The sequence below is a fragment of the Notolepis coatsorum genome (assembly GCF_963971535.1).
Source record: "Notolepis coatsorum genome assembly, chromosome: 18".
Classification (NCBI taxonomy): domain Eukaryota; kingdom Metazoa; phylum Chordata; class Actinopteri; order Aulopiformes; family Paralepididae; genus Notolepis; species Notolepis coatsorum.
This window is the reverse complement of record NC_140182.1, coordinates 97,234,398-97,306,486: the sequence shown is the minus strand read 5'-3', so window position 1 is coordinate 97,306,486 and position 72,089 is coordinate 97,234,398. Positions and strand designations below refer to the sequence as shown.

At 43.3% G+C, this 72,089-nt stretch overlaps 2 protein-coding genes across 2 annotated transcripts in view; both read left to right on the top strand.

Moving 5' to 3' along the window:
• The window catches only part of LOC311245471 (UDP-glucuronosyltransferase 2C1-like), a 3,592-nt gene extending 1,307 nt beyond the window's left edge, over positions 1 to 2,285 (top strand). Inside the window, exon 2 of the mRNA XM_084335314.1 lies at positions 35 to 2,285. Coding sequence (XP_084191440.1) covers positions 57 to 1,655 — 1,599 coding nt within the window. The 5' untranslated portion in view covers positions 35 to 56 and the 3' untranslated portion in view covers positions 1,656 to 2,285. The remainder of the gene's footprint in view (positions 1 to 34) is intronic.
• A 25,818-nt stretch (positions 2,286 to 28,103) lies between these two features.
• On the top strand, positions 28,104 to 65,388 carry nptna (neuroplastin a; the record flags this gene model as incomplete). Its single annotated transcript, XM_084334986.1, has 9 exons — positions 28,104 to 28,194; positions 44,941 to 45,288; positions 47,515 to 47,689; positions 55,729 to 55,823; positions 59,230 to 59,363; positions 59,912 to 60,185; positions 64,147 to 64,168; positions 64,927 to 65,016; positions 65,229 to 65,388. 8 exons carry the CDS (start codon positions 28,104 to 28,106, stop codon positions 64,985 to 64,987), a joined length of 1,200 nt encoding a protein of 399 aa, XP_084191112.1. The 3' UTR covers positions 64,988 to 65,016; positions 65,229 to 65,388.
• Between the last annotated feature and the right edge of the window lie 6,701 nt (positions 65,389 to 72,089).

Below are 72,089 nucleotides of genomic sequence, written 5' to 3'. Positions count from 1 at the left end.
TGATCTTTCATTCACTTGTTCTTGTATATTTCAGCAGTTCTGTCAGAGGGTTGACTATGAAGATCTCTCATTCATCCATGATCCGATTTGCTCTCCTGTTGCTCACACTCTCTGGTGTGTCTGGTGGCAGAATCTTGGTGTTCCCACTAGATGGGAGCCACTGGGTGAACATGAAAGTACTCGTGGAGGAGTTGCATTTGAAAGGCCACGATATCACTGTGGTTCGGGCATCAGATAGCTGGTACATCAAGGAAAAATCCACCCTCTACACCTCTGTTACCATCCCCAACACTGGTGGATTCGATGAGGAGTTCTTTGGTCCATTCATAGCTCGGCAGCTGGAAATACGAAGACAGACTTTGTCTCCCTGGTCACAGGTTTGGTCTCGTATCACTACTGAGATGGAGGGTGTGGAACAGTGGTCTCGGTTCCATAAGAGAATGAGCGAAATGGTCGTCCAGATGTTTGAAGACGAGGACTTGATGCGCTCTCTCCATGACGCCAAGTACGACCTGGTCCTGGCTGACCCAGCCGTCGGCGGGGGGACAATGCTCGCTCATCGCCTTCGCCTTCCTCTCGTATGCAATGCCAGATGGACAATTCAGAACGAGGTTCATTTCCTCGTCGCCCCCTCACCCCTGTCCTATGTTCCCTTCACTGCAACAACCTTCACAGACAAGATGACTTTTCCTCAGAGAATCATAAACGTTGTGAGTTATATTCTCGGAACGTACACATTAGCGACCATCACAGAACCCAATTACAAACCACTGGTCACGCGTTACTTTGGCGCTGATGTGGACTACTCTGCGTTTTTCCAGGAAGTTGATATCTGGCTCATGAGAAATGATTTTATCTTTGAGTATCCCCGTCCTACGATGCCCAATGTGGTCTACATGGGGGGGTTTCAATGCAAACCCGCTAAGCCCCTCCCGGATGATCTAGAAGAGTTCGTCCAGAGCTCCGGAGAGCACGGGGTCATCATGATGTCCCTGGGGACGTTAGTGGCTGAGCTTCCTGAGGACATAGCTGAGGAGATCGCCGCCGCATTCGCCCAACTGCCACAGAAGGTTATCTGGAGGTACACTGGACAAAGACCAGCTAACATCGGCAACAACACCTTACTGGTGGACTGGCTGCCACAGAAGGACCTGTTAGGACACCCCAAAACTAGAGTTTTCATTGCCCACGGAGGCACCAATGGAGTACAGGAGGCAATTTACTACGGAGTTCCGGTAGTTGGACTTCCCTTGGCCTTCGATCAACCTGATAACCTGTCCAGACTCCAGGTGAGGGGGGGAGCGAAGACAGTGGACATAGCTGCACTCGATAGAATCATGTTTGCGGATACATTACGGACAGTAATCTATGATAGCTCATACAGGGAAAACATGCAGAGGCTCTCCAGGCTGCACAGAGACCAGCCCATGAAGCCGCTGGACCGTGCAGTGTACTGGATAGAGTATGTTATGAGACATAAGGGAGCCCCTCATCTGAGGACCCATGCCAACAAAATGCCCTGGTTTGTTTACTACTCTGTTGATGTGATTGCAACATTGCTGACAATTGTGTTACTCGTGATATTGACTTGCATTTCGACTGTACGTTTTTTGTGGAGGAAGATTTTCAGTGTGAGAAAGTTAAAAGATGACTGACACAGGTCCGATGTTGCTGATTCGCTAGCCCCTTTCGGGACTGTAAATCACGGCAACATCATTGGACGAGCTATGCTCTCCGTGAATCAACAGTCCCTTCTACGATGATGTAAAAATCTCACAATTAAGTCTGTCGTGCTGTTCGGAAACAAAACTCTCCTCGTACAAGTGTCGCACAGAAATTTCAAAGGTACTCACAGTTGCACAAGGGTTTCGGACAGACAGACGTTAGGGTTTGAAAGCTTGGTGTTGCTAATAAACTTTTAAAATAATTTTAATAAACTTGTCAACACTGCTAAAAATGGCTTTAGCGCAGGCGCACCAGGCAGCCAAAGCCGGAAGTAAAGCCGTGTTGACAAGTTTATTACAATTATTTAAAATGTTTATTAGCAACGCCAAGCTTTTAAACTATAGTGTCTGTCCGAAACCCCTGTGCAACTGTGAGTAGTCAAAGGTCTGTGCGACACTGTTGCTGAACAGCGCGATAGACTTAATTGTGGGATTTTTGCATCATCGTAGAAGGGACTGTTGATTCACGGAGAGCATAGCTTGTCCAACGATGTTGGTGTGATTTACGATGTTGGCTACTGATTGGCCAAACTCACTAACCAAGAAATGACACAAACCAAACTAAATAAAATTTAAATAAACAAAATACGTCTGGTTTGTCTGTTTAGCCTTCAAAACAAAGGCACCATATTATACATGTTGAATTGATATTATAGATATATTGGCTGTGATCTTGAAGGGTGTCGTCACTTGTTGGCCAAGCTGTAAAGTCATGTATCAATGTACCACCATGGTATCAATTTAAACCAAGATGGTACATGGCATACTTTTTTTTTATCACTACTATGAATCCTTTTGTCCATCTATATTTATTGATGATGTAAAATTTTTAGAATGGTACAGAGTATGTTCCTACACAAGTAGGAAAACTCAAACAAACAAAATCACAGCCACTCGCTGTCGTGACTTCCACTTCATGCTCTGCACCTGTCCTCTCAACATCCTCATCTGTAATTTGTGTATAGTATAGCATAGCAATAGTTATAGTATAGTATAGTATAGTATAGTATAGTATAGTATAGTATAGTATAGTATAGTATAGTATAGTATAGTATATAGCAATGATAAACAACAGTTCTATGATGAATTGAAAATGGGGGACCCTGATGTAAACAAGACGAAAGTCTTTCTCTGGTCTGCATCCCCTTAACAATTGTGTGTATTGAGCTGTACTGTATTGTACCCATTCTGCAATCTGTTAATACAATTTTCAATCAATCAATCAATCAATCAATCAATCAATCAATCAATCAATCAATCAATCAATATTGTGGAGTTAGAGTCAGACTGTTTTTCACCATTTTTGTGCAGGCCAGAAATGGGGTCATCCCTATGTTCCTTCCCTGGGTCCTATATGTTCCCCCTTGCAAAAAAAAAGAAGGTCCAATGTTCCCCTTGTTCCCCCTCCCAGAGAAAAGGGTCCTATTATATTATAATAGCCAATATTGCTGCCACACCCTCACAGGTGTTCTTTTATGAGTTTAACGTTCAATGGTTAAAAGTAAAACCATTTGGATGCTTCTAATATTGCTCAAATTTACTTCGATTTAGTAGTGAATTTGCTATCAAAACAGGGATCTAGAAGCCTTTTTCGGGACCGGGGAACAAATGACCCTTTTTTTGGGAGCAGAGAACATAGAACCTGGGGAACATTGGACCCTTTTTCAGGAGCGGGGAACATTTGACCCATGCAGGGAACATAGGTACCCGCGCATTAATATGGTTCTCCTGCAGTTGAGAGTAGCTCAAAAGTGTAGCATAGCAAAGCTAATGCTAACCGTTTCATGCATAGATATATTATATATATATATATCACTAGATGACTAGATGCGGGCACACGAGCTGCTGGCCAACGGAGACCGGCGCTGCCACATGGCGGCCTTCTTGCATGGGTGGAGCACGCCCACTCATAACATGCATGTCTATGGTGCATGTACTATTGAAATAACCATAGCTTGCTCAATTTTCAACCGTTTGGTTTGTTAAAAACGTCAGAGATGTAGTTATCATACTGCATACTTGTAAAATGGACTTTCATATGAAAAAAAAAGAAAAGATTCTTCCAAGCTAAACCAAATCCGTCAAGATTTCAGCGAGTTAATAGTATTTTTGTTTGTGCAGATCATCACCTTAAAGCAGTAGTCCGCCGGTGAACTACGCGGGAGACTCCGCCTTGAGCCATCTAGTGTTTATATATCTATGGTTTCATGTATGTGAATGGAAAATGCTAAAGCAATTAGCACCATACTCTGTAAAAACACAGATTTGGGTGGTCTAACCAAGCTAGTCAAGCTTTCTAACCAAATAGGGTCCATTTGATAGATTTGGTAGTTTATAGCTAAATGTTTAAGCTAAAGCTAACTGTTTCATGTAGGTCTACTGTACAGTATGCAAATGGGAATGCTAAAAGAATTAAAACCATACTCTGGGACATATAGTTAAATAAAAACACAAATTTGGGTGGTCTAAGCTAGTTAGTTAATTGGTCAAACTTGCTAAACAAGTAGTCCATTTGATAAGATTTGGTAGTTTATAGCATGAAATGTTTTATGAATTGATGAATTGAAAAATAAAATGTAATTTGAGCTAAAATGGAGCTGTCAATCAAGCGTGATGTGACCCGTGCCCCCACAATTCTGAGATGAGCTGTTTTTGAGCTGGGTTTTATAATAGTTATTAATGTTTTTATAATCATTCAAATTTGATTTGAACACGTTAATAATTTATGTGGTGTGACAAACTCAGAACACGTTTATTTTCCCTTTCCCCCGACTTTAATACAATGTACTGTATGTCCAGTGTTTTTGTTGCCCCATTTCAGCTTGGTGGAAGTGGGCGGATTCAAAGGTCTGGACCCATGCAGGCAAGTATCTTTGGTAGATATATGAGATTTATACAACCAGCTTGTACATTGACTGACCACACAGTCCACTGCATGTTACTTTCACAGCCTTTGCTTTGATTGAGGAAGTGTGCTATACTGCAGAATGCGTGCATCCTACCTTTTTGTAGTCGCTTTGTAGAAAGCAGCTCAAGTAATAAAATAAAAACACACGCATATAAATGAACAACTTGATTGGTTAAAAAATAATCTCTTCATGCATAAATGTGCTAATATATCTATAAAAGGTACATGGTTACTGCCCACAACACTGTGCATTTCAGACACAGAATATGTACATTTCCTAGAGATCCTTAGCGTCAATTTCCCATCTGTTGACTGCTCATTATAATATAACAAATCATAAAACTCAGTAGGGATCAAAATGCACCAACATTTTCATTAGCTGGCCATATTACCGAAAGACAAGTTTAACAATCTGATGACAAGACAATAATAAACATACAGCAAGGTCAAGATAAGGTAAACATCTTTCTACTGCTAAGTTGACCAAAAATATTGTTAAACAAACAGTATTTCAGAAAAATAACATCTTTATATAAAAGAAAAAAAGTCAAATGTTCGGATTATAGCAGAGATAGGACGACACTGGAGAGACACTGCAGTCTTGAGGTATTATAGAGGTAATAGTGTATATAGCCTTCTGCAGTCTTGAGGTATTATAGAGGTAATACAGTATATAGACGGTTTCACTGGAATTCTGTTGCTAGGGAACAGTTTTTACCCAAGTGTATTTCCTGTCAGTTATTGCATTAGCAAACATTGCAACAGGAAATTAACTTGGGTCTGTTTAGAATGTTTATGTTGTCAAGATGAAACCGTCCATAGCCTTCTGGGATTCATGAGGGAGACGCTGGGGAGAAGATGGCTGGTGAACTCAAGTCATCTCATAGGTGTTATTAACCTCCTGGAGCTCTTCCTCCTGCTGGCAGCTTTCTCTGATCACATACACTACGAGTCCAACACAGATGAATATGAGCAGAGCTATTCCGATTACCTAAAAAATACCGACCACAGACAAACATTAGACAAGATATTCAATAACACTGCAAATTAAAGGGATAGTTCTGATTTTTGGAACCATAGCCCTATTTCTTACCTAATGACAATATCGATTGGCGGAGTCCTTTCTCACCCCAATCCATGCTGTTCCTCATACTAGCTCCGGATAGTTAGCGACAAACCAATGCAGAGTCAATGGGATCAAGCTCCTGTCTGTACTAGCTGACTGAGACTCACTGAAATTTACTCCACAGACTTCACAAAGTAGATTTTAGTGAGCTTCACAGTCAGCTTGTACAGGCAGGAGCTCGACCCCATTGAGTTTGCATGGTCTGTGGCTAACTATCCCAAGCTAGTATGAGGGACTGTGTTGAGAAAGGACTCAATCGTTCAACAACTTGGTAACTGAGAAATGGGGCTATAGGATAAAAAAAAAAATCTGAACTATCCCTTTAACACAAGATATGTACTGTAGAACCCAGGCGGTCGTCATGGTTGCAGCGTCATCTGCAACACTTCAGACAAAGTGTTGCCATGTGATGCTAGTTTTCTTTTCACAGATCAATTCCACACAGATGACAGAAAAACACACAATTATTAAAGATGATCAGAGTTGTTGTTTTTTTCCTCACCTGAGACTCAACAAATAATTCCTGAGAGTGAATCATGAGTTCTTGTAATGTGCCGTCATCGTCATCCGTTGGCTCACACCATTTCTGAGGAGCTGCTTTGTCAACAATAACAAATCTGCCACTCCAGTCTGTCATTGCACAGGCAAAGTACTGGCCGTCGAGGAACAGCAGGATCAGCCACACTATCGGAGGGACTAAGCTGGAGACGGACACAGTTCTTGGACACCCCTTGTCGCACCTGCATCCTTGTATGATGAGCATCAGCATGAAAGCCATGACAGCAGGAATGACAAAGAACGCAGACGAAAACACACCGTTCCATTTGGGATCACAAGGACACTCGAACTCCAGCTCCACTAACTTCTCCAAGCCCATGAGGATAAAGCCAAACGCCACATTTGACATAAGGGGGCTGTTGCCGAATTCACTCTTCAGTCTGGACAGCCATTGTTGTCTCCTTTCCATACTAAAGTCTGCATAAAAAGAGAAAACGTGCGACTTAAAAAGTCAAAAGAGAAGGTGCCCATTTGTGAACATGCAGACTTCGGTGATGCGTTGATAATGGTTTTTGTGGGAAGGTTTGCCCTGCAGGCACAGGGCCACATTTCTAGTCTCATTGGTTTACTACAAAGGAAGGCGTAGCCGCTATGTCTACACGTGGACAACCCATTGGTTTGGTAGGGGTGACAGGCAGGGCGTCCAGAGAGATGTAATCCACCCTGAGAGGTGGCTGAGGGAGGGAAAGAAAGTGGAGGGAAATGAACATCCCTAAACCACTGGGACGTCCATATAATGAGCCACTCAGAGACTGGCTGCTGTGAATATATTACTACATATTAAATCAGTGCTATAATTACGGCAGTCCTTTTTACTCAGTTGATGCAACTGATGAAGATATTAAGTTGGTAACAAACTATCATTACACCTGGGTAAAACAGAATCCATTCTCTTTGGATCAAATAACAAACTCAGCAAGGCCAACGGCTTCTCTGGGTGGGTGACAATATTGTCACAAGGAAAGATTAAATGACCTACCTGGGTTCCATCCTAGAGGCAAATCTTTCCTGTGACAAAATGGCAACCAATGTAATCAAAAAAGTCAACCAACTAACAAGATTCTTGTACCGGATCTCCTCTCTGGTAAACAAGAATACTTTGAAGACTCTGGCAGGAGCACTCATTCAAGGGTACTACGACTATGCTTGCACCTCATGGTACAAAAGCACCCCAAATGCCCTACAAACAAGACTACAAACATCACAAAACAAACTGGTCAGACTACTGCTTGACCTTACTCCTAAAACCCACCTTACCCCTGCCCATTTTGACAACCTAGGATGGCTTAGAGTATGTGGAACGCCCTACCCAAAGCTGTAAAGGAATGTGAATCACTACCCACTTTCAAAAACACCTACGGGAGACTGCAATTCGAAACTGGCCCCTGTAAATGTCCTAACCCAACCCAATGTACAGTAAATGACCAAGTATGGTTTTGTCAATATTACAATGTACAGTTTTGCTTGTACAGTTGTACAGTGTCCCACCCCACCCACCCAACCTCCTCCAATGTACAGCCCCCCCCCCCCCTACCCTCCAATGTACAGTTTCTACGTCAAATGTATATACTCTCTTTTCTGGACTCTTTTGGTATCACAAACAGTACTGTATTTGCAAATCTGATATGTCATAAATGTATAGATGTAGCAGTACTGTCTATCTGTATGTCGTGTATGTCATATATGTTATGATGAATTGAAAATGGGGGACCCTGATGTAAACAAGACGAAAGTCTTTCTCTGGTCTGCATCCCCTTAACAATTGTTTGTATTGAGCCGTACTGTATTGTACCCATTCTGCAATCTGTTAATAAAGTTTTCAATCAATCAATCAATCAATCAATCAATCAATCAATCAAGTGAAGTATCCATTTTCTCCTCTTCTGTTGTCTGTGTGGTTTACTCTTCTTTCTTGCCATGCTATAGGTTAGGTGTGTTATAAGCTCTTTCAAAGTCATCCAACAAACGGTCTTAAAAGCTCACCTTATAAACATGTAGGCTCCAAACTGAATGTCTGCTAACTACTGAGCGAGATTAATAAAATGTTCTGTAATGAATAATTTAATAATCACAATTTCTTGTACAGGACCAACTTTGTGATTTTATTGATTGATTGATTGATTTTCTTATAGTGTCATGCACCAAAGGTGCACAGTCCACAATGAATTACAAGACACTATATAGTCAATATACAATGGTGTACCACGTAAAAAGCAACACCAGTATACAAACTCCATTTCACACAAACACAGTATTCTGACTTCTTTATGCTTTACAAATAAGATTTGACGTAAAGAAAGTAAATCAAATCAAATTAATTTTATTTATTTATCTATGAAACTATACAATGTATTGTCTATAAAAGCAAGTAACAAACAGTTGGCAAATATTGTGCAAAAAGTCATTTTCTCTCAAATCAAATCAAATTTATTTGTAAGGCCCGACGACACACGTGAATGTCCCCATGGGCCGGACATCGATCTAGGTCGTCCTCGGACGGGCCCTCCATCGGTGCTTCCAGTCATCCCGATCCTCCATGCATCTGGCTAGCTCGCCAGTGCTTTCTGTTCCCGCATCTCTCCTGAGTACGTCCACGTAGGTTAACGTGGGACGTCCTCGTGATCGATGCCCGTGTGTTGGTTCCCACAGCACAAGTTTGCTGGTTGGCATCTCATGGTGTCTCTGACAGTGACCTGCCAGCCTCATTCTCCTGACTGCCACTTTATCGCTCACCTTTAGCACCCCCCCATACAAGTTTGCATTAGTGACATGCTCATCCCTGTTGATGTTGAGCACCACACACATCATTCTGGTGTAGCACCCATCCAAGGACTTCTGCAGGGTGGGCTTCAAGGTCCAGCATTCACTGCCATACAAAAGGACAGACTCAACTGTTGCATGAAAGAAGTTGAGCTTGATTTGACGGGGGAGGTTGGATTTCCACACACTGGTCATGCCGTTCAGAGCCCTCCACGCAAGTGCCTTCCTCACTTTAAGGTCTTGCTCGGACAAGTTGACCCACGAGCCCAGGTACTTGAAATCACTGACTTCCTTTAGAGCAGAGCCTCCTGTTGTCCTTAGAGGTGGATGATCCGGGAGGATGTTATACATTATGACCTCGGTTTTCTTGGCATTTAGCCTAAGGCCAACCTTGGCGCACTGCGTCTCCACTCTGCACAGGAGTTCCTGTGCCTGCTCCACCTGGTCAGAGAGCAGGCTGATGTCGTCCGCGTAGTCAAGGTCTGTTAGGACTACGGCGGGGTGTCGTATCGATCTCCTTGGGGTTATTGTGAGACCAAGTTCCTGCTCCCGTCCATTGATGGCCTTCCTGAGCGCATAGTCGAGGACACGTCTTCTTTAAACAAGTCAAGAAGAAACATCACAATAAATCAAGAACAACACAAAAACACCATAAAGTCCAAATTCTTTTTTTATTTTAATATTTTATAAATGCAACACTCCCAGACATACACCAGACAATGCACCACAGGCAATGTGGAGGAGAGAAACCTTAGAAGGGCCATTCAAGGGGGGGGATCTCCCTTCTTAGATGTCGGTGATAGTAGTGTTGCAATAAAACAGGCAAAACAGTTGGTAAGCATGCACTCATATGCGTAATGAAACACAGATAAGTGCATCCGATAGCAACTGAACATTTTGAAAGATAAAAATAGAGCTGATGGTGGATCTATTTGAGGCAAGGGGCGGTGGAGAGAGGGTCGCGTCCTCCCGCTCATCATCACGGGACGTCCAACACTCCGGTCATCACTACGAGACAGCCAGAGACAGGGAGACGGGACAGGCGTTAGAGAGTTTGCTTGATTGTGATGGGCGGACATAGCAATAGATACAAGTGGTAAGCATATATGTGAATAGAATAGATATATGTAGTAAGCATATTATGTGAATAGAATAAAAGTACTTAACCCAGCAATGAACTCTAAACCACGTTGACAGACCACGGACAGAAGGCGGTAAGAAGCTGATCCATGGCCTCGGTGGTGCATGTAGAACAGTCACTGCGATCTTGGCCGAGACCCTGAGACATCCACCACCTTGGTCAACACTATGAGACAACCACTCAGAGAGATGGAGGGGGGGGTTGGGGACAGGGGTTAAGAGAGTTCCCATGTTTGTAGTGGGCGAAGATGGAGCAATAAATACGAGCATATGCATACATGGTGACAGTAGAATCACAGTATATAAGAAAATTGTGAAATTGAGTAATAGATAGAACTACTGCAAGCGTATGTATACAGGATGAGATACAAGACAATAGCTCAGGGCCGTGTGCCCCGGGGGGCAGGAGAAACCACTCAGAATTGGTCAGGGCAGAGCAGGTAGGGTTCAGCACTGCAGGCCAGACAGAAGACGGTATGAAGCTGTTCCATGGGACCGGTTGAGACAGAGACAGAGGTTAAAAAGGTTCTCCCATGTCTGCAGAAAAGCAGACATGGGAGCCAATAGACATCCTAACTAAACTAGACAGATTAATCTAAGTAGGCTATTTTTCCTGAAACACAATTCAAGACTTTCATGATTACTTAGCCAAAAGAAATGAGCATAAATAGATGACATTTTACTAAAGAGTACACTTCTCATTTAACCATATAAAGGACAGTAAAACATAAACATTAGTTTGTTTTAAATGTCTCCCAAATCATGTGACAAACTAAACCCTTCCTCCTCTGGTACCATTGAATCTATACCCGTTTCTGTGGTGAATGGTCTGTACCTGAATGTAATTGTGCACAAAATTATTTTGCATAACATATGGCCCTTAGCTATAGTTATTTCTTATTCGTATTAAGATAATGGTCTTAATTTTGGTTCATACCAAGCCCTTTTAACTAACATTTTCCATAGCAACACACACTACACATCTGAAATCCCAGATGTTGAACTGGTACTGGACCTTTTCACAAAGATCTTGAAGGTCCACCGACTCCACCCTCAATGTATCCAATAATTAAATAAAGGTTAATGGATCATGACATGTTTTCAAGTCTATTCCTGAGTCAAAACTGCACAGATTTGTACAGTAGGTGGCGGTAGAATTCTCTGACAGGTGAAATGCCAGTGTTGCTCTTGAAGCAACATAGTTTCTACTAGGTTCATGGATAAGCTTTATTGCTAAAAGAAAGTGTCCCGAGACGTGATGTTGAGCTTTTCTCTTCTTCTCTGAAACCACAGAGGAAACACTATAGCATTAAACATGAAGGGGTTTGAAACAGATCTTACATTTAAAAAAAAGGTGCTTGACATATTTTTTTAATATAATTAATATTTCTTTTAATTTCTAAAAGTGAAGCTGCTCTTCTATATCAAGAAGACAAAGTTTCCCCTTTTATTTCAACCTTCCACTTTCATGCATTGCAGAGGGTTATTTGTGATATGGCATGGTTTTATGTATAGCCTATACCAAGAAGAGGAACTTGGCGTTTCTAAATCAGGGACTGAACGTCCACTCAACCACAAATGTTATGAAAACATGTTGTAGAGCAAATACTGATAAATAAATACATGTTGGTTGAGATTGTCATTTGCGGCTACAGTGGATCGATCACCTGTGGATTATGATTCAAAGAAAAGTCAACTTGGTTCACAACACATGACCTCTTTGAAGGATGCATACAGCGTGTGCAAATCCAAGTAAGTGACTACTATTTGACTACTGTTGTGGAAAATGTGTTATCTTCTTGTATCAACTTGTGACAAAAACCAAGCTCAGCTACTTTCCTCCTCAGCAATTTCCTTTAAGCACGCTGTTTTCGTATGGCTCATCTGCAACGCGCCTCAGGCACGCCAAACACAGAACCTTCAGTTCCTCTTATCTCTCAGACTATCTGTAAATCACTACTCATACACAACCCATGAGTTGCAAAATTTGAAAACTAATTACAAGATGACTCTAGGCCCAAACCTCTCTCCCGTGGTCTTGTTTTTGTCACAGATATAGTATAATAACTCAGCCCACCATATTGTTTTGGGGCTTGCTTCATGAGACCTGCCTTGCACTCTGTATTGAACCAAGTCTCTTCTGTGCACAGAAATAAAACTCACTTAAGACAACTTGTCACTTCTCAAGAATCTTTATTTCAACTTATGTCTCACAGGTGTTCCTAAAAAAAACACTACTATCTCCATTAATAACAACCTCATTTATAGAGCCCATACATTTTTTTTAAAGTTTACAAAGAGATTCAAATGGATTATAAAAGACAATGAAGAAGCATTAACACTTTCAATGCCCAAAACGACAACACGTGTTATCAGCCCAATGCCTGAATGCCCACCACGACAATTAGCGTTTTATTTTTTTATTAGCGATCTGAATTCATATTTCATCAACCGAGTCTCCCGTTGGTATGCAGCCCCTGTAGGAGCTCAGATGTGAAAAAACCGCCCCCTATCGTCTCCCAGATGGTAATGCACCCTTTTGGAATGGACTCAATGAAAATGGATGAGAAAAGAAAAATCCGGAATCCACATTTTACTTCTCAGGCATGTAACCCGAGCCGATCGGATTCATTGTAGAGCCTCAGAACAGCGTGGAATACATATGTACAGTATGTAGCGTTGGATCAATAAAAGCGATCGATTTTTGGAATGGCGATCAGGAATTGGAATGATCTTTTTGGAGAACATCTAATCTGAGGTAAGGAATCTATTTTACAAGTCTTGGGATAATCAGAGTTGTATTCGCTGAGATCGATTTTTCAGATCGCCTATATAGCGTGCATACGTACACATACTATCGATAATCTAGCGTTTATTTGAAAACGATTCATAAATAGGCAGAAAAATGAGAACTTTGTGTATTCTAGAATATTCCGTTTATCATGGAATCTTTTTATTTTCCTTGAAAACGAGGGCTTTTCAAAATGCAATAAAACGAAAATGAACCGATAAAAAAACAATCCGCTTCGACAATGTTGACTGGAAAACAAGTCATTCATAAGCGACGGGCAGATTAGACACATAACCATAATTTAAAACATAGATTAGGCGTTTTTAACGCTAACATTGAAGTGGATGGTGGGCATTCAAGCAGTAATTCAAGATTAAGCTTGGGCTCTGAAAGCAATGGAACAGGAACAGAGCAGACGTAATAAAATAAGATAATAAATAATTAGGGCCGTCAGTTTATCGCGTTAATTAGATTAATTACACAGCAAATTATCGCGTTATTAACTCAAAATTAATAAATATATATATATATATTTTATAAATTTTTTTTATCTCTTTCATTCCATAATGGTCCATTTGCATGTTCTTGGTATCTGATTCTAGGGACATCTATGGATCTCAGGGAATGTATTCTCAGTGTCAGAAATACTGTGTCTGTTACTAGGCTTGAGTAAATTGTAATGAGAATATCAATACATTTTTTTTATCTTTGAAAGTGAATAACACCATGCTCAAATTGACCAGACCTGAAAAATCTAAGCAAATTAATAGATGGAAGATGATTAAACAGAAGGTTTTGTAGATACAGTACTGAATTCTGCCATCCGGACACATGCAATTTGAAATATGATTATAGAATATCAGGCATAAAATGGTTATGCGATTAATTAATTACAAATCGTGTAATTAATTAGATAAATTTTTTGAATCGCCTGACAGCACTATAAATAATACATTCAATCACAAAAAAAGCAAGTGTGCATGCGTGTGTGTGTGTTTTGGGGTGGGGGGGAACAAAAATAGATTTATATCAATGGATGAACCTACTACTAAATAGGGGCGAGTCTGGTAAGATGAGCCAGTGGGTAAGTTGACCCACCCCCTGTATCAAGGGAAATGTACACAATTTCTGTCATTTGACCACAAATTTAGGAAGAACCCATACTTTTACTCAGGCTTTGATGGAGGGAAGCACATCGGAAAAGTAGTTAGCACATTGTTAAAAAACTTTTTTGCACTTTACATATCAGATGTAATGACTCTTGTGTCAATACAAATTCAGCAAGGCTTGAAATGATATAGCATTATGTTCAACTAGGTATAACAACATGTGACTTAATTACCGAAAGGGTTTTTCTGAATTGTTGTATAGCAATTCCTTTCAAAATGGTGGCTGTGCGGTAAAATGTGTCAAAAGCCCTGGGGTAAGTTGAGTCAGTGGTTCAACCTAGGATACAGAGAGACCAAGAGGATCTTAAAATATGAGTTAAAGAAGAAGCTTTCTGGTCATGTTAAACAGCTGGCTGACCCATTCCATGGTCTTACACCTATAAGAAATACAGTGAAATTGCACTTCTAACATATTGTTAAAAAGGTCGCCTCTGTGTTATGGTCAGTGTCGGCGTCAGAACGAATTTATCAGGGGGGCATATGGTAATTTTGGGGGGGCATAAAATATACGCTTCAGAAAACGCATTTCCCGCAAACCAACACGCATTTCAAAACATGAGCGCACTGCAGGCATAAGAGATAAGACAGTCTCTCTCTCTCTCTCTCGCACGTCACGTCACAAACACACTGGCGTCTTGCGCACACACACAAAGTGAAAGATCACGTATTTCGTTTTCGTATTATTATACACCTGGCTGAGAATCTTTGACGAGTCCAAACCAGCATTCTTTAGCTCAGCTAAGACTGTGTCTGTCAATGTCCGTGCATCACCTGCGTCAGCTGTCACTATGGTTACCAGGCGCTCTGTCACTTCAAATGACTGGTCTACAAAACGAATGACAACAGATATATTTTCACATCCCGTGGGATCGTGTGTTCCGTCCACTTTTAATGTGTAATGCGAGTCGCCTACTTCTTCCACTATAGCCTCAGTCACCACACTGCTAAGTGTACTTATAAGGTCATTTTGCATGTCATGACAAGTGTATGTGGCGTTTCGAGGGATAGTTTTCACTATGTCAGCCAATTCTGGGTCCTTTTTAATTGTGTAGTCCAATAAGGACAGGAAAAGACCACTTCCCCCCTCAGACATGTCACCAAAAGCATCTAGGTTTCCACGTAAAGGCAACTGGTTTTCTACCAGAAACCCGACAACATCCACGAGAGCCGAGAAGTAGTACCTGTTCCTTCGTAGCTGGTCTGTGTTGACAAGTGTCGAAATCTCCTTGCCGGTATTGCCGTGAAGAAGCCTTAGGTGCGCCTGCCCCAGCCAACCATTTTATTTGTATGTCCGTCTCCAAGAAGTGATTATTATATTTTACCTGAGTCTGACTCTATCTTTGACTTTCGCGCTCACTGACCTCACTCAAGTCACGCCCTACCCATATCAAAATCAATTCAAATGCAGTCACGCCCTACCCGTCAACGTGACCAATAATAACGCGTGCGTGAGCCGTGGCGTGAGATCAAACACACACTTCCTTTAAGACTTTTTTTGTTTAATAATAGGCTAAATAGCCTATTTATAAAGGAAAACATCTGACTTTTACTATAATAAAAAAAATTAATGTTTAATTATTTAATTTTTTTATAATAATTGACCATGCTGGTTGGAGGGGCACAGTGCCCCATCTGGGGGGGCATGGCCCGCGAATGCCCCCCCATGGCGCCGACACTGGTTATGGTGTGCATTGTTTTGTACGTTTGTGTTAGTAAATTCAGTGTTATTGTAGCTAAGGGGCTACACAACCCGGACTGTATTAAAGATTGTTTAGATTAAACCACTACTAAAGAATATTAATAGCCAGACAGTATAGTTAGACAAAATGGCGGACACTCAATTGACGGCACGGGGACAAGGATACCTGGTTTATAAGCATTTTAATCGTCATAGCAACATACATCTGAATTATCATGTTTCTCTTTTAATAATAGAATGTCAGAGTATCAAAGTCAGCGGTAATGAATAGTTCCTAGGTCAAGAATACTCGACTCTGACTCTGCAGGGAGTGAGGAGCGACGAGGCGATACGGGTAAAAGCAAGGGTAGCTGGAGACAATGGTTTCCCTCGGGAGCTCCAAGCTCCGGAGGAATTGGAGACTGGTCGGATAATCCTGTCGTCGCTGGAAGAAAAGGGGTCTCGTACGGAACCGGTCCTTGTAATCCCGATGGCAGGGTTAATAGCTATTAATCCAAAAGCCTGTTGGCATAGATGGTAGCTAGCTAGCTTCGTTTGTACTAGAAGCTAGCCCGCAGACGGTCTTCAATGAGTAGTTAGATCCAAACGCCGCTGGGTTTAACTATATGTTTCTCCACGTTACTTCGCTTACACAAGTCACTATACTGCGCCAATAATGGCTCTACAATATTATAGTCGTATCTAAGTAGCTACTAGCTATCTGTAACGATACACCGTTGGTAGGTCTGTGTACAACTGTACCGGACGTATCACGCTCTCGCTCTGCTGCTTCTCCTGTTCTGATACTGCCGACTTGTTACTTCCACTGCTGTTAGGTTACTGCTTCTTCGGCTGCTTGCACCATCTACAATATATATACTCAGACTGATTTCTAGGGCGCAGCCGATTTACCTGTCCGGAATCAATGCGCCTGCTATGGGCAAGTCTGAACTTGTCTGAACATGTCTAGAACCATGTCTGGGGGGCTCGTCTGGTGGCGCCTCCAATGTCAAGGGCGGGACCCAATGAGGCGAGCGAAGAATACTATTATGCAAACGGATGGCGTTGGATATATATCTTATATATATATAAACAATATACAAGTTATACAAAATAATAAACGCAGACTTTCAGTGTTAATCTGGACCTTCAGAACAGTTATTGTATTTTTTTTATATATTCCATTGAATTTTATTCTACTTTAATTTACTCTCTTTTAATTTACTCCTACTTGCTTGTAAGTGTTGATATTGTCTGTTAACACTTTCTCTGCCACGCTTATATCCAATATATATATATTGTGGGGCGGCTTTGGCTCAGGGGTAGAGCGGGTCGTCCAATGATCGAAGGGTTGGTGGTTTGGTTCGAATCCCGCTCAAGCCCATGTCCATCCCATTGCCGTTGTGTCCTTGGGCAAGACACTTAACCTACTTGCCTCGTATGAATGTGTATGCATGTGAATGAATGTTGGTGGTGGTCGGAGGGACCGTAGGCGATGATTATTCGCCACGCTTCCGTGAGTCTGCCTCAGGGCAGCTCTGGCTGCAATTGTAGCACTGTAAGTATATAGAGATGTTTACCTTCTTTGCAGGGCTATAACTTTTTAAATTGTATTGCTAAATTGACATTACTATATGGCCCATTCAACATCGATTATCTATCGTTCAGGATGTAGGAACGTTTTGCTTTTTCATTCACACATTCATACGAAAATACCGTCTAGAGTATAAATATGTTTTTATCGTTTTCTGCAGTATTTCCTAGAACGTGAGATATAGGCATAAATGCATATATTAGATTATCAAATGCCGCTTGATACCGATCCACGCTATATTAAAAATTTCAACTGTACATGGTCCTAAACGTTATGACTGATCATGCGCGGGTGAACGGAAGGGGGGGGGGCGTTTATAATTCCGTGATCGTCGTTAAATGATTTATGTAGTATGGGTGATATATAGATCAGAGCAGTTTGTATGGATAATAATAAACAAAAACGCTGAAACTCACGGCATCCTCCTCTTAGTGTTGGGCGATGATACTGGAGCAAACAGATCCCAGTTATGTGATGAGGATCGAGGCGATCCATTTCCGGTTTGTATAATACGAATACACGCCCAAATCATGTCGACTATTGAGTTATGGCAACGATCCATATCCATGGTGTGTGTCTCGAGTCCCGCGACGATATACGAGTGGCCGGACGGATTTGGGAGACGCACCGAGCTCCAACGGGCATATCCGGTTTGGCAACTCGCCGATCAGCCACCAGGTGGCAGTATTGAAGCGTTGCAGAGTTGTGCCGGCTCACACAGCATCAGACAAGGCTCCGTGAGTGAAATATGAATACCATGGCGAAAATATGAAATATGATCAGAATAACGTCGGACGCGGTGATCTGGCAGAATTCGCATGAACTTGAAACCCGTTGTATGACGTTTCTGGCGGCGAAAGTGTTAATATTGATGCACCTGTTACGGTTGAACCAAGTGGTCAAAAGTGGCAGTACCCCGGGACAGACAAGACAGGAAACAGATGATAAATAAATCAGATTTATGAGAAAACTGGGGAATAAACAATACTATTTTAACAGGGCCTAAGTGGGGGGATGCGTGTGTGTGCCAGCAGGGAACATGTGAATGAAGTGTGCAAGTAAGGGATAATGTATAGCTACGAGGTCATTGTCGCAAAATAATTGACAGACAACACAGAGTTTAAAATACCGAGGCGCAGCGCCGAGGTGTTTTAAACGTCAGTGAAGGTCAATTATTTTGCGACAATGATCGAGTATAGCTATACATTATCCCGCTTATTACATGGTTAACTTACCAACAATATACCCAATTAATTTTACATCGGCAAGACGAGATCAAATGCAGACGCAGTTCTGTTCTGGCTCCGCTGTCATCGTCACACACACTCCGCTGTCAGTGCAGCCAGCAGGTGCGTCTGATTGGCTGCACTGATGCACTGATTGCGAACAGCTGCGCACAGCGGTCATTATTGTTCCACAGAGGTCAGTTATCGAGTAATATCGGACCTCCGACGAGCGCTATTGACCAATCACAAGCAAGCATTTCGGCGAATGTGAAAACGCCATGTAATAATACAGAATAACCTATGAGTGTGTCCAACATGTAAAACTAATGTGGTGTAAAATGTAAATGTGTCAGGCTGTTGTTCGTTTGCGTGTACGTGTACTAACCAGTCCGGTAACTGAGGGTGGGGAAATGTCCGAGTACAAAGTCCATTCGTGCGTCCCGAGACGCCAGTTGGAGAGCGTGTGCAGTGCACGCAGGAAGCGAAACGGTGTTATCCTTGAAGGAGAGAGGAGAAGACAACACCAGTTAGCAAACGATAAAGACGAAACAAAACACTGGGGGGAAAACAAAGTAATAAAACCGGGTTAGTCCAAGACACGAGGAATACTAATGCAAAGATTGAAAATAGGCTTCTTGGTAAAACTAACCACAAGTGATCAGTAGGAACAAGCACTGAACGACGGGCTGTCGGGCTCTTTATGCTGCCGGTGCTTCTCACTCCGCATGCGTCCCCGCGCCCATGCTGCTCCCAATCGCGTCTGATTAGACTCGATGAGTTGGGACGAGGTGGGAGTCACAACAGCACCAGATGACCAAGACAAATTCCTTGTAGTATGTGTATGTGTGCAAGCTTACTTGCCAATAAAGACTTTTCTGATTCTGATTCTGAAGATGTAAAATGGTAATGCGTTTTGAAAAGAAAGGAGAATGTGCTGTTCAGTTGGATTTGATAAAGAAATAGATACTCTTTTATTATGTCCAGATTTCTACTTGAAAATGTAAATTGGTCAGTTTATACCTGTGTTGCTCAACATACCATAATAGCCTGCATGGGGCAAGTTAAGTCAGTGGACCACTTTTTATTTTTAAGAACTCATATTTCCATACCCCTTTAACCCTTTCACTACACACTACAAGGGGTTAATGCTTTCACTATCACACTACAGACGGTTAACCTTTCACTACCACACTGCAGAAGGTTAACCTTTCACTACCACACTACAGACAGTTGGGGTTGTGGGGCGACAGTGGCTCAGAAGGTAGAGCAGTTGTCTGGTAATTGGGAGGTTCTTGGTTCAATTCCCGCTCCTCCCGTGTCAAAGTGTCCTTGAGCAAAATACTTAACCCCTAACTGCTCCCAATGAGCAGGTTGGCACCTTGCATCGTTGCCTCTGAATGTGTGCGTGAATGGGTAATATGTGAGGAACAAATTGTAAAGTGTCGCATATTAGTTGTAATCACAGGTAGTTAACCAACATTGTTTGCTTAATGATGAGATGATGAACAGAACGGTGTACACAACAAAAGTAGTTTGTTTATCCCATATTTATTAGAGGTGGAGAAACCCTGGATAGTATTTTTGGTCCACACAGGTAAACAAATGATATATACTGGCCGGGCAATACATGGATTTCCATTGCAAAATCTGGTCAATGTGCAGTGACCTTACATAATCTTTAGTCAACACACAGTTGTTATATATTTCAAACGCAATGTTACTCACATATTGGCACAGTATTTCAAGATGTGGCGGAGGAGGTGCAGACGTCCTGCCTGACCTCCAGATGTTTCCCCTGTCTGGCTTTTTATAAGAGAAATAATAATAATAATAATAATAATAATAATAATAATAATAATAATAATAATAATAATAATAATAATAATAATAATAATAATAATAATAATAATAGATTCAATTTGTACCGCACTTTATATTCGTGAGAATCTCAGAGTGCTACAGGAGATATAGACAAAAAGTTAAATGAATAAAACAATTAAAATAAAATAAAATAATAATAAAATGAATAGAAGTAAAAAGAAAAGTAAAAGAAAAATTCAGGCAAAAGCCTTGTTAAAAAGAAATGTTTTTAGGCCCCTTTTAAAAGCCTCGACGGATTGTGGTGCTCTCAGGTGGATGGGGAGAGCATTCCACAGTCTGGGTGTGGCAGAGCAGAAGGCTCGATCGCCCATGGTGTGCAGCTTAGTCCTGGGGGCTTTGAGGAGGTAGGCTGTGCCGGAGCGGAGGGAGCGTGAGGAGGACTGGGGGGTGAGGAGTTCCTTGAGATAGGCAGGGGCACCACCGTGTCGCACTGGTGAGTGAGGAGGGAGACCTTGTACTCGATCCTGTGTTCCACGGGGAGCCAGTGAAGGGATTTGAGGGTGGGGGTGATGTGATCATATTTGCGCACCCTCATCAGGATCCTAGCAGCGACATTCTGGATGGTTTGCAGTTTTTTAATGCTTTTACTAGGGATCCCGATGAGGAGTGCATTGCAATAGTCCAGCCTGGAGGAAACAAAAGCGTGGATGAGTTTCTCCGAATCTGCCAGGGTGAGTGAGGAACGGAGTTTAGTGATGTTTCGGAGGTGAAAGAAAGAGGTCTTGCAGAGGTGTTTGATGTGTGTTTCATTATGTGAGGTTGGGGTCCATTTTCACGCCCAAGTTGGTGACAAGGGTGGAAAGGGGAATGTCCTGACCGGAGAAGGAGATGGTGGTGATGGTGGTTGACCGGACCTGGTGTGGGGTACCGATCAGCATGGCTTGTGTTTTGGAACTGTTGACCTGGAGAAACCTGTGGTTCATCCACGCCTTAGTCTCCTCCAGGCAAGCGGTCAGTGTGGGGGGTGATGAAGGTGATGATGGTGTGATCCGGATGTACAGCTGGGTGTTGTCAGCGTAGCAGTGGAACGACACACCGTGCCAGCAGATGAGAAATTACCTCACTAGGTTGCCTGTGACTTGGCCAATCAGAGATATATCCAAACATTGTCTCTACCAATCATGTGGTCAAAACAGAACATTGTCTTTACAGCCTTGATGTCCATATATAGGTGTATTGGGGATCTTCACCTCAGGGGGTCTCCTGCCCCCTTCTGTGGCATCTTGCTGAGGTGGCATTTTGACTTCTCCCCCGGTTTTACTCAGAAATACATGATAAACAGTTATTACCCCAGTCTAAGTTGCATACTCTTGTATAGTGAGAGAGAGAGAGAGAGAGAGAGAGAGAGAGAGAGAGAGAGAGAGAGAGAGAGAGAGAGAGAGAGAGAGAGAGAGAGAGAGAGAGAGAGAGAGATTATTTCTTTAGTTATTCTATATCTTTGACAATATTAAGTTTAGTCTTCCTCTTATTGGTTGGTCCATGTCAACATTATCTCCTGTTTATTTAGTACTTTAAGGCTTAAGCTAACACTTTGAAATTGTTCTTTAGAGACTGGTCTCTCACAACACATCTGTGTTCCTCTCCCCCAATAGCTGGTATCTCACAGCTGCTGGCTCCTTTCTGCCATGGTTGCAATGCTGGCAACTGTCCCCCCAGATTGGGACGAGTGCTTACAAAAACAGTCCTTCTCTGCTGCTGCTGGTGGGGGTTGGTGGGGGTTTTATGACATGTAAACCAATCTATAGTTCCTGTTTCTGTTGTTCCAACCTGTTATCATGGCATTCCAGCAGTCACCCAAGTTACACATTACACATTATTTGTTGAAATTAAACAGTTTTCAAGTCAATGGATACGACAAAAGCACATTGGATAAAAGCGCTATGTTAATGCGGCATTTACCATTTAACATTTAGAAGTGTGGTAGTGAACGGGTTAGCCTTCTATAGTGTAGTGAAAGGGTTAATGCTGAGGCATTCTTATAATTACAATTTGTGGTAAACATCCTGAAATATGGGTAGGTGTACTTGCTTTACCTCTGTCTCATTTATCCTTGCCAAGAGGTAATTTCACCCTGTTTCCACCCAGTTTTCAATTTCGTACAATCTTGGTTTCAAATGGCAATCATGGAATTACAAGTTATTCTCTTTTAATACCAAGGCAGAGTCACAGGGTGGTTCTGAAGTGTATTGAGTTCACACAGACACAGGATATGGAAACACATACACAAACAGGATCATTGCGGTAAGATCAGAGATAGGATCTCTGTTTAACAGTACTGTATATTTGCGGAGCGGCTGGGTGGCGCAACGGTCTAAGCGCTCGTCACCAACGCGTGAGACACCGGTATCGAATCCGGCTGTCAGCGTTGGCTCCGGCTTGGGCCGGCCGTCATACTGACTCAATTGGCAGAGTCAGCGGGGAGGGAAGTCGATGGGTGGTAATCTGGTCGTTGTAAACAGCGACTCCTACAGGTCGGTCAGGGCACCTGCACAGCAAGGACAGGAGATATCGAGGGTAGTGTGAGCCTCCCACACGTTACACCTCGCCAATGAGAGTCCGCACTGGCAGGTGAAAAGAAGTGGCTGCTGATGTATCGGAGGGGACATGCGATAGATTCTTCAACGCTCCCTATGACCAACAAGTGGGGGGCACATGCAAGCAACGATCAAGACAGGGGAGGGGGGAATTGGCATGACTAAAATTGGGATGGGAGAAAAACAGAAAAAGAAGGAGAAAAAGTGGATAAAAAATAAATAAAAACTACTGTATATTTGCATATCTTGTATGTCACAAATGTAACAGTACTGTATATCTGTATGTCATGTATCTCATAAATGTCATGATTAGATTAGATTATTAGATGATTAGATTAGAATTTTATATCTGTATATCTGTATGTTGTGTATGTCATTGAAGTAAATTTAAGTCTTGTAGCTAACTTGTCGTGGTAATTCCCAAGGCATGGAGGTCTGGTTTTAAGAGCAAGAAGTAGGAAGCTGGAATACAGTTTCAATGGAGCAAATGGTCAGATGAAAAGATGATTTATTCAGCAGACAAAGCAAAGCAGGTTTCACAGCACAGCAGACGTTAGGTCCCTCCATGACAACAGTCTCAGCCAAACTGTGTGTCTTACTGTTCAATATGAGTGGTTTATATTTCCCCAAACCGGGTCTAACACTGTTCTGTGATTGGCTATCACTAGTGGCCAACTGGATGGGTGGGTTTCTGATGGCTGAAAGTGTGTGAGTCATCTATCAATTGGTCATGGGGTGTGTTTGATCAAATTGTCCTAAAACCAGTTTGTCCTGTTCTGGTTCAGACATTGGTCTCTAGGAGGACACATGAGTGTGTGTGTGTGTGTGTGTGTGTGTGTGTGTGTGTGTGTGTGTGTGTGTGTGTGTGTGTGTGTGTGTGTGTGTGTGTGTGTGTGTGTGTGTGTGTGTGTGTGTGTGTGTGTGTGTGTGTGTGTGTGTGTGTGTGTGTGTGTGTGTGTGTGTGTGTCTGTCGTTAATCAGGTTTACACCAAAACTGGTCCCTGAGATGTCATGTGAGAGTGTGTGTGTGTGTGTGTGTGTGTGTGTGTGTGTGTGTGTGTGTGTGTGTGTGTGTGTGTGTGTGTGTGTGTGTGTGTGTGTGTGTGTGTGTATATGTATATAAGTGTGTGTGTTAGTGTGTGTGTGTTTCAGACAGACAGCTGTATTTGTGTAACTTAGTATCAAATCAATTTGCCATATGAATTAAATGTTACTTCATCATGAATGTCATTATGAATTGAAAATGGGGGACCCTGATGTAAACAAGACGAAAGTCTTTCTCTGGTTTGCATCCCCTTAACAATTGTGTGTATTGAGCCGTACTGTATTGCACCCATTCTGCAATCTGTTAATTAAAATGTTCAATCAATCAATCAATAGTGCTGTATGTGTAACAGTCCACCTGTTCTGAGGTTTTCCCCTGCTCCTCACTCGCCCCCACCTTTGCACAGACTTTCCCCTGCTCCTCACTCGCTCCCACCTTTACCACCTACTGGACAGATGCTGCCATTGCTCCTCCTCCATTTATGTATTGTTAAAGTGTCAGTATTTCTGTGTTTTCTCCCCATTTTGCTGTCGCTCCCTGTATATCTGTTACCCTCTGTGCTCGCGAGGCTTGACTCTCATTTTAGTCTCCCACACCAGCTTCTCATGCTGATTTTAAATTTCCTCACTGAGAGGGTCCAGCAGGTCTTTGTAAATGGGCAGATGTCCAACATGTCGATTTCCAACACTGGCTCCCCCCAAGGTTGCGTTTTGTCTCCCCTTTTATTTATTATGTACACGGACAGCTGCAGATCGCTTCATGACCAAAGGCATCTGGTTAAGTTTTCAGATGACACTGTCCTGGTATCCCTACTGCAGCGCTCCGAAACTGATCATGGACCTGTACTTCACGACTTTGTGAATTGGTGTGATGAGAATTACTTGGACCTCAATGTCTCTAAGGCCCCGTTTAGACGAGCGTTTTGTGAACAGAAACCGCAAAAGTCATCTTGCGGTTTCACTTTTAATTTTACGTTTAGACAAGCGTTTTGGGGTGAAATTCTCCGTGCAGACGACGCTGTAATGACGGAGCCCCGCTGTCACACGATTGGCGCATATGTCACATGACGTGCTGTGAAGACCCGCCCTACTCTGCCTCTGATTCGCAGACTGTGGATGGGGAATGTGATTGCACCAAAGCAGAGTCACTCACAGACAGTGGGTCCACTCACGCCGCGGGACAGATTCTTGTGTATTTAACCCTTTCACTGCCACACGACAGCCGGTTGTGTGATAGTAAAGGGGTAACCTTATGTCGTGTGGCAGTGAAAGGGTTAAAAGTACTGCCAATGTAGCCTTCAGGTGATCTCCGTTGATATAAGTCAGACATACTTGCTTTGTTTACGTCTCGGCTACTGGCGCATACCTGCTACCTGTGACGTAAGCAGTACGCGCGACCAGAGCCGTGACAATGACAACCCTTTCGTCATCGTTTTATCAGATTTATACGTTTTAACAGTTTAGACGAGAGCGCAAAGCTTTTGCGTTTCTAGGAATTCCACCCTGGAAGGTAGTCTCACTTTTTTGCGGTTTCACCCCGTAAAAACGCTGTTTCCGTATAAACGAAAGGCACATCCGAAAAAATATTTTTGCGGATTCACCTGCTAGCGTTTCCGTCTAAACGGGGCCTTAGACTAAGGACATGATAATTGACTTCAGACACAACCCCGATCATCAAGCCAGTGTAGCTAGTGTAATTCACGATGAGGACGTCCATACTGTTGAATCGTACAAATACCTGGGAACTGTGTTTGATTGTAAACTGAAGTTCAACCTAAATACAGAGTCTATTGTTAAAAAAGGTCAGCAGAGGATCTACCTGCTAAGAAAGCTGAACTCTTTTAATGTTAGTGCGAAGATCCTGAGCACTTTTTATAGTTATTTTATTGAAAGCCTCCTAACTTTTTCTTTTATCTGCTGGTTCAGTGGCCTGTCTATTAAAGATAGGAACAGCCTACAGTATATTGTGAAAGTGTGCTCCAAAATAATTGGAGTAAAACAGAGAGACCTATGTTCTCTCTGGACGGACCACGTGGTCAAGAAGGGGACGAGCATCATTAATCAACCCCTCCATGCTCTGTCTCAGCGGTTTTCACTGTTGCCTTCTGGCCGCCGTTATGACGTCCCACCAAGTAGGACCAACCGCTACGCCAAATCTTTTGTCCCCTCGGCTATCAGACTTTTAAACACAGACAGTAGTCATTTTAAGTAGCCTTTTGCACTTGGTTGTCTGTTTTTACTTTTCCTTTTATTGCTGGATTGTATCACATGGAGTGTTTCTCTTTTTATTTTCCGTGCTGTCGTTGAGATGTTTTGTTGTTTGTTTGTCTTTGTTGCTTGTGGTGAAGCTGCAAATATGAATTGCCCCACGGGGATCAATAAAGTTGTCTGAATCTGAATCTGAATCTGAATCTGAATATTCTGTCTATTAGTGTTGTCCCCAGTGTGTGTTCGTCTGGTGTTGTTAGGCTTTTACCCCAGTTTTGTTTCAGTCTGTCCCTTCCCAGGTGGGTCTCGTTCCCAATCACCCTCATGTGTCAATTGACCTGTCTCAAACCCTGCCCTCTTTTCTTGATCCTCCAATCACAACTGTCGCTTACCTCGGACAAACCAAGTTTGTCCGAGGTAAGCGACAGTTGTGATTGGAGGATCAAGAAAAGAGGGCAGGGTTTGAGACAGGTCCATTAGTCTGTGTATATCTGTCTTGTCTGCCCCCTTCCCTGTGTCGGTTCATTGTTTGCTACTGCTGTTTGATGTTTGATGTTTGATGTTACATGCTTTGCTATTCGTGTTTCCCTTGTGTTCCTGGCTCCCCTTCCTGTCCCTTGACCTTTTGTTTCTCAATAAGTCTAGTTTTCAGTTTGTTACCTTTGTTTTCGTGTACAGTTTGTCTCGTTTTGTTAGTGTTTAATTTGTAGATTAGTTGTACCTTTTTCTCTGCCTGCTTTTGCAGAGGTTTTTGTTGTGCCTTTTTGTACCTGCTCTCTGCCAGCCTTTGCTGTGCTCTGTTTTGAGAGATTCCTTGTTTGTGCCTGTTTTGTTGCTGCACTTCAGTAAAGCTCTATATTTTGACTTCACCCCTGGCTCCACGTCTCGTTCTGCCTATTCTCTCCTCGTTCTGTTCACCAATTGGGTCCTCGACAACACAAACCACAACAGTATGTGAGAACATGAAAGTACAAAAGATTACACAGCACAAGTAATTTCATTTATACTCATTTATGTACAGTATGAGACAACTAACACAGGTCAAGGCACATAAATCAATAGGCACACAATGAGATCAACTATAGGGCTCTGCCTATAGGCCTATTATCATATTAGACTAAGCTTGTAATGCGTGTTTGTAAGTTAAGCCTATATACTGAGACACAATTTTTATTTTCCAGTATTCGTGTTGTATAGAAAGCCTATGTACAGCATTATCTGGTAGTGTTTGTCGGTTTGGAGACAAGAGAGCTGAGGTACTGCAGGTGTGAGGCTCTCTGGACTAACCAATTTGAGTTCAAAGTGAAATAGGATTAAAAGTATCTTTAAACCCTCCAAGGGCTGTTGCAAGTTAGGGGCAGGGCTTATGCAGGTTCCCACTGAACAGCTTAACCTACAAATGACAGAATGTAGACCCTACAACAAGCAGTTTGCAAAGCATTACACGGTATATATATTTATTATATATCCACAAAATATAAACACATCACGTTGTCTGCGCTTTACCGTACCGGGCACAGATCTCGCGGGATTTAACATTAGATCAAAAAAGGTGGTTCCCCCACACGACCGACCGACCGGCCTGCCTGCCAGACTGCACAGGTACAGGAGCGACGCGCGTCTGCGTGACCCGATTGGAGAAGTGTCAACTCGGCTTGCCTGCTGCGTATACCCCCCCCCAACCCCCCCATAATATCCCGTTCAGGTCACCTTACCGCTTGTGTCTACCGGCATCTTTCATCTTCCATCTTCACAGTAGATGATGATACCTGCGAAACGGAGAACCGCAATCATGTCCTTCTCGGTGGCGATATTTGGAGCGCTGCTGTTGCATTCGGTTTCCTCACAGAACGGTAAGGATCTGCACCCGCACCGTTATATTATAGAAATACATTATTACGCTAAACCTACATCGTAGCGCGGCTCACCCCGTTTTAAAAGACGGATTTCGCCCGAATTTCTGTCCTATAAACGATAGTGTATTTTTTCTTATTTTCCCCCAGATTGATTAATCAGCTATTTATATATTGAGACGGCTCCATATGCTATAGTATCTGTACAGCACCGTATATATATAGCCTCATTGAAAATAAGATGCATTGAATTGATTAGGCTACGAAATGTATCAATCGAATGAAACATAGGTTATTATTTGTGGATTAAGCACCGCACGTGAGATAGTAAGGCTCAATAAATCACTATATGCTGTAATATGAAATAATTTGATTGGAATACACGGAGGCCCAAATATGTCCCTAAGATGTCCTTTGAAGTGGAGTGCTTATTAATACCGACTCGAACACACAACCAGCAAGGACAAGTTATGTTCATGAGGTGGTTAGGGAAGGATTGGGGAGAACGGGGTTTAGAAAATCATTTAACCGGCGTGTGTAATCCGCAGTTGTCTTTTCCCTTGAAGCACACGCACACACGCGCGCACACACACACACGCACACACACACACACACACACACACACACACACACACACACACACACACACACACCTACACACCTACACACCTACACACACACACACCTACACACACACACACAACCTGTCGTGTGTAATAGTCCACTGAAATGTGTTAGGGGTGCAACATCATGACTAAGGCTTTCATCAACCCAGCTTCATATATCTCACTTCTGCGGGATGAGATTATTCCCCGCATCAAAGCCCCTGACCGTTCTCCACCGCACTGTCACATCATAAGACAATGCATGTAAGACGGAGGACCTCAGAAGTGCTGCTCTGTAAATAGCACCGGTCCATTTTGCTGCATGCTTCTATTTTTAGAGCGGAGATGCAGCACTGGGAACCGTGGCTTTAATGTCCTCTTGCGAGAGTGAATCTGTTAACTCTTCCCTGAGATGTGCTGCACTGCAGAATGCCATTGATTTCCCAGAACCAGTCCTACTTGGTCCGAATGACCCATCACTCATAAATCTAGTCTCCCCCCTTTTAAAACAGCCGGCTCATGGCCCCCGTCTGATAATTATTCAAGTGTGCATGTCTGCATGATGGGCACAGAGTAGTGGCTACAGAACATCTCTCCAATGGTCTGTCAAGATTGAATCCCTGTGTGTGTGTGTGTGTGTGTGTGTGTGTGTGTGTGTGTGTGTGTGTGTGTGTGTGTGTGTGTGTGTGTGTGTGTGTGTGTGTGTGTGTGTGTGTGTGTGTGTGTGTGTGTGTGTGTGTGTGTGTGTGTGTGTGTGTGTGTGTGTGTGTGTGTGTGTGTGTAAGCAACAAATGCTTATGTCTTTATTAGAAATGACCATTTATAGGAGAAAAAAAAAGAAACGGAAGCTGTAGTGAATAAACCTCAAATAAATTGAATTGAGTAGAATAGTGTCTGCGATCTCCAAACTGTTGTTCAGAGACCGACAGTTGATAGCATTTGCTACTAGCCATGTCCCCAACAGGTAACTACAGGTAACTACACAGCATTTAGATCCTTTACATTTACATTTACATTTACATTTAGTCATTTAGCTGACGCTTTTATCCAAAGCGACTTACAAGTTCTGTGCGACAAGACAGCAAGAAGGGTATAACTCTATCAGCTGAGTAACAATGTTCATCAAAGTGTTGCGTGTTACAGTGTAGGTTAGTTTATTAGGACAAGTGCATGACATTAAGGTTAGTCGGGGTTAGATTTTTTTTTTTTTTTTTTTATCATTTCAGATAATGGTTGAAGAAGTGAGTCTTTAGTCGACGGCGAAAGATTGGACGGGATTCGGCTGTCCTAACTGGGGTGGGTAGTTCATTCCACCATTGTGGGGCAAGGACTGAGAATAGGCGGCTTCTCTTTGATGACCCTCCGGGAGCTTGGATAGGAGTAGATCTGAGGCGGCCAGAAGATGCAGAGCGTAGGGGTCCTTTAGGTGCATTATTCATACATGGCAACTTTTGCAGATATGGCAGGAGGAGCAGAGGCCACCCACCACCTTCCTCGAGCATTTCATTGACTGTATAATATATATATACAAATATATATGTATCAATCTGATTAATATACAATTTATTTGTACAGTTACTGTGGAGAGTAGGGTTGGGCCGATGGATGATACCATTGACCATCGACTACTAGGCCCAACATCGTTCTGGTATATTATGCAGTTACATCACTATGACTAGTATTTCAAATATATATATATATATTATATGCTTAATGAGGTCACTTGTAAGCTCTATAGGGAGGAAGGTGTGGACCGGGTGAGAAGGTGAGGATGGGCTGTGAATGGGCTCAAATGTACAAATAATCTAAATAGTAATTAATATCCATCAATACACATATATCAAAGTATAAAAGAAAGTATATACAATTATAGTACCATTTATAGTCGTCCCCTCCCTCTCCGACAACAATATCATTGTCCATCGCAATGTTTCACTGTGGACATCATCATATGACAATTATGTAAACATTGCCCAACTCTAGTGGAGAGAAACTAGAAGGTCTGGTGAGACAGATTGAAGCAGTACAGCATGAACTGGGACGTGGTTATTAAACAGAGCCACTAACCCCCCTAACCAACCCTGCAGAGCCACTAACGGCCCTAACCAACCCTGCAGAGCCACTAACCCCCCTAACCAACCCTGCAGAGCCACTAACCCCCCTAACCAACCCTGCAGAGCCACTAACCCCCCTAACCAACCCTGCAGAGCCACTAACCCCCCTAACCAACCCTGCAGAGCCACTAACCCCCCTAACCAACCCTGCAGAACCACTAACCCCCCTAACCAACCCTGCAGAGCCACTAACCCCCCTAACCAACCCTGCAGAGCCACTAACCGCCCTAACCAACCCTGCAGAGCCACTAACCCCCCTAACCAACCCTGCAGAGCCACTAACCCCCCTAACCAACCCTGCAGAGCCACTAACCCCCCTAACCAACCCTGCAGAGCCACTAACCCCCCTAACCAACCCTGCAGAGCCACTAACCCCCCTAACCAACACTGCAGAACCACTAACCCCCCTAACCAACCCTGCAGAGCCACTAACCCCCCTAACCAACCCTGCAGAGCCACTAACCCCCCTAACCAACCCTGCAGAGCCACTAACCCCCCTAACCAACCCTGCAGAGCCACTAACCGCCCTAACCAACCCTGCAGAGCCACTAACCCCCCTAACCAACCCTGCAGAGCCACTAACCCCCCTAACCAACCCTGCAGAGCCACTAACCCCCCTAACCAACACTGCAGAACCACTAACCCCCCTAACCAACCCTGCAGAGCCACCAACCCCCCTAACCAACCCTGCAGAGCCACTAACCCCCCTAACCAACCCTGCAGAGCCACTAACCCCCCTAACCAACCCTGCAGAACCACTAACCCCCCTAACCAACCCTGCAGAGCCACTAACCCCCCTAACCAACCCTGCAGAACCACTAACCCCCCTAACCAACCCTGCAGAGCCACTAACCCCCCTAACCAACCCTGCAGAGCCACTAACCCCCATACCAACCATGCAGAGGCTGGGACCCCCTCACACACGCACGCACAGAACCAAGCATTTCACCGTAAAGTACATGTATTTTATTGTGACACAGTGGCGGCTGGTCCATAGAGGGCGCTAGGGCGCCGCCCCCCCCCCCCCCCCCCCCCCCCCGCCCCCTGGGGGAGAGGGAAGGAGAAGAAGAAATAGTGTTTTTGGATTTTAGACCCCTAAAAATATAATAAACATGTTTAAAATAAATAATAATTACTCATTTTAAGTATGTTTGTGTTTAAAATGCACAATAACATTAATATACCAAATATAAATCATTGTTTGTTTGTCATCCCCCCTCTGTTTGTGCGTCATGTCATCCGGGTCTCTTCTGGGCGCTAGACATTAGCTCCTCACTTAGTGGGCGTCATTGCGCAATGCAGCCGGTCCTAGCCATAGCCTAGCATTGCTAGCAACTAAATTGAGCCAATCAGTGTCTATATGGGTCATATCATGTGATGTCTGAGGGTGCTGTTTTTCAGCGCTCGGCAGAGTCACGTGGTGTGATAGACCACTGCACTTCCGCGTTACATTGAGCTCATGGAGGAGAGATAATCACAAGATACTGTACATTCAGACAGTGTTGGATCTAACTAAATGGATTCATATGGACACTTTTATTATCATGGACAGTTCAAGCCACAAAGCTTCTCGAAGGGTTAATGCGACGGCTTGAGGCTCGTTCCGTGATGCAACAAAACAACAAGTGAGTCTATAACAATTATGTACTGTTCTGTAGTTACTGAAACTGATTGAATATGGCAAGATTCAAGAGGTTTATTTGTCACATACAAGGCATACAGTGAAATTATATATTATTATATAAGGCACCGCGGCTCTCTCTCTCTCACACACAACGAAGTACTTGCGCCGCGTTATGACATAAGTGAATTGTATAGAAACAACTCACCAAAATTGACTATTACACAACTGATTTTACAAAAAAAATATTTTTTGGAAAATCAATCGAGTGGGGTGTCTAAAATATGTCTTTCTTTGTGGGGAATTAAAATATGCAATTATTTTTCGGATTAGAATAACTCTAACCTACATCATTTTGGATTTCAATATGGCTGATTTTACCATTTTTCACCCCATGGCCATACATGGATGCCAACATGAATCTGAAGGAAATCCTAACATGCAAGGTGTCTAAATGATGTGTTTCTTAACCCATTCTCTGCCACCACTTTGATCATCCTAAACCATTCTCTGCCAGCGCTATTTGTCTATGGAGATGTTCACCTTCTTTGCAGGGCTATAACTTTTTAAATTGTATTGCTAAATTGACATTACTATGGCCCATTCAACATCAATTATCTATCGTTCAGGATGTAGGAACGTTTTACTTTTTCATTCACACATTCATACGAAAATACCGTCTAGAGCAGGGGTCTCAAACTCGCGGGATGATATTTTGCGGCCCCCTACTGGACATCAAAGTTTAGTGTTAATGCGGCCCGCGCGCAACTGTTTGCAGAGTCGTTGCGCGAGAGTTGGACGTTTTATTTATTTTATCACTTGTAGGCTACCATAGCGCAGGCTCATGACAGCAACGTTATGTTAGTGATTTGGTTGAAACGTGATTCCAGAGTGATATCAAGTAAAGTGGAAGCAAATGCATCCTCGCTATCTCTCTCCTCTGCGAGCAGTGCTCTGCCCGTCCGGCTGCACTGCCACTGTCTGTCTGTGTACAAGTCTGGTCCAATCACATACGCGTCCCGTCAGCGTTTTTCCCCCTCACCCACAGTCTGCGAATCAGAGGCAGAGTAGGGGAGTAGGGCGGGTCTTCACGGACTGCATGTCGTCTCTCTCTTTCAGTTCAAGTCGGAGCAGATTTGACAGTGCATCTACAGTAAACTCGCTCCCAGTTTTATCTCTGTGAGATAAATGTAGCTATTAGCCTATTTTCGCCAGCAGGCAGCCAGCAGAAAAATATGGCATTTTCAAAGATGGTCAGTAAAAGAAAAGTCGACTGCAATTCAAAGGTGAATGGACGGAAAAATATGCGTTCATCCTGAGTTCCAGCCAGGGGCGTAGCTGGAGATTCTGGGCCCCATGAAAGAATCAATTTGTGGGCCCCCAATCTATTAAAAAATGTGGGGCCCCCAATCTATAAAAAAATTTGGGGCATTTATTTATTGATGAAAACGCATAATATGGTTTTTACCTATTTTTTTTTATAATTCAGGCAATTATACTTTTGAGTCATCTACATTAACTTACTTTAGGATAATAATAAAACCATATTAATAAAAAGATAATAATAGTGTTCTCTGGACGCTGAAACTCACGTCCGTCTCCTCATACTGTTGGGCGATGAGAGTGGAACAAACAGATCCCAGTTATGTGGTGGGGATCGAGGCGATCCAGTTTCGGTTTGTATAATACTAATATACGCCCAAATCATGTTGTTTATTGAGTTATGGCAACGATCCATGTCCACGGTGTGTGGATTGAGTCCCGGGACGATAAACGAGTTAGGGGAATGGAATTAGGGGACGGACCGAGCTGAAACGGGCATTTCCGGTTTGGCAACTCGCTGATCGGCCACCAGGTGGCGGTATTGAAGCGTTGCAGAGTTGTGATGGCTCCCGCAGCATATGACAAGGCTCCGTGGGTGAAATATGAATTCCATGACGAAAATATGAAATATGAACTTGAAACACGCTGTACAGCGATATTGGCAGACAACGCATGGCGGGCAATAACGCTGAACAGCGATTTTGGCGGGTAATGGGGAATTCAAAATGTGAGGTCATTTTTGTGATAGGATAACTCTAACCTACATCATTTTGGATTTCAAAATGGTAGATTTTACAATTTTTCACCCCTTGGCCATACATGGATGCCAACATGAATCTGAAGGGAATACTAACATGCAAGGTGTCTAAATGATGTGTTTCTTAACCGCCCGGAGCCCTATTTTCAGAAAACCCGCCTAAAATACATACCTAAGTAAATGGAATATTGCTCCACTTCTACAAGGACCATTTGCATATTCTTGGTATCTAGGGACATCTATGGACCTCAGTGAATGTATTCCCAGTGTCAGAAATATTGTGTCTATTACTAGGCTTGCTTAAATTGTGATGAAACAAAGGAGAATATGAATTATGATTTCTTTGCATCTTTGACAGTGAATAACACCATGCTAAAAATGACCAGACATGAAAAACTGCCACTGATCTCGTTCAGTACCTTCTCGAGATCATGTGTACAAAAAATCTAAGATAATGAATAAAGGGAAGATGATTAAACAGAAGGTTTTGTAGATACAGTACTGAATTCTCCCATCCGGACCAATGCAATTTGAAATAATTATAGAATATAGAATAGCAGGCGTATAAATTACCTTATTATAGCCAATTCGCACATTTAGGGATTGTGCCAAATCTTATATTTCAAATGCCCGAGTTAAATTTGGATTTAGTATCACCAGGCGTGCATAAGAACAGATAATGAAATCTACTGTATGTACAGTAGCTTTAAAAAAAATTGCCAGGGTGCCACCATTTTTAAATAAATTTCAAATCTAATTGTTGCTACATGCTAAAAATAGGGAAGATAAACTAACTGCTATAGGGCTGGGCGATTCTTGCTAAAATGTGAATCACAATTTTTCTCTCTAGGAATTGAGATCACGATTCTCTCAAGATTCTTATTTTTTCAATAAAATCATTTAAAAAGTAAAGTAAAAAGTAAATTATTTATTTATTTTTTATTTTTATTATATATATTTTTTTTATACAAAAAAAATCGTCATAACTTAGAAATGAGATTGCATAGGTCTATGAATCGAGATTGTGATTTTTAGATTAATTGCCCAGCCCCACTAACTGCGCTTCAATATATGCCAATAACGTTACGTTTTGTGGTTTATTATCCAGAGTAATAAGAGATATTAAAGGGGACATGGCTTGCTATTCCTTTCACTATTTGGGCAATGTTACACAATTCCTGTGAGTCTATGGAACACATCTGTAAGTAAAAAAAAAAAGAAAAAATTATTGTTTTGTATTTCTAATCAAGTACTCTAAATCAGCATTTTTCCACTTCAAGATTTCAAGCTGTTTTGGGCTGGGTTCCGCCCATAAGCGCTTTGAGTGACAGTCACCCACAGTCTGCACTGGCAGACAGATAGAGAGAGATAGAAAGATTGAGGGGGATACTAGTTAATTTCGCTGCGGGGGGGCATAATCCCACGGGACAATGCATTGGTAACTTGTTACAAATGACAATATATACCCCTGTGAATATTATTGCACGGCTCGGAATACGGGCGCGCGCAATGATATTTTGCAGCAGTTTGACAGTGATATGCGAGTGCTCCCGACTGCGTGTGTGTTTCCCCGAGAGGAGAAGCTCCTGCACCGCGCTGCGTGTGTGTGTGTTTCCCCGAGAGGAGAAGCTCCTGCCCCGCGCTGCGTGTGTGTTTCCCCGAGAGGAGAAGCTCCTGCCCCGTGCTGCGTGTGTGTTTCCCCGAGAGGAGAAGCTCCTGCCCCGTGCTGCGTGTGTGTTTCCCCGAGAGGAGAAGCTCCTGCCCCGCACTGCGTGTGTGTTTCCCAGAGAGGAGAAGCTCCTGCCCCGCGCTGCGTGTGTGTTTCCCCGAGAGGAGAAGCTCCTGCCCCGCGCTGCGTGTGTGTTTCCCCGAGAGGAGAAGCTCCTGCCCCGCGCTGCGTGTGTGTTTCCCCGAGAGGAGAAGCTCCTGCCCCGCGCTGCGTGTGTGTTTCCCCGAGAGGAGAAGCTCCTGCCCCGCACTGCGTGTGTGTTTCCCCGAGAGGAGAAGCTCCTGCCCCGCGCTGCGTGTGTGGGGGGTGCTCCTGTCACTCTCTCTCTCCCTCTCTGTCTCTCTCTCTCCCTCTCTCGCTCGTTCTCCAACGGTCTTCGAAAGCTCTCTGTGTCCTCTTCTAAATGGCCGCATAAAAACTACAATTCCCGACTTTCAACTTTTCCAAAATGGTCGACTTTCGCAAACTAAACAACAGCAAAACTAAAAGTAAAATCTATCTAATAACACTTTAACCTATTGGTAAACTAACGTATTGATGATAATATACATTATAACTGCTGTTGTGACATGGTTATGATGTTTATACTTGAATACGTTTTGGGACCGGTACCGGTCTCGTCGGGCTTATGAGCTTAATGGGGAATTAAAATATGAGTAAATTTTTGGGATAGGAAAACTCTAACCTACATAATTTTGGATTTCAAAATGGCAGATTTGACAATTTTTAACCCGTTGGTCATACACAGGTGCCAGAATGAACCTGAAATAAATCCTAACATGCAAGGTGTCTAAATGATATGTTTTCTAATGGGGACTAATCATCCTGAAATCAACGCTAGATTATCACTATTATGTCTCCTCATCCATACATGAAATTACGTCGTAGCGCGGCGCTCCCCCCCCCACCCCCACCGCAGCCAACGGTAAACAGCCATACACGGTCCACACAGATTGCTCTGATCGGGGTAGAAATAAATGTCAGATCAACGATCAAATTCATATATGATGTGAATTAGGTGGGTGGGGGGGGTTAACTGTACATTGGAGGGGGTTGGGTTAGGACATTTACTGTACATTGGAGGGGGTTTGGTTAGGACATTTACAGGGGCCAGTTTCGAATTGCAGTCTCCCGTAGGTGCTCTTTGAGAGTGGTTTTGAAAGTGGGTAGTGATTCACATTCCTTTACAGCTGTGGGTAGGGCGTTCCACATTGATGTGGCATAATTGCGAAACGTGTTTAGTCCCTTGTTTGTGCCGAATCTGGGTTTAACATGATTTGTGGAGCTCCCACTGGTGTTGTGGTTGTGGTATTCACTGACCTTTGGGAAGTATTTTGACATGTACATGGGTACCTTAGTCGTGTAGTGTATCTTGTAGACCAGGCCCATTGCAAGTTGCTGTACTCTGTCGTCTACTCTAAGCCATCATAGGTTGTCAAAGTGGGCAGGGGTGAGGTGGGTTCTAGGAGTAAGGTCAAGCAGTAGTCTGACCAGTTTGTTTTGTGATGTTTGTAAAAAAAAAAAATTAGTGCCTTTGAGGTGCTTTGGTACCATGAGGCGCAAGCATAGCCGTAGTACTCTTGAATGAGTGCTCCTGCCAGAGTCTTCAGGGTATTCTTGTTTACCAGAGAGGAGATCCGGTACAAGAATCTAGTTCGCTGGTTGACTTTTTTGATTACATTGGATGCCATTTTGTCACAGGAAAGATTTGCCTCTAGGATGAAACCTAGGTATATGTAATTTCATCTTTCCTTGTGACAATATTGTCACTTACTGTAACAGAGAAGCCGTCGGTCTTGCTGAGTTTGTTATTTGAGCCGAAGAGAATGGACTCTGTTTTACCCAGGTGTAATGATAGTTTGTTATCAGCGAGCCAGGTGCAGATTCTGCCGAGTTCAGAGCTGAGGGTCCCAGGCTATGTCTGCCAATACAAGGTATCTATGTGCAGTGTTACCAAGCAGGTGGGAGGAGTAATTTATCTGCTACTGTATTCGTATGTGAGCCAGTGCCAGATATAATCCTCACCTATGGCTCCCTAAGGATGTATAAAACTGCTCTCAAAGAGCACCTACGGGAGGCTGCAATTCGAAACTGGCCCACCCACCCACCCCCTCCTAATGTACAGTTTCCTCCCCCTCGTATGTATATATTTTCTGTTAGGATCTCTGTTTAACAGTACTGTATATTTGCATATCTTGTATGTCACAAATGTAACAGTACTGTATACCTGTATGTCATGTATGTCATAAATGTCATGATATATATCTGTATGTTGCGTATCATGTCATAAATGTCATTATGAATTGAAAATGGGGGACCCTGATGTAAACAAGACGAAAGTCTTTCTCTGGTCTGCATCCCCTTAACAATTGTGTGTATTGAGCCGTACTGTATTGTACCCATTCTGCAATCTGTTAATAAAGTTTTCAATCAATTCAATCAATCTGCATTCTGCAGACATTTGAGTTTATCTGCCAATTTATTGGTTGATGCCGATTATCTCAAAATGTCAAATATCGGCCTGATTAATCTGTCTATAGATCTACTTTTTCACAGCAGATGTAACATAGAAAGGATGGTCTGCATAGTTAATAGACCTTCTCACAGCAGATCTGGATAGCAAATGTCAACACAGCTGTGACTAGAAAGGTGCACTCTGTAGAGCGCAAATCTCCACCAGGCGGCAGCCACACATTTATTCTCTCTCTCTCACAGAGCAAATAAACACGCCTACAATTTTTAACAAAAGCAGAGACCATCTATGATCATTGATTATAATTACCAGTATCCAAACACACTCGCACAACATACACAGAGATCATCCACTGTCTGCGGGAAAGAAAAAAAGTAGGGATGTCCGATATTATCGGCCGATATTGGCATTAAAATGTGATATTGGAAAATATCGGTATCGGTTTAAAAAATAATTTATTATAATTTTTTTTACATTTTCTTTTTTTTACAATTCTATAACCTTTATTTACCCAGGCAAGCAAGTAAGAACAAATTCTGATTTTATTTATTGTCAAAAGTATGCATAATGTTGTGTTAATTCCACAACAAGAGATGTAATGTTAATTACCTGACATTATTCTGTTTTTTGGGGGGGGAAACCCTGCATATATCGGTATCGGTTGATATCGGTATCGGAAATTAAGAGTTGGACAATATCGGTATATCGGTATCAGTAAAAAAGCCAATATCGAGCATCCCTAAAAAAAAGGCCAACTGTGTTGACAAGTCACTAGCCTACCAAGGACAGCTACATAGGGGGTGGCAAACATAGAAAATAGATCTCCCCGCACTACTCCTATTACACTAGTACACACTATTACGGGGCGACAGTGGCTTGGGAGGTAGAGCAGTCGTCTGGTAATCCAGAGGTTCCCGGTTCGATTCCCGCTCCTCCCGGGCAGCATGTCGAACTGTCCTTGAGCAAGACACTTAACTCCTAATTGCTCCTGATGAGCAGGTCGGCACCTTGCATGGTTGCCTCTGCCGTCGGTGTGTGGGTGAATGGGTAAAAATGTGAGGAACAAATTGTAAAGCACTTTGGATAAAGCGCTATATAAATGCAGCCATTTACCATTTATTACACTAGTACACACTATTACATTTATTACACTTACATTATTACACTATTATTATTACACACTGTTACACTATTACACTTACATTATTACACTGTCTAGCACGCTATTGCATGATCACACTATTACACTATTGCTATTACACAGTATTACACACTGTAATTCATGTCCTTGGTCTGCGGTCTATAGCCTATGTGTGACACTTCATCCAGATTGGCCCTGTATTTTGCGAGATTCGCTGCAGACAGACAGACTCACGTGCAGACACACAACTGATTACATGATCTCCCCCCAGGCTTCCGCCTGGTGGAGATAACTAATAACATTAATTAACTGCAGTCTGAGTTTGTGTATTGGGTGGCCATCTCACAGATAGCATATGGTCTGGTCACAAGACTGCCAGGCTCTCCATCAGGGGTGTAATTAATAACATTATTAAGGGTTCCATTCCATTTAGGTGTCTCACAGCCATTCCAGTTCGGCAGCATGTTACAATGCCTGGGCCCTGGCCCTGTAGCACCACAATGGAACAAGACCATAATTAGTGTTATTAATTACACCCGTGTTTACCCTGCAATGACATGTCAAAATGGCTGCTGTGAAAAGGACCTATTCCAAGAAACTCTGGCATGATCTCTCAACTCCGCCTTGTCCGAGATGCAGTTAACTGATGTCGTGCCAACATGGCACCATACACTATATACTGTAAACAACTGTGCTATTCATCTTTAGGAGACAGTTGAAGTTATATTATACAACTACATATTAGATCAACTATTGTACATATTGATCTATGGTTTCTCCTGCTGTATTACCGTGCCGGACATTGGAACACTGAGGTCATAATTCCGATGTAGGTGTTCCAGGGCCCTGGTATTGTGCATCCCGGCTCACTGGAATGGCTCACTGGCACATCTAAATGGAGCCAAAATGTTTGCTGTGAAAAAGGACTATTGCAGGTAGAATATTTGTACTTTGTTAAGTACACAGTGGCATGCTGTTACACAGTAGTATGCTGAAAGGAGAGAGTAATCACTTGATTTAGAAATACGGAAGTCTTATGACCAGACTATGAGCTAATCTGTTAGATGGCCATCCAATACACAAACCAGACAGCAATCAGTGAAAGCATGAACAAATTACCCCTCTCCTCCGCCCCCAAATGTAAAATCTTTCAACTTTTTAATTGTAATGTTAATTAACTTCCTGAATTTACACAAATTCACCAGCATGATACATACTTAATGGGGGTATTGAGTGGTATAGGTTGTGCTATGCTATGTTAGGCAGGTTTGTCTGGCAGTTCTGTATTGGCTGAAGCATGGTTGAGGGGAAATGATAAGGATCGTTCGTTGTCCAAAATACTGAACTAGGACCACTAATTTTGTTAAAACATCCCCACAGTAGTATTACTATACATCCACTCACATGCATCGTACTGCTGCTCCATTATGGCAACAATTATAATCACGATTATTTTGATATTGAAATCACAATTATTAAACATGATTACTTGTTGATTTGAGAACATCATATGACAACGTCTGAATCTGTTTTACCTTTCTTCTCGATCAAAGGCTGCCTTTCTGTCATCTTCTACAAGTTACCAAAAAAAAACATTCAAAATAATTGGCCATGGCTCCCTCCTCCCTCTCAACACAAGCTGAAACTGCTGCTTGGGGATGAGGGACGGAGCGCACCAATGTGAAGGAAGGGTGTGCTGCATTTACAACACAAGACAAAATGAGAGCAACGTGGCATGCGGCACAATAATAGTTTTACCTCGATTATCTTGTTTTTTCGCGATAGCGGGAAGTCAAAATCATAATTTAAATTTAAACTTGATTAATGACCGAGGCCCTACAGTATACGTCAGGTAAACTGCACATCCTCTACTGGGTGTATGAAGCAGCGTTTCTAGGTAATAATTAGTAAAGTGGTTGACAGGTGTGCTGGGTGTTGGTGGGAGCCAGATGGACAGTGGAGGGTGATTGAAGGTCTGGAAGCATTGTGTAATTAATAATCAAGATAATCCTCAGCCGGTGTATGAGATTTGAACCCTTATGTGGTGTTAGGGTCTCCAGCGACCTGTTTCAAGGTTATAATATGTAATAACTAACTACCATGTAGTTGATTTGATTAGAACAAGGCTTTATGATATCCTCCACAACAACACATGTATAAGCACAGCAAAACTATGTTTCACCATTTTGAAAATTCTGAAGGTATCTGCAGAAAAAAAGGTACGACTGTGGTGTTAGGGTCATTCTTGACCCGGCAAGGTAAAACTATACTATAAAAATACGAAATATAAATAAATAAAATAATAATAAATATACTAAACTTTTTTTCAGAAGTTATATTCTAATATTGTTCTATTATAGTCAGAAAACATTATTATCTATGGGTTTCACATTTAGTATATTATGATTGAACAACCTCATTTTCATCTTAAAAATAAGGGACACGATGTGTCTCTGGGGCCATAAAATCGAATTACAATGGGATTATATGGTTATGAATGCATATAATGCTAGTTAGGATTACGTAGTATTAATTATATTGAGTGATACTCCTTTCTTTTTAGTGGTCAGGACTGAGTTAGACCCCGGGTCAACATTGACCCGCTAACAACGGTCAGTGGTGCCAATTCCTAACACAACATGAGGGACATCCTCCCAATTAATAAAAATGTCTTAATAGAAATTATTAACATATAATAGAATATATGGATTATCTCCTAAAATAATTTTCTTCATGGTATTTATTAATTTATGAGAATAATAATTTCCCCATGGGGATCAATAAAGTAATATCTTATCTTAATACAAACTTGAGAAACATAATCAGAGGAGTCATGCTGGAACAGCACCCACTGGTTCTGCGTGGAGTTGTGTGTGAGGAGCTTTCTCACGAGAGCTTGCTGTACACAGCAGTTTGTGTTCAAATAATGTTTATAATGACTTAGTATTTTCAAAGAATTATCTGAAGGGCATCCATTGTTGGCACAAGTAAGCCCCAGACTTAACCAAACAGTTATGGCTAGATTTGGAGTATGACATAGGGATGCACCGATACTGCTCCTGTATACTAAAGTGTGTCCGATACAGGGTACTATTTTTGAGTATTCTCCAACACGGTACTGTTTCCATCCAGTAGCTTTACCCAACAGAATAGACTTAGACTATTATTTTGCGGCCATTGAAAAAAACCCGATTGAGATGTAATCCCTTTTACATCTCTTGAATGGTGTTGTTAGAGACATCAGGGTTTCCCATTAATTACCTAGACTGTGGCGGCCCGCCATGAATTAGTCCCGCCACAGTTGTATAATGAACTAATTTCTTTTATTTTTTATAAAATAAAATAAAATAAGGAAATATTAAACCAAATAAACCAGTTCAACACAGGTAACCGCTTTTGCTTAATTTCTTTGATGGCTCAAATGTATGCTCTAGTCCAGTGGTTCCCAAACCTCTCCTCGAGACACCCCAGCCGTTCCATGTATTTGTTAAATTCCACCACCACCAGCACACCTGATTCAACTAATAAAGGGCTAGTTAAGTTGAATCAGGTGTGCTGGTGGTGGAATTTAACAAATACATTGAACGGCTGGGGTGCTTCGAGGAGAGGATTGGGAAGCACTAGTCGATTTTGTGTTTTGAGCACAAAGTTCATCATAGATCTAGCCTCTTTATTTTGCTCTCAAAGTGCACCAGATTGATGCATTTAACTTTAAAATGTACAAAAAAATATATATATTCTGGGGGGGCATTCCCCCGGACCCACCTAGAGGGTCGGAGGTTCACGCCCCATAGTCTCTGAAAATCCTGTGGGGAAACACTGAGACATACAACACCATTCTATGTGTCAGACGTGCAGAAATCCAAGTGGCTTTGCTTTGATTTCTAACATTACACGTGGCTCTTGGTATCTGGCTTCAGTATTGAGGAAGATACCCTATTCTAACATGCCATGGACCTGATGTTTCATACCAGTATCAATTTCGGTGCAGTTTTCGTTGGTTGGTTGGTGTAGCTGGTTGGTGTAGTTGATCGGTTGGTTGGTTTGCCGGTTTGCTGGTTCATGGTTGGTTGATCCACCTGCTCTGTTGCTGTAGAATGCTTCTATGGAAACCAAGGGGGTCTATCGCCATGCGCCCACGCCCACACTATCCCCAGAGACCTAGAGCTACGGCTTCTATAAATCTCCTCTCATCACTCTCATGCACTCTGCACAGCGCCCATAGGCCGAGCTCAGGGCTACCCTGCCTCCTCACCGTAAATCTATAATCAATTGTGGCCCTTTTCTGCAATATATTCCTGATAAAGACTGCTTCAGTTTGCTGAAAACACAACACAAGACTAGATTAACACTGGACTAGATCTAGTGACTGAAAGGTATGCAAGCATTCAACAATACAATACTCAAAGCTTTACCCCCTGAGCACTGATGATGGGGGGTTTTATGTGGCAGATTTAATGCAGCTCTATGAAAATGACAAGGTCATTTTGAGGACTTTGGATTGGAGCGGCATCTTAGCAGATACAAATTCATGGAATGTCATTAATCAGACAAAGCCAAGAGAGAACATCCTCGGAGGGAAGAGGCTGCAGAATGAAATGATGGGTTCCCAGGAATAGAGGGAATACATACTGGCTGGAATAGAACTGAGGTCACACTCTCCAGTTGCATCCTAAAAATTATGACACGGTTGCTGTTGACATTTAGCTGTTGACACTGCAATATTCTGTAAGTCATCATGCACCGCCACATGCAAGATGGGGTTATGTTGTAAGGGTGTAACATTACATCTTTATTCTCACTTTTCTGTTATTCTGCCATGTTTTCTGTCATGATCTTTGTTTTCATCTTATTACAAATGATCTGCATGTCTTTTCTATAATTTCTTTTTTCTTTTGTTTCACTGCCTAATTCCTTCTTAATTTACCCCTTTTTATTTTCCGCGCCACTCCATCCAACACCCTCTCACTGCGGTTTGCCCAGCTGGCTTTGTGAAGTCACCCCTGTCTGAGACTAAGCTGACAGGGGACACCTTTGAGCTGTACTGTGACGTGGTGGGTAACCCCACCCCGGAGATCCAGTGGTGGTACGCGGAGATCAACCGGGCCGACTCCTTCAGGCAGTTGTGGGATGGCGCCCGTAAGCGGCGGGTGTCCATCAACACGGCCTACGGTGCCAACGCCGTGAGCGTGCTGGGCGTCACCCGGCTCTCCCTGGAGGACCCCGGGACGTACGAGTGCAGAGCCAGCAATGACCCGCGGCGCAACGACCTGCATCAAAATCCCGCCACAACCTGGATCCGCGCTCAGGCCACTATTACGGTGTTGCAGAGTGAGTGGTCAGTGTAGAGGGAGACCGAGAGAGACCCGACACTAGCTCCACTTCCCTGTGTCCTTAAACCTCCCAAAAGAAATCTCCAAAAGACCACCAGTTCCCTCATAGTAGACACCCTCCATCAAATACCTTGAATGTGGAGAACTATACCATCAACTAGTCTTATTTTTCACATGGCCATCTCCTACTCAGTGCACCCGTCAACCTAAACCCTCTAGAACCCTGCCTCAGTCGCCTCAGTGCACCCGTCAACCTAAACCCTCTAGAACCCTGCCTCAGTCGCCTCAGTGCACCCGTCAACCTAAACCCTCTAGAACCCTGCCTCAGTCGCCTCAGTGCACCCGTCAACCTAAACCCTCTAGAACCCTGCCTCAGTCGCCTCAGTGCACCCGTCAACCTAAACCCTCTAGAACCCTGCCTCAGTCGCCTCAGTGTCCCCGTCAACCTAAACCCTCTAGAACCCTGCCTCAGTCGCCTCAGTGCACCCGTCAACCTAAACCCTCTAGAACCCTGCCTCAGTCGCCTCAGTGCACCCGTCAACCTAAACCCTCTAGAACCCTGCCTCAGTCGCCTCAGTGCACCCGTCAACCTAAACCCTCTAGAACCCTGCCTCAGTCGCCTCAGTGCACCCGTCAACCTAAACCCTCTAGAACCCTGCCTCAGTCGCCTCAGTGTCCCCGTCAACCTAAACCCTCTAGAACCCTGCCTCAGTCGCCTCAGTGTCCCCGTCAACCTAAACCCTCTAGAACCCTGCCTCAGTCGCCTCAGTGTCCCCGTCAACCTAAACCCTCTAGAACCCTGCCTCAGTCGCCTCAGTGTCCCCGTCAACCTAAACCCTCTAGAACCCTGCCTCAGTCGCCTCAGTGCACCCGTCAACCTAAACCCTCTAGAACCCTGCATCAGTCGCCTCAGTGTCCCCGTCAACCTAAACCCTCTAGAACCCTGCCTCAGTCGCCTCAGTGCACCCGTCAACCTAAACCCTCTAGAACCCTGCATCAGTCGCCTCAGTGCACCCGTCAACCTAAACCCTCTAGAACCCTGCCTCAGTGCACCCGTCAACCTAAACCCTCTAGAACCCTGCCTCAGTCGCCACAGTCGTTTCAATCTCTGCCTAAACGCTCTAGAACCGTGCCTCAGTCATTTCCTTCTCAATCTAAACCCTCTAGAAACCATCCTCAATCGTTTCCCTGTATTTCATACCTTCTCCTCATGCAGTTCATTATATCAGTTTCCCCTCCAGTCTATCATATTCATTTTGTATTTGTCTTGAATATCATTATTTGTTTTCTCTTGCCTGGGTTTCCTAATGTTAAACAGACATAAGCACCTTTTGCTACTGTATACACTTTGAAAATAAGACTTCAAAGATCCCTGATAACATTTACATGCACATTTTAAGCCAATTATTGCTCTAACTCGGAATAGCCATATGTTATGGCCTGTAATCAGGAGGATATTAATATTCTGTTTATATTGTGGTTTAACTTATTACTGGAGGGCTGTTTGGTCAGGGACACAACAGTAAGCCTGTCCATCAAGACTCAGTCAAGAGTTTCACACATTGCAACACTTAATGCCTAAATACATGTTTAGTTGTCAATGTTTACACATTTTACGTCCAGCCTTTATACTTAACACTGGACAACTTGTTGGAAGGTTACATGTGAGCAACATGACTGCAGTTTAGGAAAACAACAGTGTCATAGAGTGTAGCGCATGGCTACGTGGTGTTGCATTAAGAATTTATGAACATAAACAGCATTCAGTTGTCATAATCACACTAAAGTGTTTACATGATCCATGTTTTTAAGTGGATATTGAAATGCTTGTGATGTGTTTTTTTTATAGAGCTGCTCTGGCAGAGCTTATGGAGAGCTAGGAGTCTCTAAGGCCCATGGCCTGATTACTGCTGTTGTAATTATAGAATAATTTGCCGTAGCCTTTGATTATATAATTAGTATCAGAAGATCTGTTTTTTCCCCCCCAGCAGAATTCAGGCTCCTTTCTATTAAACCAGTGGAAGAACCGTGTATATTATTAGGCGGTAACCTCTTCTTACATTCACATTAATCTCCAGACATGTCTACAGTATGGGTCTTTCCAATAATAATTAACTTTAGTTGTATTGTTTATTCGTATAGCACATTGCACATTGCACCCTATGTACGCTAGTTGTAGAGAGCGCACCATATCTGTCATAGAGGATCTCTGCCTGTGTTGCAGAGCCGTCCATCACCTCCTCTGATCACGTCACCCTGCCCACGGAGTCCCACAGCCCCCCCTTCACCCTGCAGTGCAACCTGACCACCGCCCACAGTGTCCACCAGGAGAGCTACTGGATGAAGAATGGAGAGGAGATCCCAGAGACTCGCGGCACAAACAAGAACACAGAGTACAGGTAGGAGTCACTAGATGGTTCTAAGACCCGCCTGGTCCCCGGATGCACTTTTGCCAATGGTCTTTCACCGTAGGAGTTTCTCAAGGTAGCGGGGTTTATGTGGTTCCACTTATTCGATTGGTCTGACATTTGACGAGAGCAGAGTTGAACATAATTAAATGAACTACGTTTTTTACATTTGAGAGAAACAAGAAAAAGGTAATGGGTACAGGACTGTACCTAATGCAATTGAATCTTTACTCGTTTCCATGGTAACTACTACAGTATCCATACGCCTCAGCATTCGAAGACCAGTCCTGAAAGAACGCTGCAGAGCTGAGAGGATGACATTACGAAACAAAAATGGTCAAAATAACGGTCACATTATATACTCATGATTACCTGACATGTTTTCAAAGTTTTAGTCATAGCTACAATGAAAACAAAACAAATGTCAAAGTAGTCGTGCTATTGTGATTGGTCGAAGATTGCCAAGGCATAATGGTACTGTAGTAGTTACCATGGAAATGAGTAAAGATTACGATATGAAACACGTTTTTTCGTAAACATTAAGTTTACCTTAATTTATTGTAACAGTATAATAATTCAATAATATATACCTCCCATCTAAGAATATTAACCTACACAATACGGTTTGGATGTGTAATACTTGCTAGTTTTGATCTTGAATGGGTGTCTACAACGGGGGAAATCACAGGTGGAACCTCACTCCCCCAGGTCTATGTGACAGAATGTCTCGTGAGAGTGCTCAAGTTGACTTGGGGTTTATTAGTCTCACACTCGACTAGGGCTGTACCGAATGCTTTGAAGCTTTGATCATAATGTTGACATTCGAATTCTAAATCAACATTAGAATTTTTTATAAAAAAGATTCTTTATTTTATTATATTACATTTTTTAAATATTTTTTGTATATGTCTATTCAATCTGTTTAAACCAATGGGTTTTTCTTCACAGTTGCAGATAAAGTTTAGGCTACACTAATATTATAATATTATACTATAAGACGTCACCATCACTTTCGTACCAACCGTGCCCTTATTGGATTATTTATGTTGACGAAACTGATGAGTTATATTCATTAAAGAAAGTTGATTCAATAAAAAAAATACTAATTTAATCAGATTAATCACTTTATTCAAATTGAGGATTTAGTAAAAAGAAAAAGATTTTTTTTTTAATCAATATATTTTTTTACAGACATTCGAAGCTTCGTTCGAATACTTCAATAGAAGCTTTGTGTAACTGAGGGGTACAATTCCCTGACTGTATTGAGAGTATGGTATTATTAAACCACTACTTAGTTATGTACTTTAATTACTGGCCATACAGTACACGGTATATCTGGTGAACACCCACACAAGAATACTTCAATGACAAAGAAAGTTCTATTTTGAGGGATTTATTATTATTAAGCAAGTAACGGCAGGTTACAAAATGGGAATTATGAATTGCGCTTATAAGGCGAAGAACACTCAAGTAGGTCAAGAGCGTAAGTCCATGAGCATAAGAATTACATAAGGCACACTCGTAGTCAGCTGGAGACACTAGGGGGGTTCCCTCCGGTTGTAAGCCAGCAGGGCAGAGGAATGTTCGGATGCAAAAGTCTGGGTCAACGAGGAATAAACAAGCTCCAACTACGGGAGGCGGTACATATACTCCCCTCGATCGGCAGACAAAAGCAGCAGCTATAATCCAGTATGCGCGACAGCATGGATGAAAGCCAGCCAGCCTCTTCCTAGAGACGGGCTCGAGTGATGCTCCTCACGGGTAGATCCCACACAGCAGTGGGGTAGACGGTTCTCTGCTCCAGCAGCCACAGTACCAAAAGCAATATAATCCAGCCGGAAAAGGCTCTGCATTCGCCGGTGTAGATTCTCCTGTGCACGGTACTTCACATTTAACTAGGTCGAACTTGACGTTATTTCACTAAACTCTGACACTTTTACTATCCTATTCGCACGCGGTTCTAAGTGCTCTATTTAGACGCAAGGTTGCTCACTTCACTTGGTCGTTGACTCGTGGTGAAGGCTTTAACGTTTGATAAGACGATACGTTACTTTGAACGAATGATGAACTGAATGAACTGATACTTTGAACGAAGGTGCTGCTGTTTCCACCTGCGCCGTATTTATACGTAAGGTGAATTATCTAGTGCCAACCTCAGTTCTGTCTCGTATTACTGCGCAAACCTGGACATGTTGAGACAAGCCTTGGCGGTGGCTTTGAACTCGCCATTGGGGGTATGGTCGTTGGCGCCTAGGGGTCGCTGTCCAATAGGAGAACGAATATTATGGTCTGGCCTGTACCTAGGTAAAGGGATATTCTGTGTATATGTACAACGAATATACAAGGGATATCAGACGATATACAAATATTATACAATATATCTCAAGTAATAAATATATATATTCGGTTTAATCTGACCCTTTGTAACAGCCGCCTCCTAATTAGTCCGCACCTAATTAGATAAGCAGAGACAGATTAACCGTCTTGTCCACTACTCAATGTCCGTTGTGAGGAGTAGGGCAATTCACAAAGTCAGTGGGTCATGGTCGTCATCAAGGGAATCAGGTAGCCTTGGCAACTCTATCAGCCTCGCCACGGGTCGGGTGTATGTCCGTCCCTGGACGAGCACTTCTGCCGCTCTGACCTTTCCGTCGGCACCAGTGATCACTTTGCTTACGCGGCCGTCCGGCCACATAGCTCGGGGTAGTGACTGGTCTATGATCATGACGACTGTGTCCACTTTTAAGTTGTCCCCGTCCTTGACCCGCTTCTGACGGGCTGGACGGGATGGTAGGGAGCTTAGGAGGAAGTGGGCCTGAGACTGCTTTGATCTGTGCTTGGCTGCGTCTCCACATCCTCCGTCTGTTCCTCTTGTTTGGTCTGTACCCCGTCTGAGGAGGGGCCGGTTCCGGCCGCCCCATCAAGGAGTCGCTTGGGAGGGGGGGCAGGTGGCGCACAGAGATTACGTTCGTCACCAACACCGGGAGACACTAGGATTCGCCTGTTCGAATCCAGCTCCCGGCGTTGCTATCAGCTTGGCTGTTCTCTCACGCTGATACAATTGGCTGTATCAGGGGGTGGGAAGCTGAAGGGTGGGTCCTGGGCGTTGTGGACAGCGACCCCTACAGTTCGGTCGGGGCGCCTGCTCAGCGAGGGTTGGATCTGAGGAGAGATAGTGTGGCCTCCCACACGCTACACTCTCCCCGGTGAGAACCTGCGCGGCCAGGTTGGCCTGCCCCAGGCTGCACATGCGTCGGAGGAAAGCATGTGACAGTCTCCGGTCTCCCGGACCAACAGTAGGGGAAAGTACGCAACAACCAGGAAGGGTGGGATGGGAGAAAAATCGGGAAAAAGGAGGGGAAGAAAGATAATAAAAAAAAAAAAAATTAAAAAAAAAGGAGTCGCTTGGGGTGCTGGGTTCGAGGTCAGCTACGTCTGGAGCGCAGCTGAGGGGGGTGGAGTTCCGAACTCCCTCTTGTGCCCACGGTTCTCTCACAGGCCTCTCGCCTAATGTCAATAGCCTCTCAACGGGCTGTACGAGAGAGTGGCCGGTGTCGCTCACCTTTGTGTGTAGGCAGCGTGTAGACGTGGGTTTACTGTCAAGTCCGTAGAGGGGGCCCTGGAGCGTCCACCCCAGTCGGGTCTGAACCGCGACTGGGCATCCTTTGGGTCCGATGTGGGCCGCCTCAATTGGGAGAATGAGGTCCGCGTGGTCGGAGCCTATGAGCAGGGTCGGTGTGGCGCCGTCGATAAGCGGTATAGGTAGTCTGCGTAGGTGCTCGTACTTCGCCATCAGCTGTGGGATGGGGTAGGTGTACTGTGACAGGCCTATGTCGTGGCTGGTGAAGACGTTAGTGATACTATACTGCTTCTTGGGCTGGTCCACCGCTGCTATCTTGAAGGAGACATTTTCACCCTTTATGGTCTTCTGGTCTCTTCTGATGGTACGGATGGTCATTGTTCCTTTGGCACCCCGCAGACCCAGCTGGGCTGCGGCGGAAGCGAGGAGGAGAGTCTTTTCAGACCCATCGTCTAGGACGGCGTAAGTGTCCAGGACCTTGTCCTCGTAGCTCAGGAGCACTCTGACCACTTTGATGAGCACTCGGGGGGTCCCGCTATGCTGGTCTATATGGAGCACTCCTGTTGGTCGGTTGCCTTGGATCTTCTGGAGTGGTGCCGACTCGCGGTCGTCCGAGTAGCACCGTGACTCCCAGTGTCTGCTGTAGCAGTCGGTACACCAGGGGGCGGTCTGGTGGATCTTCGGTACTGGTGCCACCGCCTCGGCCTGGTACATTACCGTGACGGGCCCACTTTGTTGTCCTGGCGGACGCCTGTTGATGTCATGCAGGACCTCCAAGTGGGCGCCGCCGCACCTGCTGCACTTCTTCTTCAAACGGCACTCAGCTGCCATATGGCTGCGCGCAGCGGAAGCAGCGGCGGTGGTCTTTGATCCACTGACTCACCTCGTCCGTGGTCAGCTTCTTGAAAGTGTCACATTGATACAGCCGATGTTCCCCTTCACAGTACTGGCATTCAATCTTCCACTCCTCTTTCGTCGAGGGGGTGTTGTGGTTCTTGTGCTGCGGTACTGATTCGCCTTGGTGCATAACGGTCACCGACCGGCGGTTATCATTTGATCCCCGAGGTCCATCTCTTGGGCTTGGTCCACTCCACACGAACGTGTCCAGTCGTAGGCTGCTGACCTCCCTGGCGAGGAAATCAGATAAGTCTAGGAGGGATGCCTCTGGGCCGTTGGGGTCGCGGTGGTCTCTCTGCCGCCGAAAACGCTCTTGGCGAGCTGGAGGGAGCTTCTCTAATATTCGTTCTACATTAGAGTTAGCATACAGTTCATATATCCCTTTCTCCTTTTGGGACCCCAGCATCCCTACCAGGTACTGTACCTTGATAGAGAGGTCATCCAATGCTCTATTGTCTCTGGCTGGGGGGAGGCGGTCGATGTCTCTTATTTCCTGTATCACGTAGTCCCATATGCGTCCATAGCGCTGGTCGAGGGCCACTAGAGCCGCGGAGTATGGGGTGCTTGAGTTGGAATATGCCAGCGCTATATTATGCGCTCTGGGCACCTTGAGATGCTTGAGGAGGATGGCATATTTGTACGACTCATCGGGGACGTCGGACATCATAGTCTCCAAGCACATCCGTAATTCCGTGTACTGTGCTCTGTCCTCGCGCGTAAAGTCTGGGAACGTCGGTGTGCCAAGGTACGATGCCATGGATGGCTGGCACATCGGTGAGCGTTGGGGAAGAGGCCTCCTGGGCGAGTCTCCCCGTACGTGTTGTCGTGGGTTGGTACTTAGTGGGTACCAGGGGCCGGGTACCCAGGTGCTGTTCCTCGGTGCTGACTGTACGTCAAACTCACCCGTGAGTTGGGTCGGGGGTTTGTAGTGCAGTGGCTCGGGGCTGACGTCGGGGCTGTACTGGGCCTCCTGGTCCAGAGTACGTTGCTGCTGGTCGGGGCTGTACTGGGCCTCCTCTTCCTCTTCCTCTGCTAGGTCCTGGAGTCTTCTAGTCAGTCTCTCGGCGACGTAGGCCGGTTCTTCCCGGTTGCTGGGTCTCGTATGGACCGGTCGGGGAGGGGGGTCGGAGACGTAGACAGGATCCTCCTGTTGGCGGGGTCCTGGGTCGCTTGGTCGGGTAGGGGAATGTGCCCTAGACCCTTGTCGTGATGATCTCCGGGAGCTCCGTGCGGAGAGAGGGGGTGTCGCCATGGCGATCAATTGTTCTACCATCTGCGCCTGCAGCCGGTCGCGCTCTGCTTCGCGCTGGGCATGGGCGGCGTCGCGCTGTGCTTCGCGGTGGGCATTGGCGGCGTCGCGCTGTGCATTGGCGCTGGCATGGGCGGCGTGGAGCTGTGCATTGGCGGCGTCGCGCTGTGCATTGGCGGCGGCGTGCTGTGCATCGGCGCGGCCTCTTTCGATGTTCTCTTCCGTCTGAAGGCGTCTGGTCTCCAGTCTTATGCAGTCGTCTTCACTCCTTTGTTGCGCCTGGAAGCGCTCTCGCTCGGTTGCAGCATGTTCGCGCTCACTAAGGGCTTGCGCTTGGCGTGAAGGCGCTCTCGTTGGTCTGCAGCTTGTTCGCGCTCGCTCGTCTGTTGAGCTTGAAGTCGATCGCGTTCACCCTGAAGTCGATCGCGTTCGGTGGAGGCTGCCAGGGTGGCGATGAATGCCTGCGCCAGCATCTTGTCCGCTTCGCTGGGGGAAGACACCGACGGAGGTGATCGGCTTCTGGCAGTGCTCGTTGGAGATCTGTTCTCTGGGTGCGCCTCGAGGTCCGTCTCCTGGGCGCGCTTCTCTTCTGGTAGTGGGTCGGGTTCTGTCCCTGGAGCGCTTTCTTTCTCCTGGAGCTCTCCGGGGACCGTCCCGTTGACGTTGTCTGGGGGTATAGTCATGTCATGTCCCCCCTGGTCCCCCCCGTGGGCTTGGTCAGTTTTTGTTAGAACCCACTGGGGTCTCTACTGGCAGGGTCGTCTGGTCGGTAGGATTTGACATGCTTTGACTATCCGCTTTATTTATTTTATCCGCATTTAACGTCTTTATAAAGCTAGGTATTAGACTGACAGCGTATGCCTCTAGATAGGGAGGTGGCTGACGTCTGCGCTGCGGGCGTTCTAGCTCGGGAGAGCTGCTTGGGGAGTGTTCACCGCTGGCCATGGTTAATATCAATATTATATTAGATATTACACTGATACGATCCGGCTCGAAGGACCAATTGTAACTGAGGGGTACAATTCCCTGACTGTATTGAGAGTATGGTATTATTAAACCACTACTTAGTTATGTACTTTAATTACTGGCCATACAGTACACGGTATATCTGGTGAACACCCACACAAGAATACTTCAATGACAAAGAAAGTTCTATTTTGAGGGATTTATTATTATTAAGCAAGTAACGGCAGGTTACAAAATGGGAATTATGAATTGCGCTTATAAGGCGAAGAACACTCAAGTAGGTCAAGAGCGTAAGTCCATGAGCATAAGAATTACATAAGGCACACTCGTAGTCAGCTGGAGACACTAGGGGGGTTCCCTCCGGTTGTAAGCCAGCAGGGCAGAGGAATGTTCGGATGCAAAAGTCTGGGTCAACGAGGAATAAACAAGCTCCAACTACGGGAGGCGGTACATATACTCCCCTCGATCGGTAGACAAAAGCAGCAGCTATAATCCAGTATGCGTGACAGCATGGATGAAAGCCAGCCAGCCTCTTCCTAGAGACGGGCTCGAGTGATGCTCCTCACGGGTAGATCCCACACAGCAGTGGGGTAGACGGTTCTCTGCTCCAGCAGCCACAGTACCAAAAGCAATATAATCCAGCCGGAAAAGGCTCTGCATTCGCCGGTGTAGATTCTCCTGTGCACGGTACTTCACATTTAACTAGGTCGAACTTGACGTTATTTCACTAAACTCTGACACTTTTACTATCCTATTCGCACGCGATTCTAAGTGCTCTATTTAGACGCAAGGTTGCTCACTTCACTTGGTCGTTGACTCGTGGTGAAGGCTTTAATGTTTGATAAGACGATACGTTACTTTGAACGAATGATGAACTGAATGAACTGATACTTTGAACGAAGGTGCTGCTGTTTCCACCTGCGCCGTATTTATACGTAAGGTGAATTATCTAGTGCCAACCTCAGTTCTGTCTCGTATTACTGCGCAAACCTGGACATGTTGAGACAAGCCTTGGCGGTGGCTTTGAACTCGCCATTGGGGGTATGGTCGTTGGCGCCTAGGGGTCGCTGTCCAATAGGAGAACGAATATTATGGTCTGGCCTGTACCTAGGTAAAGGGATATTCTGTGTATATGTACAACGAATATACAAGGGATATCAGACGATATACAAATATTATACAATATATCTCAAGTAATAAATATATATATATTCGGTTTAATCTGACCCTTTGTAACACTTTGAATGTTAAAAAAATTACATTCGGTACAGCCCTACACTCGACACACTTGCTGCATGAGTTTCCTGGGTGTCTTAGTGTCTCTGCTCTGCTCCGCAGGCTGAAGAAGCCGCGAGGAGACGCCGCCGGGGAGTACATGTGCGTCTATACCTTCGAGGTGGCCCCTCCAGCCAACGCCACCATCGAGGTGAAAGGTGAGTGTCGTTTGGTAACAAATCCACGGATCCCCTTTTTGGTATTCCCAAGCCACAGTAGAATAGAATAGAATGAGGGAAATTTGGCACTACAAATCGCTCACAGTAAACAGTAAACATTTGGGTAGACAAAAACAAAAAGTCACGAATAACAATAAAAATAAGCCTAAGAATAAAATACTGTCGGGGATATACATTTCCTATGTTACATTATAATATAAAATATACAGTAAAAATATACAGTAAGTGTAAAATTGTAAAAAGTTAAAGTCCAGGGCCCTCATTCATCAACGTGTCTTACGCACAGATTTGTGCTTACCCTGTGCGTATGATCATTTCTAAGCAAAGAGTGGGATTCATCAATTTCAACTTGAACTTGACTTTGTGCTTATGTCTACGCACAGCTCTGAGCACACTTAGCTGACGCCCAGTGGTAGAATATCGTTACTACGCACAAGCGCTCCTCAGTACATGCATTCGTTCCAACGCGGAAATAAAGACACTGGCGCGTGTTCTGTATGACCCCCGTAATTCATTATAGTTCATTGTGAAATAGCAACAGTAGTGTAATTATGGTCAAAACCCTATAAATAGCATTTGGAATAATAGATCTTTCTCTCAGAATGAATGCAGCATGGTTTATATAGCGTTATCGGAATATACGGGGTGTACTCCGCGTAGCTCAACTCGTTATTATTTTGCGCACAGACCGCAGAAACACGGGAACGTTTTGATTATATTTAAAAGGCTTTACGTTAAACGAAACAAGTGGAATTTCGAAGCTGTAAGCAGAATACAAGTCATGAACACCCACGATATAGTGTTCTTCCCCCTTTTTACTGTATAAGAAAGAATAGAAAACGCATTGCAATGACACCAGATGGTGGACAGACTATGTATATGATGGGATTCAAGTTCGCGTTTTTGTTGATCATAGGCATGCTGTCAGAGTATGATATCTTAATCAAACATTCTAGAACATTTGTCGTCACAGATCATGTCCTAATAGAACATAGGCTATGGCATGGTCCATCGTGATATTGTGTGGACTGTTATTACTGTACCGGTACCACCCATTGTGACAACAGCCTTGTGAGCCCCGCACACAAACATGATGGAATTCAAGTTCATGTATTGAAAGGCAGGCTACATCATACATGCAGTGAGATTCATTGTTCTTGTATATGCTCTCGTATTATTGTTTATATAGGCTACCCAATACTGACATCAAAATAGATTGTAGTATGCCTCTAGAAATCATATGCAGCAGGTAGAAAATTGACGGAAGATCCATCGCGATTTGAAATAAAATTGAGGAGAACAACACGGGAAAAGGCAGTCATATTCCAGCGCGGTCTTTATTAGCAATGGTTAATAGATATCATATCCGACATCACCGTTCTCATAACACGCTTCCCTCGGCTTAGTCCATTTTTCCACATTTCATGGGGGTATTCCATTACCGTATATGGTTAATCGGGGCGGTTCTGGTATGCAAATACTTAAAACAGTGCACAAGCTCAAACGTAGGATCAAAGTCATATTCATCATGACAGGTGTGCGTAGAACCTGCGTACGCACGTGTGGTGAATCCCGATTTTTCTGTGCGTGCACTGATTCTACATTCTGTGCTTACGTGTGGAAATAGAACACTTTCCACGCCACGTTGATGAATGAAGGCCCAGGAAGATAGTACTGTCACCCTGTGCTCAGTGATGCAGTGAGGCACAGTGATGCATTATAAAGTCTGATGGCTGTCGGAATGAAGGACTTCCTGTGCTGTTCAGTGCTACATCTTGGGAGTTTTAGTCTAGCACTGAACGTGCTCCAGTAGACTACTAGCCAGTATAAATGACCAGGGGTGGCTTTGAATTCCACCTATGGCTCATGGTCACGTGAGGACCTGTGATTGGAAATGGCTGTATTGGCTCTCTGAGGGGTGAGCAGAGCCCGTGAACACCTCCATCTGATCAACATCCGGCTCTGTGGCAGCAGATGGCGTCTCGTCTGTCTGATGGCCGGGGATTAAGTCGCAACGCTGAAATCTGCCCCTTTTCTGCTCGCAGAGCCGTACCGCTGCGGAGGCAAATTGGATTTTGGGGAACTAGTGCTGTATTTGGTTGTCGGGCAGTTCTATCTAGCTATAGGCATACAAACACGCAGCTGTTCATTGTACTATTACCTTACAGCCTCTCTAGTAATAATGCCATTTGATTTAGCTAAATAAGAATAATAAAATAGTACTATTTTACTTATATTTTACATACTTATATTTATAGATTAGATATGTATACCTTTTGTGCTGTATCATACATACGTTATAAACTATTTTTATCAGATGCCGGATGTACACTAACTATGTAATAAAGCATTTGATTTGGATTGGATTGTTGATGTGCCTGCAGGATTAATGTTCATTCCACCTTCACCCCTGCTGCTGTATTCACACAGCAGTTAGTCAGACTTCACTCTCCTGATCGTGTCTAAAAGACTTAACTGGAATTACCGTCATTTACTGGATTAGCGTAAATGCAGAGCAATTTTTTATATCGCTGCTGCACAGCAGCTGCTCAGTGCCCGGGAACACTTAAATGTCGTGCAGCAGCTTTTCAACTGCACTGCCTTCGCAAATTATATGAAGAGAGATTGCAATGAATGGAGGTGAACCTCAGTGTCATGGCCAGTCACTACTTGATAATGACAGGAGTGGCCTAAGTGGTTTTGAAAACATAGAGAGGTATTCATCCCTTTACATCTTTACCCGCATTTTATAGGAAAATAATACGAATGCATAATTGAAACCTTCAGATGAAGGACTGCATTAGTCTGTTCTAATTATGGAAAGATGGTAAGTTGAGTGTTGTGTACATTCATAGTGAAAGATGGTAAAGTTTGTCTTTAATTCACTTGATCTTCAAGTACTGTGTTCATCAAACACTGCTCTCTGTTAGTTCTTTGTCGGGGCAAATGTCAGTGTGATGTCAGGGAGTGATTGAGGAAGTAACGTTAGTACCTGTTCACAGCTGAATCGTTTACAACGCCCATTTGTCCCCCGTGTTGGAATGGTTGCTATGTGCAAAATATATAATCAATCATTTTATCATTTGATGTCTTATTACTGGATCTTATCAACATCGTTGTGGCAAAGTAATATCATGCTTTACAGTGTTTTGCACAGAAATGAGGCTTCCTTCAAAAGTGGTTACCTGTGGTTACAGGCAGCCATGTTGGAAGGAAGAGAACTAGACGGACATTCCACGCAAAGCCTCTATTGATGGATCTATAATGTCAATCGTTGTTTTACAAACAGTCAATGACTTGATCAGACAGTAAACCTGTAGCCCAGCGCGTGTCCCTCCTTGATGTAATAACAGCGTGGGATGCCTGCTGTTCCTTCTTGTTGCAGCTGCTCCTGACATAACCAGCCACAAGCGCAGTGACAACAAGAACGAGGGCCAGCGTGCCATGCTGTACTGTAAGTCTGTGGGCTACCCTCACCCTATCTGGACCTGGCGCAAACTGGACAGTGGGGTCTACACGGTATGTATCCTCCTTCCATTATGGATAGGGATTTAAAGTTCCCTAAAATGAAAGTACCAGTACCTCGAAATTGTACTTAAAAGAACACGCCAACATTTTGGGAAATTAGCTCATCGTCTTCTCCGGAGAGAGACAAGAAGATAGATACCAGTTTCCTCTCTGTGTGCGTTCAGTAGAAAGCTATCTGGCTGCACGTTAGCCTAGCTTAGCACAATGAATGGAAGCGGACATGGTCGGTTAGCCTTCGGGAGAGGTGTTAGTTGGACAATGCCTAGGCCAACCGGCCATGCCCGCTTCCATTCATTGTGCTAAGCTAGGCTAACATGCAGCCAGATAGCTTTCTACTGAACGCACAGAGAGGAAACTGGTATCTATCTTCTTGTCTCTCTCTGGAGAAGACGGTAAGCTAATTTCCCAAAATGTTGGCGTGTTCCTTTAAGTACAGTACGTGAGTAAAAACACTTACACCACTGTATTTTTATTACACGTAACACGTTCATCAACAACCTAATTTGGTACCTCTCTTTACTCCACCTCTCTCCTAATAGGACATTGATAACTCATCTGGACGCTTTGTCATCAACAATAAAGACAACTACACAGAGCTCCACATCTTGAACCTGGACATTGTGTCGGACCCTGGCGAGTATCAGTGCAACGCCACCAACCTGATTGGCACCTCCTCCGTCAACTCGGTGCTGCGGGTGCGCAGCACCCTGGCCCCCCTCTGGCCTCTGCTGGGGGTGCTGGCGGAGATCATCATCCTGGTCGTCATCATCGTCGTCTATGAGAAGCGCAAGAAGCCCGACGATATACAAGACGGTGAGTCGCCAACTGTAGTGGTCATGCTTCGCTTTTGATTTCCAGTGACGCCGTTATCACACGAAGAGAATTGGGGACTTTATTAAGTTTGACTGTCCCCATGTTTGACCTGTCTATAGTCTATCTATCCCATAATGCAATAACATCTTCTTTTCCTGTTAGCAAGAATTAGTGGTAAGTAACATTTGTTAGCATTAGAGCTGCTATGTCAGCTACCATATGTTACAGCTAACGTTAACTACTGTCAATCAACGATGGTCTTAACAGTAGCTGTTATCTGCAACGTTTGACAGCTGATATTGAGTCAAAGTGCTTTACAACTTCTGCCTCAAAGTGCCTCACATTCACCCATTAACTCACATACACACACCCGACAGTGAAGGCTGCCATGCAAAGCCAACCATCTCACCAGGAGCAGTTAGCTAGTTAGTCGAGCAATTAGCTAGCGCTAATGCAAGCTAACAGAAAAAGATAATGGGTTAAATGCTTACTTAGCTTGCTTACAGAGTCCCATGGTCCGAGTTCTGGCGGGGTTCTGAGTGAACCCATAAGCAAACAAAGTTTGAATCCACAACAAACGTTGTAACCATCCACAACAGAAAACAGCGGTCCCTGCGCATTTTCTACGCTTCAGACCGTCATGATGTCTTGGAACTAGACACAGTTACTACTGTACATACTGGGGCTGGTTCCGAGACATCTTATCAGTCTGCTTGCTGCCTGTCTCAAGCGTCCCAGTTCTCTCAGAACCCTGCCAGGATGCCGGCCATGGGACTCTGTAAGTAAGCTAATGGTTATGCATCGATTACACTACTGGCAAGTATTTCATACCAATTAATATATAAAAAAAAAAAAAAAATATCCAAACTATCCCTTTAAGTTATTTTAGAAACGTACTAGAAAGTGAATAGAGATTTTCAGGAATTCAAATCAAAGCGAAGCATTCCAACCATTATCTAATTAACTAGACCGCGGTGAAAATCAATTATACCAAACAGAGATCAGACGTGAAATGGCTCAAATGCCCCTTTTTAAGAGAATTAAGAGCACGGACCTCTCGTGTGTTTTTTGGAAGAAACATAATTGCTCTACACATCCCAGTTCCAAAGTGTGTGGCATTAGCAGCGAGGGCACAGCGACGGAGACATGTGACAGACGGTGTCATTCCTGCAGGGCCGGAGCTCGGTCACCAGACACAAGGCCTGCCCTCAATAATTCAGTAACGCCACTGACCCAACAGATGCACACTGTTGCATGAGGACACACCTTATCAGGACAATTTCGCCCATTTAATATTCATGGGAAATAAGATAGTGTAGCGAGAGGTGGACCGTTTTAAATTATTCATGGCTTCCCAGGGACCTTGCGTCGTCCCCAGGCCCCAGTAAGTTCGTCCTACGGGGACTTAATTTGGTATATACAGTCTTTTCTAGCCGTCCAAGGATTTTCTGATTACACTAATTAGTAGAATCCTAACTAACATCATAAATGATGTAGCGCTGTCTCCTCTTAGTCGACCAAGACTTTGTTAGTCGATCAGTCGAATATTGTGCTTTTTTTCATAATTATATTTTTCTAAAATTATAACAACATCTCTTTAAAGATTTAAAGAGGTCCTTCTGGATGAATACATTTTGGGGATACACAATTTTACAGATTTGTCAATTAAATCAACTAACTGATAACTATTAGTCAACTAAGAATTTCTCTAGTCGAGGAGGACAGCCCTAAAATGATGCATTATTGTTTTGATGACCTTTTCCTCCCAAACTGAATTTCAGTGTTGTCACACAATGCTGATTTAGATGCAGAGTTCCTGGGACGGATGACAGCTGACGACTCTCACTCGTCACATTGTCATAGACTCCCTTGTGATTCTTATTCAGTTCATGGAGTGGACCCTAATATTAAGTCGTTACAGTAGCGTAGAGTGCACTTCAAGGTAGTCGTAGAGGATGAATCACATGTCATATTTCTTACTTGATATATATCTTTAACTCTTTGCTTCGGGTATTGAATACTTAACGGATCATTAAAATATCTGCCCATCCTCCCCCTTTCCTTAATGGCATAACCTAAACCATGTTTGTGGTAAGTGAGAGACTGCATGGCTCTTGAATTTCAATAAGCATCCGATATCCTTTCCTTCCCGTTCATATAGCCAACATGCACAATCCTCTGTAGGCCTGACTTGAACAAAGTGTCTTAACAAAGTACTGAATGTCCTGTTCAACATTCAGAGCAACAAGTTTGCTTGTTTAAGCTTTTCTCTCTCTCTCTCTCTCTCTCTCTCTCTCTCTCTCTCTCTCTCTCTCTCTCTCTCTCTCTCTCTCTCTCTCTCTCTCTCTCTCTCTCTCTCTCTCTCTCTCTCTCTCTCAGACACATGCTCTACATTTTCCACTCTTATACAATATATACCGTTACTGCAATATAAAATGTTGGCATGCCTGCTGTTACTAGTTTTTAAACCCTTATAGTCAGCATTGTCATGATAATTCAACCATTTACTCCATTATGTGGGCTGTATGGCCAATATGAGCAAAGCAGCTTCTCTATCTTCTCCTCCAGTGTGAACTGATCTCTTCTGTGAGCAGTGCTTGCCTGTGCATGTCCACGTGTATTTTAAACTTTGCCTTTGCCTGTACAACATGACTGTCCTCAAAGCGTGCTCACAAGCGTCAGTGTGGTGTTGTGCTGGTCTCCAATAGCATCTGGTGTGTTTGTGAATGACTTCATGCCGAGTGTAAAGACGGTTTCCATGCAGCACACATATAGACCACCGCAACACGTCCGGTTATTCTGAAATCATGGGAGAGAGAGCAGGAGGAGAAAATGAATGAATGTGGATGAGAGCCTTGACATTAAGTGGTTGTAGCTACGGCTGTGGGGGTGCTGGAGACATGATCCAATAGACTTTTTTTTATACACCCGAGTCTTTCTCGGCCGAGCTATAGTCACTTTTCCCGCACCTACTCCCGAACTCCGCAGGCGCAGGTTGCCCACGGAGTCTAGGTTCATCAATCTGCGCATGCGTAGTTCGGGAGTAGGTGCGGGAAAAGTGACTATAGCTCGGCAGAGAAAGTGCCGATCGACTTGGGATTGGTCGCTCCGTGTTCAGGAGACTCGGGCGTATAAACGTCTATTGGATCATGTCTCCCGCACCCCCACAGCCGTAGCTACAACCACATAATGTCAAGGCTCTCATCCACATTCATTCATTTTCTCCCCCCGCTCTCTCCTCCATGAGCTCAATGTAACACGGACGTGCAGTGTGGTCTATGGCCTTGTTCACCTCTTCCCCTCCGCTTCCCTCCCATCAGCATGACCGCAGCCTGCGTTTTGGCCTGGTTCATTCACACATCTCCACGAAGATGACCCTTAGCTCTGTATGATAGCATGTACAATAATGCTGTATATACCATATATATATATATGTATTCCCACAGCATATATACCTATCCTCACCTGTCTGTACTTACCTGCACATAGTCCCTTACTATATCTATATCTGTACATATCCTACTCTTACTAGTTATGCTGCTGGCCAGTAGTAGTCATACTGTCTATTTTCATATAATACAACTCATACTGAGTACATCTGATTAGCACTACACTCAGTAGTACTAATTTGTATATTTTGTACCCAGTTTAACCACCTGTACATTGTATATTGCTGTTGCACTTTACTGCTACATTTGCACTCTGGTTGGATGCCAAACTTCTTTTCGTTGTACTGTACTTGTGCTGTGTAATAATGACAATACATTTGAATCTAATCTAATCTAATGAGAGGAATTAGAAGCAACTCTTAGCTTGACCGAAGAACAAGTGCATCGTGTTACAGTCATACTGTGTACAGGCCGTCTGCAAAAACAGTCACTATTTCATCAGCATGTGCTATTTCCTGTATTTTTTTTGTCATTGAGTCTTCATTTCTCAATGTCTTCCATTCCTGCCGCAGATGATGAACCAGCTGGACCAATGTAAGTACGTCCATTTACACTCACTGTTTAGCTTGGTAATGTGTGTTTTTGTTGTAGCTTATTAGAACCATTTATCCACCCCTGACAGTCTATATAGCCCAGTAGAAAGACCCCAGCCACCCACACCACAAACTGTTTGAGCTCATGCCATCTGGCAGACGGTGCCGCAGTCTCGGGTCCACATCCAGCGGGCAAACAGACCACTGATGGACAGACTCTAAATTATGAGCATACACACAAAACACCTTAAGTGACACACACACACACACACACACACACGCACACACACACGCACACACACACTCACACACACGCACACACACACACACGCACGCGCGCACACACACACACGCGCGCACACACACACACACACGCACGCACGCACGCGCACACACACACACACACGCACACACACACACACACACACACTGCTGCTATTTACACTATAGAATATATATATTTCTTTATCCACTTTTTTTTTTTTTTTTTTTTTTTTTTTTTTTTACTTTGTATTGTATAGTTTGTATAGATCGTTGTATATTGTTGAGGAAACCGGGAAAACAAGCATCTGACGTTTTTCTGAATGTATATACATTTAAAAAAGATGTGACAATAAAATAATCTGAATCTGAATCTGTTGGTGTTACAATCCTCTACTATAATAAGTAGGCTTAATGTCTTCATATCATCAACTAGTGAATGTACACATCGTTAATTTTACGACCAGACTTAATGATATAATTGTTTTCCTATTCAAGGAAAACTAACTCCACCAACAACCACAAGGATAAGAACGTGCGCCAGCGGAACACAAACTGAGCAGGCGGCAGGCTACTGATGTCTACTAAGTAAGTGTGTAATCTCTCTCGCCGGGTGCCAAGAGGTGCAAACTAACTGCCAGTCATTCTGTATATCCGTTGTCAAGTCGCTGTTAAACATCCTGCACGGCCTCAGAGTTCTACCAGCCGTGTGACTACAAATTACAGGATAAATCTGACTGCAAGCTCTTTACAACACAACTCGGTACACTAACGACTAACATTTCTCTTTTTGTTCGCAGATAACAGTGTATATGTATTGACCACATGAAGGTAAACGAGGTGGGGATTCATAGCAATTGTCAATAAGAAATATCTGCCGTTAAGTGTGGTGGTGGTGGAGGAGGAATAAACAGCTGTACTGTATGAGGCATGCCTTATGATTTTGTTGTGTGCGGGTGTGGGGTCCAGATTAGACCCAATCTAATATGGAATTGTTAACATAATAACCATTGTCGCTGCATGCAGTTGGTGACGTTCATTTATAATTTTTTCTTCGAATACATGATTATTATTATTATTTCTTTTTTCAATTTTGACCAATTTTGAAGTAATGCATGCAAGATATAAACCTCTGTTTGATAAAGGAAAGGCTTCTTTTATTTATTTTTGTTCTTTCATCGAGAGTGGCTTCATGTAGATAATCAGTATTTTTGTGTTCTAGAGGAAACAATAATTGCTATGTATAAGAAAACGCCATCATAATCTGGTATGACAGTTGTGTACAGTTTATCATTCTGCTGCATACCATTTTATAAGTTGGTACTTATCTACCATTTTATCAGATGATATGTGTTATATTTTAAGGGCTTTGTCCCTCTAAATTTGACTGAGGTTTATTTTACTGTATGTACTGTATGTATGAAATCACTATAACTATGTATCAAATGACCAGTAATATGAAGACTATTCATACTGTATGATGCACTTAAAAAGTAATGAGAAAACTGTATAAACCTAATTTAGGAATAATGTACTCAAATCATTCTAATATATTGTTTTAACAAAAATAATTATGTATGTATTGTATAGCATGGCTATTATCCTATGCAATTATTATTCATATCGAGATATATATATATATATATATATTGGAAAAATCATCGCAGCTTTTGATTTCTCTGTGATAAAGCTTTAAACTAGCAGGATCACTGTAGAGCATTGAAGACACAAGGCACAGCTGCATGGATTCTCTATAGCTGAAGCGAGGGCCTACGTTAGGATTGACACATGTAAAGCAATCCCATGATCCCAAGTCATTTTTAAGAATAAAAAATCTGAAAAAGCAAAGTCTTTATGTTGAGTTGATGTCTATGATGATTAACAGTGCTTGAAGACCTCTGCTGCATTGGAAGACGCACAAATACAAACGGATGTCCTGTCAATGATGCAACTGTGTATGAATAGATTCAAATAGAAATAGAGTCATAGTTATTCTTGTTGCAGACGGAAACAGCACCACCTGGTGAGCTATTGATGGGCTGACGGTATATAATGGTTTGTAAGCTACAGGTAGCTCTTGAGATGAAGCTATCACTGATAACAAGGATCGGTATGCATTGATTTCAAAATCCATACCTATACAAAATAGAAAACCTAAATCTGACCTTAAACTGCTGTTTGGCTACACACCAGCTGATTGTAGCTAGGCATAAGTGAATCAGAAGTGATAACGTTGATTGTGATAAATGACAAGGACATGACAAAACAAAAAACAAATTAGTCTGATTTAAGTGAAGAAATATATATATATATATTTTTAACAAAACACTTTACAATGGCAAAGGAGCCAAGTTCAGTAAAGTGATCACAGAACTACTTAAAGAAACACTCCAAAATCAAGGGAAATATACGTATGTGTGTGGTAATCTGCCTGCCCCTGGACTCATGAACATTCCTGTACCCCTCATAAACATTCCTGGACTCCTCATGAACTGTCCTCTACCCCCATCCAGTGGACATCTGCCTGTACTGTCGTTGCTTGTATTTACCCTTTCGTGTCTTGCCCTGTCTGTTATCATTAACCTGCTCTCTGTTGTGTTGTCATTCCCTGTGTATCTGTATTCTGCTGTGTTCCCCTGTCTAGCCTAGCGTTATGTCTCCAGTGTGTCTGTGCGTATTGTTATTCAGTCCTGTCGTGTTTTAGTGTCGTCTGTAGTCTCTGTGTTGCTTCCCAGGTGTTGCCCATCATAATCAAGTGTCTGTGTATTTAGGTGTGCGTCTCCCTGTCTTCCGTGTTGCGTCATTACCCTGTTTCCCGTTATTCTGTCGTGCTACTCTGTTGCTCGTGAAGCCCCCTGTACTCTGTTACTCGTGAAGTTCCCTGTATTGCTGTCGTGTTCATTTCCTGCCGTTCGCAGAATTATCCTTTGTTCCCAGTCTATAGTAAGTGTATCCTAGTGTTCCTTGTTTTGTTGCACTCCTTGTTTTTGTGTCTCAGTTTGTTTGTGGTCAGGTTTAATTTGTAGTCAGTTTGTGCCCCTTCCCTGTGCCAGCTCGGCTGCGCCTTTTACGTTCGCGCTCCTTTGTAATGTACTTTTGTTGCTGCCGCAAGTAAAGCTCCTTTATTGTCACTGCTGCCTCCTGCCTCGTCTCTTTGCTCGCTCTCTGTCCTGCGTTTGGGTCCAACTCTCCCACATGCTCCACCCCACATTGTAACAATTTGAGTCAGACGAGAAGATTGATATCAGTTTCATCTGTAGTAGCCTTAGAAAGAGGTCCGGTTGCATGCTAACCTAGCTTAGCACAAGAACTGCAAGCAGTAGGGAGCAGCTAACCTAGCTCCATCAAAAGTGAAATACAACTCCAAGACCGACGCACAGAGGTGAAATTGATCTATCTTCTTGTCTGAAAATGGCAAATATGTTTATTTCTCAAAATGTGTATTCCTTTAAAGTTAAGGTACAAATGTCAACAAAGAGCAATAAGAAACATGTGCAGTATATAAATGTGTTTCCTATGTCTAGGGTTACATTTAGGTTGTCCAGGTTGTTTTAATGAACATTCGCTGCTCTCCAATATAGACCTGGGGGCCACATGATCATTTTATGATCCGCCTGGACATTTTTGCCAATTGTCTTTTACCATAGGAGTTTCTCAAGGTAGCAGGTTTATATAGTTCCACTTATTCAATTGGTCTGACGTTTGACGGGAGCATAATTAAATGAGATCTGCGTTTTTACATTTGAGAAATAACAGACCCAATACACATAATATTGGAATTATATACTCATGATTATTTTTTTTGTTTTTAAACACCATCATTTTCATGTTTTTAACAATTTATTGAAGGCTAAAATGAAAACAAAGATGTCGCAATAACCAACAAGGGATACCAACTTCAGATCAGCTGTGCAACACTACTATCACCAACATCTAAGAAGGGAGATCCCCCCTTGAATGGCCCTTCTAAGGTTTCTCTCCTCCACACTGCCTGTGGAGCTTTTTTCCCTATTGTTAGGTTTTAGTGAGTTTTTCCTTACCTTCGCGTGGGGTATGTCTGGGAGTGCTTGCATTCTTTCATTTATTTGCATTCATCTAAAAATGTTTGGACCTTATGGTGTTCTTGTTCTGTTCTTGACTTATTGTTATGTTTTCTTCTTGACTTGTTTAAAGAAGACCTGTACGGCCCATGGGGACATTAACGTGTGTTGTCGGGCCCTATAAATAAATTTGATTTGATTTGATTCTGTGCTCTTGTGATTGGTCGAAGATTGGCAAGGTTTATTTTTGCTTATGGGTTCTGTAGTCGTTACCATGGAAACGAGTAAAGATTACGATATAAAACACATTTTCTCAATTTACGTAAAAACATTTACCGTTGTTGTAACAATATAAGAATGAAATCATCAATTAAATCATCTATACCTAAGATTATGAACCTACACAATACGGATTGGCTGTAATACTTAGTAATACATAGTTGTAATGTTCAGTGCGGGGCTACGAACCTCCTATAGGTCTATAGTCAAAACCAATAGAATGGGGCTTTTCCGACCTTAATCTGTGATGTCACTACAAAAAGGACTGAGAGCAGTTCTCTGGGAATATGGGTAAATTTTGTGGTCCAGAATGGTTAGCACTACCATGATGTAACCCATTTGTTTGTAAAAAGAAAAAAATCAATACATCTATTAAAAACCCATTCATGGTGCAACTGCAGGCTATACATTTCTCAGATTAGAGTCTTGGTTCTGTGGCTTTGGGAGATAATTTGTTTGTGTTCACAAATATTGATGGAATTGTCCCAGGCCAATTTGGTATTCTAATATAATATGATGATGTAAATGCTCTTGAGTGACACAGACATAACATCCATCACATACAAAAAAAAAGTTATTAAAACAAAGACAAATATGAATCTCATAGATGTTATTTTATTGTTTTTATTGTAGGTCACTGTTGTTTATGGTTTCATGTTATTGTTTCATATGTTATTGTTACATATGTTTCAAGTTATTTTACTTATTTTCTGATCTTAATATTCTGCCTGTTTTGCCTTTTCTGTTTTATTGATACAGAATGATCTTAATTATTGTTTGCTCTTATTGTTGTTGTTTTTGTGTGGACCACTTTGTGGAAGCTAATGGGGATCCAAATAAAGAATGATTGTGTGATAATCCTAAAGGTGCACTGGGTAGTTTTTATAGTTTTATAACAATTTTTAAGAATAGTTGAATCAGTCTTCTTATCAGTTTTGGATTATGGTGATGTAATTTATAGGCATGCTGCAGCATCAACTCTTTTTTGTATCCACTTTTTCTCCTTATTTTCTATTTTTCTCCCATCCCAATTTCGTATCGCCAATTCTCCCCTTCAATTCTCCCCTCCCCTGTCTTGAATGTTGCTAGACTATGCCTCCCACTGGTCGGCTGTAGTGAGGATAGAAGCCTTGCATCACGTGTCCCCTCGGGTACATAAGGAGGCAGCCTGTCGCATCTTTTCACCAGACAGCGCGGACTCTCAGTGGCGAGGAGTAACGCGTGGGAGGCTCACGCTGCCCCCGATACTTCCTGTCTCTGCTGTACAGGCGTCACCCAACCGACCTGTAGGAGTCGCTGTCCACAACGTCCAATCCCCACCCATCGACTTTCCACCCGCTACCTGTGCCAATTGAGATAGTATGACGACTGGCCCAAGCCGGAGGCAACGCTGACTCTGGGAGTCGAGACCGGAGTCTCTTGCCTTGGTGACGAGCGCAATCTCCGCTACGCCAGCCAGCCGCCCTCTGCAGCATCAACTCTTAAACCTCTGGTGGATTCTACATATCACTCAGCTCTTAGGTTTATTACTGGTGACAGATATGATACTCACCATTGTGGCCTGTATGATAGGGTGGGTTGGCCTTCTCTTGCAGAAAGGTGCAACAAACACTGGTATTTATTTATTTTGAAAGCCCTTATTGGTAAACAACCTGTTTATATCTCCTCACTGTTAGATTGGAATATTGGAACCTATTCAACTCGATCGAATGACTGGATGGTTCTCAGGGTCCCTCAAGTGTGTTCTGATCTAGAGAAGTCAGCTTTCTCCTTTGATGCCTCTAACTCATGGAATGTCCTCCAACTCTCTCTGAAATTGGAGGTTCTCCCTTGCCTCGGTATGTTACTTTAAACGTATGATTTCAGACCATTGTGTGACTACCTGTAACTGTTTTAGCTGCTTTTTAAAATTATTTTAAACGTTTCATTTATTTTTACTCTGGTGTCTAATTTTCTGTGAATATTGCTTTTATTATTTACTGTTTACATTTGTACAGTCGTCGTTTCTGTAAATGAGGGAAACCTCAGAAGCTTACGATTTTAAATAAAGGGTGAAATGAAATATATCTTTAGTATTGAATACATAGTGTTACACGAGAAAAACTGGATTCCTTGAGCTCTGTTTGAAACTATAATGACCTGTGGTGTGCCTACCCTCCCACCACCTTTACCATACAAAGAAACGTCATCTTAAGTGCAATGTTGCTTCACACGTTTCAAAGGGTGATTTTTCTGGGGATTTGTGTCGAGATTATAAACAATATTCAAGCATTTGGAACTTGTTGTTAAGGTAATTTTTCCTTTTCAAAACTATCCAGTGCAGCTTTCAATAATTATCATCTGTAATTAACATACTGAGAATACTGCAGAATTGCAACATGGTAGTTTCCTGTTTGTAATGACACTGTCAGTGTAACAGGCTCAAGCGCTGTGTTTGTAATGACATGAACAGGAAAAATAACAGACCCTGTTTGAATGAATGAATGAAAACTTTATTTAACAGATTGCACAATGGGTACAATACAGTACGTCTCAATACACACAATTGTTAAGGATGCAGACCAGAGAAAGATGTTTGTATCAGGGTCCCCCATTGTGCATTATGCTATTTTGATCAACTATGCTCTAATGCTACTGTGAAACAGTGATTATATTGTTAAATATTGATGACATTCATCTGTTAATATTCTCCATTGTAATCCCCTCTCAATACAGCATTCATATAAGCTAAGACCAGGAGAGGCCACTTTGTCCACTATTGACATTAAAACCTTATAACAGTAATGGACTGTATGTATGACTTCTAAATGGACTGCAGAAATACACCAAAGGGGGGCAGTATTTACAGTATTTACTGTGGCTAGCATTGGTACCTTAGGCCAATAGAATGCAACATCAAGAATAAGCTTGTGACTATACTGCCTCCCAGCTGTTTGGATAATGGGCCGGGAGTTTTATAGACGCTTTCACTGGAATTCTGTCGCTAGCGAACAGTTTGGACCCAAGTGTAATTCCTGTCACTTATTGTATTAGCAAATGTTGCAACAGGAAATAAACCTGGGTCCATTCAGAATGTTTATTTTGTCAAGTTGAAACCGTCTATAATGGGGAAAATTAAATACATACAATACATACAATTGTTAAGGGGATGCAGACCAGAGAAAGACTTTCGTCTTGTTTCCACCAGGGTCCCCCATTTCCAATTCATCGTAACATATATGACATACATGACATACAGATAGACAGTACTGCTACATCTATACATTTATGACATACCAGATTTGCAATTACAGTACTGTATTTGTGATACAAAAAGAGTCCAGAAAGAAAAGAGTATATACA